Consider the following 72,089-nt stretch of genomic DNA (forward strand, 5'->3'; position numbering starts at 1 on the left):
CATACAAACTTAATTAACTCTAGTCCAAACTACAAAAAGGAGATGCTAGGGATATAACAGATGTATTTAATGGTTGATTTAAATAGCGTTTCTATGATATATGTAAAATGCTACAAGCTAACCTGCCAATGGGGCATAAAACAGTCTGCAGTTTTGCTTCATAAAAACAGACATGATGGATGTGGACAACCTCTTTTTCAAATTATGCCTTTGAATTTTTTAATACCAAAAAACCAGAAATAAATGAATGGAAGTGCAGCAGAGAGCTATTGTCAGACAAATATCAGATGTCTGAGGTGATTATGATTCAGCAGTCATAAAGCAGTATGTCCAAGGAACTATGACAACAAATAACAAAGCCATGTGGAAATAGATCCCTAGAGATCAAACTCATGTCCTCTGCCCCCAAGTATCTCCCTCCACTCAGCGGACAATTATTCCCTCCAACCAGTATGTGACTAAAAACGTGAAAGAATGAATTTTTCTTAAAAGGCTAAATTTCTAGCTATTTAAATTGCTAGAAATAATGACATTTAAAATGATAACAGTGATACTGCATTTTTTTTTAAATTTGTCATTTCTACTTAGATATAATGACCAAAGTTAATACAAGGGTACTAAGAACAATTTCCTTATCAGTCAATGCAATTTGAAAGCTAAAATTAAAAAGAGTTATCACTGTGAGGGAAGAATAAAATACTTCATAAGTCAGTCCTACATAGATTCTGTTGAGTTAAATTGAAAGAAAAATAGAATGGGTTAGAATTTCTATCAGTAATTTTTAACAAGTGTTGGAAATCACACACCTAACATTAATTAATAGAAGTCAATAGTACCTCTGAAATAGACATTTGTAGTAGCAAAGAAATCATAAAAATACTTTACTGATATTAAAGTAATTTTCATTAGTGATATTCACCAGTAACGTTATCAAATGTGGTAAGTTTCAAAATATAGGCATATTTTGAAAATAAATCTGTGAGAAGTGAAATGTAAGAACTAAGCACATATTAAAAATATGATGGTATAAAATCCAAAGTATGTCTTGTTTCTTTTCATTCCTTCTTTCCTTCCTTCCTGTCTCATTTTCTTCTTGTCTCCCATTCTCCCTGTTGCTTCACTCTCTATTTCTATTTAATTCAGAATTCATCCATCAGTTTTATAAGGCTAGCCTCAATAGTCTGGTCCAGTTTAATATAAGGTACGGTACTTATCTGTAAATATCTCACTGTTGTGGGAGAGAAAATTTTACAGAAGGATGTTTATAAAATTCTGTGTGTTTATAAAATTCTGTGTGTTGTATCATGTCAATTTATAGGAAGCTCTTAGATATAGAACCTGGAAGACCGATGATATCTGAAGGTGTCAGGCAATGATTATTTTAGGGAATGATTAAAACAGTGGTTTGAGATGCCTCTATGTAGGCAGAGGTTTGAAGTAAGACTGCATTTTTCAAAAAATTACCAGTTCAGCATATCAAAAATGCTATGTAAATAGGGACTCATGTTCAACAATGATGAGAAAGGAGAGAGGATGCATAATATCAGAAGATAACTGAATAGCTGAGGTGTTTTAGAAAGAGAAATGCATCATCGACTGTATTAAGTAAATGATTCCAGTAGAAACTCAATTTATTCAAAATGATTACGGGTCCCTCTTACATCCTTTCCCATTATTTTCTCTCATAAAATGTGGGTGTTTGTTCAATATCCATCTATCTACTAAATGATGAACTGTAAACTCAAAAATAGAAATAGCGTATCTGTATTATGATATTATAATTGTTGTATTACCAATGAAAATCACAGGATAGATGTTCTATGCTTATGTAATACATGAATAAACAAATTACTTTAGTCTGAGTATATGAGGAATCTTGTAATTAAATATTTTCATAGTTATTAATGTAAGACTTTTTGCATCTAAACATTTGGTTATGTGGATGACAGCGATTAAGTGGAAGGCAGACCCATAAATAAGTCTTCCCAAGAGCCTCTTCTCTGGGTTATTCAGATAACACAAATCTAGAAAATTCTGTAAAAAGACTTTGCAAATATAATCAGGCAACTAATTAGCTGAATTTAGGAGATTATTCAGAGTTAGACGAGGGAGCTAAAGGCAATCTCAAATATTGTAGTGAGAGTTATACTCTGTCAAAATCCCAAGGTCATTGCCTCTCTCTCAAGCATCTTGAGCTCTACATTGGAGCTAAGATTAATAAGCAGATTGTTTATTGAATAAAAAAAAAGGTGGGGGCTCTCCAGCGTGGAGAGGAGTGTGAAGAGCAAGGGGAGATGTTGACTGGTTTCAATGGTAGTGGTGAAGTGTAAAATTTCCTGCTGAGCATGAAGTAGTCAGGGATTAAGTGAGGAAATTGAGCAGAATCTGTAGAAATAATTACACCATGACAAGAAATAAAAATTGCTGAAAGTTCCAGAAAACATAATTGTGACAGAGTATTTACCTATTATACTTGCTGGTTCGCTATCATCTCAGAAAGTTCATGTTGGGTCATTTAAAGAATGTTCTGCAAAGCATAAGTATTTTTCAAATTTGTTTTTGGTTTTGTTTTGCTTTGCTGAGGCAAATGCAAAAGAAGACTGCTTTGAGCTTTTTGTTGATTTAAATTATTTGGATCAATAAATAGCTAGCACAGGACTGAAACTAGTATTCAATTTGAATGCTTCCTGTATTAAAAATTATGGAACAGTATACATTTTATAAAAATATATATAAAACAAATAAAAATAAACTTATGGCAACATTTGAATGTGACTAACCATGCTATTCGCTGAATAAAGTAATATATTGGAAAACAATGCTGACTCCTTTGTTCCCTGGTAGAAGTTTTGGGGTCATGCTGCTTGTATACTGGGTACCGGATAAGTTGACTGACACAGCTCTTTTCAATCCTCTGTGGTTCAAAAGCTCTGTGGTCCTAAACACTTGACTGATTTTATCTTATCTTCTTATTTTTTAAAGAGAAAACTATTCTTATTTTTATTAGGGTATAGTTGATTTACAATGTCATGCTAGTTTCTTGTGCATAGCAAAGTGAAACTGTTATACATATATCCACTCTTTTATACATTCTTTTCCCATATAGGTTATTACAGAGTATGGAGTAGAGTTCCCTGTGCTATACAGTAGGTCCTTATTAGGTATCTATTTTATGTATAGTAGTGTGTATGACAGTAATGTTTTTTGGACTGCAAGAAGATCAAACCAGTCAATTCTAAAGAAAATCAGTCCTGAATATTCATGAGAAGGACTGATGCTGAAGCTGAAGCTCCAATACTTTGGCACCTGATGCAAAGAGTTGACTCATTGGAAAAGACCCTGATGCTGGGAAAGACTGAAGGCCAGAGGAGAAGGGGATGACAGAGGACGAGATGGTTGGATGGCATCATTGACTCAATGGGCACGAGTTTGAGCAAGCTCCAGGAGATGGCGAAGGACAGAGAAGCCTGGCAGGCATGCTGCAGTCCAAGGGGTCTCAGAGAGTTGGACATGACTGAGCAACTGAACAACCAGAGCAACAGGGTGTATATGTCAACCCCAATATCGTAATTTATCTCTATGACCCCCTGGTAAGGTATATGCATTCCAAAGTTCATTGTAGTATTATTTACAATAGCCAGGGCATGGAAGTAACCTAAATGTCCATCAACAGAGGAATGGATAAAGGAGATGTGAGACATATATACAATGGAATATTACTCAGCCATAAAAAATAATGAAATAATGCCATTTGCAGCAATATGGATAGATTTACAGACTGCCACACTGAGTGAAGCAAGTCAGACAAAAACAAATATCATATGATAGTTTATATGTGTGATCTTAAAAAATGTACAAATGAACTTACCTACAAAACATAAATAGTTATAGATGTAGAAAATGCATTTCATTTCTTCTTGTATTATTCTATCATAATTAAATTTAAGCTACTGTATATCAGTGTGTTTGTTAAAGTACAGGCATTGTGTCAGCCACATTTTCTATATATGTTTATATTAATTTTTAAACAAATGCTGTATACTTTTATTTAAAAAAATAATAAGGACTATATGCACATGATTAAACAAGTGTGAAAAACAAATGAGCATTAGAAAGACTATAGAAGGACTGTTCAACCTTCTTCCTGCAGGTGACCCCCAAGTTCCTTATCCACTGCACAGTCAACCATGGTTACCATTTATAGATTACGAATCTAGACCAACCATGATCTAGAATTCGACCATTCTAGAAACCATTCGGTTATGTATACACTTGCACATTCCTTTACTGTACCTGTGAAAATCACTCTGTACCTTGCTAGCTCAACATTTATGTTTTGAATTATTTTTTTCTTATCTTCTTTACTATTTTAGTAACTACACAATATTCCATTCTTAAGGATATGTCATAATTTCTTTAATTTTCTATTGATAATCATTATTTGTTTATCACTACAAATAGTGCTACAGTGGATATCTAAATATATATATATTTAACATTTCACATCTTCCTTTATTGAATAACAATTTTACAAATAGATTTTGAATAATTTTATCTTCAAGCAAAATTTAATGTAAAGTATAGGGATTTCCCACATTCTCTGGGTCTGACTAATGAACAGCCTTCCCCATTATCAGCATTTTCCACCAAGTGGTACATTTGTTACATTGATAAACCTACTTGGATGCATTAGTTTAACCTAAAGTCCATAATTTACATTATAGATCACTTTTAATATATATTCTATGGTTTGGAAAAGTGTATAGTGAAACATATCCACTGTTATAGTATCATATAGAGTATTTGCATTTCCCTAAAACCACTCCACATATTCATTCTATATCAATTTCTAATTCATCCACAGAATGAATATATGTATATATATATATATATATATATATATATATATATATATATAGAGAGAGAGAGAGAGAGAGAGAGAGGACATTTTCACAAATCCTTGTACAGGTTCTTCAAAGCAGAAGTGTAATCTCAATTTCAATTTAGAAGATTCAAGTTTCTACAGAACAAAATGATTTTGGTTGTTTACTCAACTGAGAGAGGGTAGAGAGAAATGGAAATGCAAGATTGGCACCAAGGCTCTGGGCTTCCCTATAAGTGGACACCAGTTAGGTGCCACAGGCCACAAATAATCTGGAAGAAACAAGGGAATATATAAAACTCTTTCTTGAAAAACACCACTGAAGACAAAAAAAAAAAAAAAAGAAACATTTATTTAGAGGCTTTTATTTAACATCAACAATGAAAAAATTAGATGGAAGGACCATGCAATGAAGAGGATAAACAGCAACTTGTTATTTTTTAATGGCTAAGGGTAAGAGGAAGGAGGACTAAATAAAGAAATAAGAAGAGGACCACAAAAAATAGGATTAGAAAATTAAGTTCAAAGGAGTCTTAGAATTGGTTGGCAATAAAAAAAGGAAACAATAGGAAAACACTGATCAGAGTTTAAGATTCACACAGCAGCAATAGTTTTAACTTACACTTTTCATAAAAGTTATAGTTTGAATTCAATAACTTCTATAATTTGTCTGCAACAGTTTTGAGTTTTTAATTTCCATTTAACTTAACAGGTTTCTAAGTTGGCTGTAGAAATCTGTTCCCAAGCAAAACTCAGAGCTACTAAAAGAATTAGACAAATTTTATGTACCGTCAAGACAGTTTCCTCTCTCCTCAAAAAAAAAAAAATAAAAATAAAACTACAATATTGCTAACCTCCTACATGGTAAAGTTGGAAAACAATTTTGAATTCAATCATCATGTATGTCATACGACCTTTAGAGAAATAAAATAAGTATTTAACCAGACTGAGGCACTGATGCTTATAGAGAGCTTCATCTATGCTGATATTTTAGTTGTTTTTTTATGATGTGTTCATAAATAATGGATCTAGAACATCCAAACATACTGTTGAAGAGTATTTTCTAAAATGCTTGGAAAGAGATGCTGTGAATTTTAACATGTGCTGCGAATTGTATTAACAATATCTAACATATGGTTAACCACTTATTTTCTGCTTTATAGAGGGCACTTCCTAGAGATATTTTATTCTTAAGTTATAGTCACATAAAATTAATAGCTTGTGCACAATAAAGAGTGTAGCAAGCCATCTTATTTTATTAGTGTTGATTAAAGTAATAATATTTTAGAAATAAAAAGGAAGATAAATATAGATAGATGACAGATGGACAAAGACATAGATTTATGTAAGTATTGGTCAATATATACAGCATGGGATTCAGATTAAACATAATATATTGCAGTTGATCATGTTTAGCAAATGTATATTCTAGTAAATACTGTGATTCAACAGTGTTTTATTAAAACATTTTTGATTCTCTTGCAATTTCCTTTACAATAGGAATTTTATAAGACTGTGCATATGTTCTAAGTCGCTTCAGTCATACCCAACTCTTTGCAACCTCATGGACTGTAACCTGCCAGGCTCCCCTGTCCATGGGATTCTCCAGGCAAGAATACCGGAGTGGGCTGCCATTTTTCTCCTCCAGGGGATCTATCTGCTGTTTCTACTGTATCGGCAGGTGGATTCTTTACAATTAAGCCATCTGGGAATTCCAGCTTACTGGCTTATATGCACTAATTCAGGATTTTCCAAGTAGAGTTTTCTATGCTCTTTGGTAAATGAAAAAAAGAAAAATATGGATAAATATTCTATGCTAAGAATGAATGTATATACATTTCAATAGGCTTTGAAATCTATAACCAAACTAACCAAATTTTGGGAAACTCTGCTTTAATAATTCAAAGCAAAATAATGTTTTATGTGATCTTTAAATAGAGGTGTTTTTGCTTGTTCTTTTTAAATCTATTCATAATCAAGTCTAGTTCAAAAATAACCAGTTGTATATTTCAAATATGATTTTAATGATTTCATTACAAAATTATGCATAAATATCATGTAAACTATGTAAAATCTAAAAATAAAAACAAAAATTTAGAAAAAATAAATAAAAAGAGAAAGTGGTAGCCTACCAAAATGCAAATACTATTGACATTTTGCTTATATGTACTTCCTGTTTATATGTTTCTGCATGCTTTGTAATAAAAAAAGTGACCATTTTTGGCAATGTAGAATTCTTTTGATTTCACATAACAGAAACAAAAGTACTTTTTCAATGACACAAAATTAATAAAATTATTTTATTTAGAATATTAGTAGAGATACTTAAAGTTGGAAAATTTCAAGCAGCAATTATACACTAATGTTTCATATGTGACGATCTCTAGAATTAAGTAAGCTTGTATATTTTATGTTTTTTTTCTTATATGATTAATTCATGAAGACTGAATCTTACTGCAACTTCAAAACAATTTTTAAAATTTGAGTGACGTGAATCATTTCCTATGATCTTTAACCATTTGTCTATTAACATATCTTATGTGACTTGCTCACATGTTTTTGCCTAATTATCTTTGGAAAAATTGGACAGAGGAAGTGAATAGACACGGAAAAGTGCTCAACAACAATAATCAGGGAAATGTGAATGAAAATTAAAATAAATGATCAACTCATAACTGTTAGGATGACTATTATCTGAAAAAGCCTAAAGACAAAAAAGTATTGGTGAGAATGTGGAGAAAAGAGGCCCTTGTGTCCTGTTAGAGGGAATGTAAATTGGTGTGATCATTGTGAACAACAGTATCACAGCTCCTCAAAAGAATGAAAAACAGAACAATTATATGATCTAGCAACTCCATTCTGTATATATATTTTTAGATTATATTTCCTAATTATATTTTTTAATTTTACAGGAAACAAATATTAATTGAAGAAAAATGCTATCTCATATAGATGTAAAATTAAAAATAAAAAAAAAATCCTCCATTTCTTAGTGAGGCCTTGGATTAACTAGATTAATTCCAATTCTTTGCATGATATGATCATATTATTATGCTCTCTAAAACATGAGTTAGAGATAATTGTTCCATAATAAGTAATTAGGTGAAAATACATTCATGGTTATATTTGGTAAAATTGACTTTTGTAATTATTTAGAGTTCATAGTATCATTAACATTTCATTAAATTTGAGTTGTTTCATTGAAACAAAATGTTATTTGCTGTTTTATCATCAAACTTAATTACATTAATTTTCAAAATTACCTTAGTGATATTTTCTTATTAATTTTAGATACATAATAATTTTTCTCATTTGTGATATTTTTTATTTTCATAAATTCTGATTATTATCACCATTCAATTTGTGCACTTATTTCATAACCAGCTACTTTTAAACTTACTTATTATCTTTATTTTTTCTTTTCACGTTTTTGACAAAGGATTTATTTGCTGATCCCTAAGAAGCAAAATTCAGAAAACATCTCCCTCCCCCACTGCAAGAATAGATTTAAAAAAACATTTTCAGTCGTCCTCTTCCCTCTTCCCGTGGCGGGCCCTTTCACGTACACCTCATCGTAGACCAGACTGACATCCAGAAATTCTCCAAAAGACACCTGGCACTTTCATGTTGCTCATGCCTTCTGCTACACCTCTCTGGCAGGCAAGTGGAGCCTTTTCTGTAGCTTCTCGCCTTTAATAGAAATTTACTGAAAATTTTTCTTGATGGAAAAAAATTTAAAGATTCTCTCCCCAGGCTCATCTTTCATTTATCTACTAGAAAAGTACTGAATTGAAAAGAATTTTTTACCCCAGTTGTAATCAAAACATGAAATACTGAAGAACTTCCAGGTTACTCTAAGTTCTTAGGTTATACACATAGATACACACTGAGGAAGTTGAACCCCAAGTTCTATTCCTTCCCAAAATGGGTAACAGAGGATTTGATTAGAACAGAAAAAAAAGAAAAAAAGAAAGAAAAAAAAACACCAAATCTGATAGTCATTCTATTGGCTTGGCCGAAACGTTCGTTCACGTTATAAAAAGCCAAATGAACATTTTGGCCAACACAGTATGATGGAGCAAAGCAGGCTTTTTCAACCATAAACTGATACCACCTCTTGGTCATAAATCCTGCAGAGATCCAAGATAAGTCTCAAATTTCGAGGAGAGTCAGCAGAGAGTGCACAGAGGAGAAAGCTGCTGAAGGCACAAAGTATCCCAAGGAACATTTAGTGCTGTCTTCATTTAATAAGCCAGTAGTATAGCAACCTAAAGACCTTAGCTGTGATCACACCAGAATGTTTTTAACGGACTGCTGCGGGAAAACCATGATGGACAGCTGGCATGCTCTGGCTCATGGTGCTGAGTGGGCAGCTCCAGAACCAACTCTGTGGTGAGCCTATGGCTGGGGTGTGTAGCGGAAGTATTTCTTGCCAAATGGGAGCTCTTTGATGAAGGCTCCTTTAGGGAAAAGTTTTTTGGCTTCCTCTTCAGGGATGGTTGGAAGGACCATCACGCTGTCCCCATTCTTCCAGTCAACCGGGGTGGCCACCCTCTTTTCTGCTGTCAGCTGGAGAGAGATAATTACTCTAAGAATCTCATCAAAGTTCCTGCCAGCGGTAGCTGGGTAGAGGATGGACAGTTTCAGTTTCTTATCAGGACCAAAAATAAACACCACGCGAGCAGTCACAGGCATGCCCTTTTCGTCTTTCTCTGCTGGGTCCAGCATGCCCAATTGGATGGCAAAGTCTTATCATCAATGACGGGAAAAGGTAACTTTTCCGTGGGCTCTTCACCATTGTAAGCGTTGACATCCTTGCTCCATGCAAGATGGTCGTCCACGCTGTCTATGGAAAAACAAATCATCTTAGCATTTCTCTTGGTAAATTCTGGTGCCAGCTTTGCTGCGCTGCCGAGCTCCGTGGTATACACACTGGGGCAAAGTCCGGAGGGTGGGAGAAGAGAATGCCCCATGAGTCTCCCAGATAGTTGTGGAAACGGATGCGGCCGAGGGTAGTATTTGCCTCGAAGTTGGGAGCCTCGACCCCGAGGAGGAGACCTCCGGGCGTGGCGGCAGCAGTGACGCGGCGAGTAGGAGGAGATGTGCCGGCAGCCACTAGCCTGCTGGTTCTGCTCCTTTTAGCTTTAATATATTCGGTTTCTCTGCTAGAAACCACATCATTACGAAAAATGATAAAGTTAACTTATTTTCCATCATTTTATAATTCACAACTATATTTCTTACTGAATTATGCCAAACTTCTATTAAATTGTTAAATAATAATATTAATTAGGAATTTTCATATTCTCATTCTATCTACTGCTGGCTATCTCTAGGTGTTCAACATCACATATTACCCCATCAACTGATTTTAAATAATATATACTATATTAAAGTATGACTCTAGAAGTTGATTTTTAAATACATAAACTATATCAAAGATGTATCAGTTACTAATTTTCTTAAAAAATCCCTTCCAAATCAGAAAAAAGAAAAAAAAATTTTATTACAAAATTTTGCCAGCTATTACAAATGACCAACTGGTTTCATTTACTTAACCAGTATATACAGATATATCAAACTCTTCAGTGCTTATTTTGAGGATAAAATATCATCTCAACAGATTTACTCCTAATGTCTTACACTTTCTTTTATTATCAGTGCTGTATTATATTTTGCATGTCATTTGGTAATATTTTATTTGTTTACTCATCTGTATTCATTAAGATTTTACTTATAAATATATTTATTCACATTCTTCATGTGCCATGATTATAGATGTTGTAAATGCTTTAATATACAATGTTCAAATGACTTATTTCATTGTTACTTCTAAGTATTTCAGTATACATTACATTTAGCTTTTTATACTATCATTTTCTGTTCATATTTATATAGCATCTGTGTAATTCTTAATTTAAGTCTCCATATTTTCTGTTTTCTATTTTTTCCATTATTTATGAATGTGGTGTGTGTTTATCACTATTATCTAAGAATGATTACACTCTGTGATTCATATGCCAATAAAATATCACATTTTACATTTAAGTAAGTGTTTACATTTATCTGAAGTTTTATATTTGGTATAAAATCACTTAGTACATTTATTTCTTATTGAATTTAGCTTCATTTCATACTTATGCATACATGAAGTCTTTTATGTTTAATTTTTGGAGGATTTACAGTTTATTAAGATATTATAGAAAAGGCAGAACCAGAGATCAAATTGCCAACATGCACTGGGTCACAGAAAGCAAGGGCATTACAGTAGAAATATCTACTTCTGCTTCATTGACTATGCTAAAGTCTTTGTGTGAATAAAACAAACTGAAAAATTCTTAAAGAGATGGGAATACCAGACCACCTTACTTTACTCCTAAGAAATCTGTATGCAGGTCAAGAAGCAACAGTTAGAACTGGACATAAAGCAATGAGCTGGTTCAAAATTGGGAAAGGAGTATGTCAAAGCTGTATATTGTCAACCTGATTATTTAAATAATGTGCAGTGTACATCATATGAAATGCTGCACTGGATGACTCATAAGTTGGGGTCAAGATTGCTGGCAAGAAATATCAATGACCACAGACATGCAGATGAAACCACTTCAATGGCAGAAAGCAAAGAGGAGCTAAAGAGCCTCTTGATGAAGGTGAAAGAGGAGAGTGAAAAAGCTAGCTTAAAACTCAACATTCAGAAAACTGAGATCATGGCATCCAGTCCCAACACTTCATGGCAAAGAGATGGGGAAAAAGAGGAAATACTGTCACATTTCATTTTCTTAGGCTCCAAAATCACTGAGGATGGTGACTGCAGACACAGACTTACAAGATGCTTGCTCTTTAAAAGAAAAGCTATGACAAGCCTAAGTTTTCAGTTACTCAGTCATGTCTGACTCTTTGTGACCCCATGGAGTGCAGCACGCCAGGCTTCCCTGTCCCTCAGAACTTGCTCAAATTCATGTCCATTGAGTTGGTGATGCCATTCAACCACCTTATCTTCTATCATCCCTTTCTACTCCTGCCTTCAATCTTTCCCAGCATCTGGGTCTTTTCCAGTGAGTCAGTTTTTTGCATCAGGTGGCCAAAGTAGTGGAGCTTCAGCATCAGTGCTTTCAATGAATATTCAGGACTGATTTCCTTTAGAATTGTATGGTTTGGTCTCCTTGTAGGCTAAGGGACTCTCAAGAGTCTTATCCAACACCACAGGTCAAAAGCATCAATTCTTGAAAAGCAGAGACATTGCTTTGCCAAAAATGGTCTGTGTAGTCAAAGCTATGATTTTTCTGGTGGTCTTGTATGGATGTGAGAGTTGGACCATAAAGAAGACTGAGCATCAAATAATTGATGCTTTTGAACTGTGGCACTAGAGAAGACTCTTGAGAGTCCTTTGGATAGAAAAGAGATCACACCTGTCAATTCTAAAGGAAATCAACCCTGAATATTCATTGGAAGAACTGATGATGAAGCTGAACCTCCAATACTCTGACCACCTGATGTGAAGAATTGACTCATTGAGAAAGACCCTGATGCTGGGAAGGACTGAAGGAAAGAGAAGGGAGCAACAGAGGATAGATGTTTGGATGGCATCACTGACTCAATGGACATGAGTTTGAACAAGCTCAGGGAGATAGTGAAGAACAGGGAAGCCTGGCATATTGCAGTTCATGGGGTCACAAAGAGTCAGACACAATTTAGCCACTGAACAACAGTGAAGATATTATAGAGTGAACAGTAGACTATATAAGTCTACTCTGAATTTATCTTTTTTCCTTTCAATGCATTAATAAAAATATACATAAGTCCTAATTATAATAATGAACACAATTAAGGGTCTTGACATACATTTCAAATTGACTTCTAAAGTTAGATTACTTTTATCTTACACAGCAAAGCATAAGAGTTTTCCTTTCATCATTTCATCACATTTTATTAACATTTATAACAATTTTTTCAAGTTGAAGAGGTCAAAGAGATAATTCTGTTATCATTAATATCACTTGAATTTGAAATAAAAATTGTTTATTAAAATTTTCTATTCATTACCTTTTTAACTTTAATTTTGCATCACAGTTGTATTTTTGTTAGTTGTATATGTGCATTGTACCTTCTGTAGGAACTAGCCCATGCTCTTTAGGATGAGATTCATAGAAACCTCACAGTAGACAGATCCATGTCCTGGTCCTGCATATATATACAACTGTTTGTGTAGTAGAAACAGTAGGTACTTACTATAAAGCAAGGCTAATGGAAACTGTCCAAGGGACTCTCAAGAGTCTTCTCCAACACCAAAGTTCAAAAGCCTCAATTCTTCAGCACTCAGTTTTCCTTATAGTCCAACTTTCACATCCATACATGACTACCATAAAGACCACAGCTTTTGTTGGCAAAGTAATGTCTGTGCTTTTTAATATGATGTCTAGGTTGGTCATAACTTTACTTCCAAGGATCAAATGTCTTTTAATTTCATGGCTACAGTCACCATCTCCAGTGAATTTGAAGCCCCAAAAAATCAAGTCCCTTGGGCAAAAATAAAATGAAGTCTCTTGAGAGTCCCTTGGGCAGCAGAAGCTCCAACCAGTCCATCCTAAAGGAAATCAGTCCTGAATATCCGTTGAAAGGACAGATGCTGAAACTGAAACTCCAATACTTTGGTCACCTGATGCAAAGAACTAACTCATTTGAAAAGACCCTGATGCTGGGAAAAATTGAAGGTGGGAGGAGAAAGGGATGACAGAGGATGAGATGGTTGGATGGCATCATTGACTCAATGGACTTGAGTTTGTGTAAACTCTGGAAGTTGTTGATGGACAAGGAGCCCTGGCGTGCTGCAGCCCATGGGGTCACAGAGTCAGACATGACTGAGCAACTGAGCTGACTAATGGAAACTGATCCATGAAATTAACATAATGATGATAAAAATGACTTCACAGAGGTTACAAAGCCAAAATAATGTAAAATGTGGTGCTTTATGATTTGCTGGCCATGTTTCATGGTCAAATGGAGAAAGGTATATGTACTGTAACATGTCAGGGCTACTCATGGAAGGAAACCAAGCTGAGAGAGGAGGATGGGAGAGAGGTGAGAAGGCAGGGAGGAAGGGAGAAGAGGGGGGTATGTAACCATGATTCAATATTGATGTTTTGCAGTCTTCTGTTTATGAACCTACATTCACTACTGCCCTTGCAGTTAGAAGAATCGATGAAGAATGAGTTCCTCCTGTCTGGAATGAATTCTATCTGAGTGCAATATATATGTAATAACCAGTGTCCAGAAAGGTACAGAAATTGATAACAGAAGCAAAATATTGTAAGTGTTGTTAGTCACTCAGTCCTATGAGTGCTCTGAGTCCTCTTTGTGACTGCATAGATTATAGCCTATCAGGCTCCTCTGTCCATGGGATTCTCCAGGCAAGAATACTGTAGTGGGTTGCTGTTTCCTTCTCCAGGGGATCTTCCTGATCTGTGAATCATATCTGGGTCTCCTGCATTGCAGGCAGATAATTGTTTTTTTCTTTTCTTTCTTTCTTTTTTTTTTTTTTTTTTTTACCATCTGAGCTACAGGGAAGCCCCAAATAGTGTAAAAGCAAACTCTAAATTGTAAAATCAGAAGAATTTAGTTCTGAAAAATATGGGGGCAGGGGAATGATTTTCTTATATGACTTGGATTATGATAATACTTTTTATGTAACTGAAAATAAGCCAGTTAATTTGTTACCTTTTACATCTTTAAATTTAAATGGTATTGAAGTTTGAGGGGAATGAAAAAATTACAGGCTTAGAATTTGGGAATATATCTTTTTGTTTCTGTTTCTATATTTTTCAAGTTTATTTTCAACAGAAGGATAATCTCTTTACAGTATTGTGTTGATGTCTACCAAACATCAACATGAATCAGCCGTAAGTTTACCCATGCTGCCTCCCACTTGAACAAGCCTCCCACCTTGTGCCCCATGACACCCCTACAGGGTGTCATGGAGCCCAGTTTTGAGTTCCCTGAGCTGTACAGCAAACTCCCATTGGCCATCTATCTTACGTATGGCAAGGTATGTTTCCATGTTACCCTCTGCATACATCCCACCCTCTCATTCACCCCCCCTAGCTGTGCCCATAAGTCTGTTCTCAATGTCTATGTCTCCATTGCTGCTCTACAGAGAGGTTCATTGGTACCATCTTTCCAGATTCCATATATAGGTATTAGAATACAGTGATCGTTTTTCCCTTTCTGATTTCATTCTGTATAATAGACTCTCGGTTCATCCAGCTCATTAGAACTGACTCTAATGTGCTCATTTTTATGGCTGAGTAATATTCCATTGTATCAGGTTCAACATCAGTCATTCCAGTGAATATTCAGGGTCGATTTCCTTTAGGTTTTACTGGTTGGATTTCCTTGCAGCCCAAGAGACGCTCAACAGTCTTCTCCAAAAGTACAGCTCAAAAGCATCAATTCTTCCATGTTCAACTTTCTTTATAGTCTAACTATCACACCCATACATGACTACCGGAAAAATCATAGCTTTGACTAGGTGGACCTTTGTTGGCAAATTAATGTATCTGGTTTTAAATATGATGGCTAGATTTGTCATTGCTTTTCTTTCAAGGAGCGACAATCTTTTAATTTTATGGCTCCAGTCACCATCTGCAGTGAATTTGGAGACCTAGAAAATAAAGTCTGTCACTGTTTCCACTGCTTCCCCATCTATTTGCCATGAAGTGATGGGACCAGATGCCATGATCTTAGTTTTTTGAATGTTGAATTTTTTTTTCATTTATTTTTATTAGTTCAAGGCTAATTACTTTACAATATTGTAGTGGTTTTTGTCATACATTGACATGAATCAGCCATGGATTTACATGTATTCCGCATCCCGATCCCCCCATCCCACCTCCCTCTGGACCTGATCCCTTTGGCTCTTCCCAGTGCACCAGGTCTGAGCACTTGTCTCATGCATCCAACCTGGGCTGGTGATCTGTTTCACCCTAGATAATATACATGTTTCGATGCTGTTCTCTTGAAACATCCCACCCTTGCCTTCTCCCACAGAGTCCAAAAGTCTGTTCTATACATCTGTGTCTCTTTTTCTGTTTTGCATATAAGGTTATCATTACCACCTTTCTAAACTCCATATATATGTGTTAGTATACTGTAATGGTCTTTATTTTTCTTGCTTACTTCACTGTGTATAATGGGCTCCAGTTTCATCCATCTCATTAGAACTGATTCAAATGAATTCTCTTTAATGGCTGAGTAATATTCCATGGTGTATATGTACCACAGCTTCCTCATCCATTCGTCTGCTGATGGGCATCTAGGTTGCTTCCCTGTCCTGGCTATGATAAACAGTGCTGTGATGAACATTGAGGTGCACGTGTCTCTTTCAGATCTGGTTTCCTCGGTGTGTATGCCAGAAATGGGATTGCTGGGTCATATGGCAGTTCTATTTCCAGTTTTTAAAGAAATCTCCACACTCTTTTCCATAGCGGCTGTACTACTTTGCATTCCCACCAACAGTGTAAGAGGGTTCCCTTTTCTCCACACCCTCTCAAGCATTTATTGCTTGTAGACTTTTGGATAACAGCCATCCTGACTTGCATGTCATGGTACCTCATTGTGGTTTTGACTTGCATTTATCTGATAATGAGTGATGTTGAGTATCTTTTCATATGTATTTTAGCCATCTGTATGTCTTCCTTGGATAAATGTCTGTTGAGTTCTTTGGCCCATTTTTTGATTGGGTCATTTATTTTTCTGGAGTTGAGCTGGAGGAGTTGCTTGTATATTTTTGAGATTAATCCTTTGTCTGTTGCTTCATTTGCTATTATTTCCTCCCAATCTGAGGGCTGTCTTTCCACCTTGCTTATAGTTTCCTTTGTTGTGCAAAAGCTTTTAAGTTTCATTAGGTCCCATTTGTTTATTTTTGCTTTTGTTTCTAATATTCTGGGATGTGGGTCATAGAGGATCCTGCTGTGATTTATATTGGAGAGTGTTTTGCCTATGTTCTCCTCTAGGAGTTTTATAGTTTCTGGTCTTACGTTCAGATCTTTAATCCATTTTGAGTTTATTTTTGTGTATGGTGTTACAAAGTGTTCTAGTTTCATTCTTTTACAGGTGGTTGACCAGTTTTCCCAGCACCACTTGTTAAAGAGGTTGTCTTTTATCCATTGTATATCCTTGCCTCCTTTGTCGAATATAAGGTGACCATAGGTTCGTGGATTTTTCTCTGGGCTTTCTATTCTGTTCCATTGATCTATATTTCTGTCTTTGTGCCAGTACCATACTGTCTTGATGACTGTGGCTTTGTGGTATAGCCTGAAGTAAGACAGGTTGATTCCTCCAGTTCCATTCTTCTGTCTTAAGATTACTTTGGCTATTCGAGGTTTTTTGTACTTCCATACAAATTGTGAAATTATTTGTTCTAGTTCTGTAAAAAATACCGTTGGTAGCTTGATAGGGATTGCATTGAATCTATAGATTGCTTTCGGTAGTATAGCCATTCTGACAATATTGATTCTTCCAATCCATAAACTCGGTATATTTCTCCATCTGTTTGTGTCCTCTTTGATTTCTTTCATCAGTGTTTTATAGTTTTCTATGTATAAGTCTTTTGTTTCTTTAGGTAGATACACTCATAAGTATTTTATTGTTTTTGTTGTAATGGTGAATGGTATTGTTTCCTTAATTTCTCTTTCTATTTTCTTATTGTTAGTGTATAGGAATGCAAGAGATTTCTGTGTGTTAATTTTATATCCTGCAGCTTTGCTATATTCGTTGACTAGCTCTAGTAATTTTCTGGTAGAATCTTTAGGGTTTTCTATGTAGAGGATCATGTCATCTGCAAACAGAGAGAGTTTCACTTCTTTTCCTATCTGGATTCCTTTTACTTCTTTTTCTGCCCTGATTGCTGTGGCCAACACTTCCAAAACTATGTTGAATAGTAGTGGTGAGAGTGGGCACCCTTTTCTTGTTCCTGATTTTAGGGGAAATGCTTTCAATTTTTCACCATTGAGGGTAATGCTTGCTGTGGGTTTGTGATATATAGCTTTTATTATGTTGAGATATGTTCCTTCTATTCCTGCTTTCTGGAGAGTTTTAATCATAAATGGATGTTGAATTTTGTCAAAGGCTTTTTCTGCATCTATTGAGATAATCATATGGTTTTTATCTTTTAATTGGTTGATGTGGTGTATTACATTGATTGGTTTGTGGATATCAAAGAATCTTTGCACTCCTGGGATAAAGCCCACTTGGTCATGGTGTATGATTTTTTTAATATGTTGTTTGATTCTGTTTGTTAAAATTTTGTTAAGGATTTTTGCATCTATGTTCATCAGTGATATTGGCCTGTAGTTTTCTTTTTTTGTGGCATCTTTGTCTGGTTTTGGAATTAGGGTGATGGTGGCCTCATAGAATGAGTTTGGAAGTTTACCTTCTTCTGCAATTTTCTGGTAGAGTTTGAGTAAGATAGGTGTTAGCTCTTCTCTAAATTTTTGGTAGAATTCTGCTGTGAAGCCATCTGGTCCTGGGCTTTTGTTTGCTGGAAGATTTCTGATTACAGTTTCGATTTCCTTGCTTGTGATGGGTTTGTTAAGATCTTCTATTTCTTCCTGGTTCAGTTTTGGAAAGTTGTACTTCTCTAAGAACTTGTCCATTTCTTCCAAGTTGTCCATTTTATTGGTATAGAGCTGCTGATAGTAGTCTCTTATGATCCTTTGTATTTCAGTGTTGTCTGTTGTGATCTCTCCATTTTCGTCTCTAATTTTGTTAATTTGGTTCTTCTCCCTTTGTTTCTTAATGAGTCTTGCTAATGATTTGTCAATTTTGTTTATTTTTTCAAAAAACCAGCTTTTCACTTTGTTGATTTTTGCTATGGTCTCTTTAGTTTCTTTTGCATTTATTTCTGCCCTAATTTTTAAGATTTCTTTCCTTCTACTAACCCTGGGGTTCTTCATTTCTTCCTGCTCTAGTTGCTTTAGATGTAGAGTTAGGTTATTTATTTGACTCTTTTCTTGTTTCTTGGGGTAGGCCTGTAATGCTATGAATCTTCCCCTTAGCACTGCTTTTACAGTGTCCCATAGGTTTTGGGTTGTTGTGTTTCCATTTTCATTCATTTCTATGCATATTTTGATTTCTTTTTTGATTTCTTCTATGATTTGTTGGTTATTCAGAAGCGTGTTGTTTAGCTTCCATATGTTTGAATTTTTAATAATTTTTTTTTTCCTGTAATTGAGATTTAATCTTACTGCACTGTGGTCAGAAAAGATGACTGGAATGATTTCAATTTTTTTTAATTTACCAAGACTAGATTTATGGCCCAGGATGTGATCTATTCTGGAGAAGGTTTCGTGTGCACTTGAGAAAAAGGTGAAGTTGATTGTTTTGGGGTGAAACGTCCTATAGATGTCAATAAGGTCTAGCTGGCCCATTGTGTCATTTAAACTTTGTGTTTCCTTGTTCATTTTCTGTTTAGTTGATCTCTCCATAGTTGTGAGTGGGGTATCAAAGTCTCCCACTATTATTGTGTTACTACTAATTTCCTCTTTCATACTCGCTAGCGTTTGCCTTACATATTGTGGTGCTCCTATGTTGGGTGCATATATATTTATAATTGTTATATCTTCTTCTTGGATTGATCATTTGATCATTATGTAGTGTCCTTCTTTGTCTCTTTTCACAGCCTTTATTTGAAAGTCTATTTTATCTGATATGAGTATTGTGACTCCTGCTTTCTTTTGGTCTCCGTTTGTGTGGAATATTTTTTTCCAGCCCTTCACTTTTAGTCTGTATGTGTCCCTTGTTTTGAGGTGGGTCTCTTGTAGACAGCATATATAGGGGTCTTGCTTTTGTATCCATTCAGCCAGCCTTTGTCTTTTCATTGGGCATTCAACCCATTTACATTTAAGGTAATTATTGATAGGTATGGTCCCGTTGCCATTTATTTTGTTGTTTGGGGTTCACGTTTATACCACCTTTCTGTGTTTCCTGTCTAGAGAAGATCCTTTAGCATTTGTTGAAGAGCTGGTTTGGTGGTGCTGAATTCTCTCAGCTTTTGCTTGTCTGTAAAGGTTTTGAGTTCTCCTTCATATCTGAATGAGATTCTTGCTGGGTACAGTAATCTAGGTTGTAGGTTATTCTCTTTCATTACTCTAAGTATGTCCTGCCATTCCCTTCTGGCCTGAAGGGTTTCTATTGATAGATCAGCTGTTATACTTATGGGAATCCCTTTGTGTGTTATTTGTTGTTTCTCCCTTGCTGCTTTTAATATTTGTTCTTTGTGTTTGATCTTTGTTAATTTGATTATTATGTGTCTTGGGGTGTTTCGCTTTGGGTTTATCCTGTTTGGGACTCTCTGGGTTTCTTGGACTTGGGTGGCTATTTCCTTCCCCATTTTAGGGAAGTTTTCAGCTATTATCTCCTCGAGTAACTTCTCATGGCCTTTCTTTTTGTCTTCTTCTTCTAGGACTCCTATGATTTGAATGTTGGGGCATTTCACATTGTCCCAGAAGTCCCTGAGGTTGTCCTCATTTCTTTTGATTCTTTTTTCTGTTTTCCTCTCTGCTTCATTTATTTCCACCATTTTATCTTCTACCTCACTTATCCTATTTTCTGTCTCTGTTATTCTATTCATGATTCCCTCCAGAGTGTTTTTTATCTCATTTATTGCATTATTCATTTTTAATTGACTCTTTTTTATTTCTTCTAGGTCCTTGTTAAGCATTTCTTGCATCTTCTCAATCTTTGTCTCCAGGCTATTTATTTGTAACTCCATTTTGTTTTCAAGATTTTGGATCATTTTTATTATCATTATTCTAAATTCTTTTTCAGGTAGATTCCCTATCTCCTCCTCTTTTGTTTGACTTGGTGGGCATTTTTCATGTTCCTTTACCTGTTGGGTATTTCTCTGCCTTTTCATCTTGTTTAGACTGCTGTCTGGAGTGGGCTTTCTGTATTCTGGTGGTCTGTGGTTCCCTTTTATTGTGGAGGTTTTGCCCAGTGGGTGGGGTTGGACGATTGGTTTGTCAAGGTTTCCTGGTTAGGGAAGCTTGTGTCAGTGTTCTGGTGTGTGGAATTGGATTTCTTCTCTCTGGAGTGCAATGGAGTGTCCAGTAATGAGTTTTGCAATGAGTCTATATGTTAGGTGTGACTTTGGGCAGCCTCTATGTTGACACTCAGGTCTATGTTCCTGCATTGCTATAGAATTTGCGTGATATGTCTTGTTCTGGAGCTTATTGGTTCTTGGGTGGTGGTTGGTTTTGGTGTAGGTATGGAGGCTTTTGGATTGTCTCTTATTCCTTAATGTTCCATGTAGTCAGGAGTTTTCTGGTTTTCTCAGGATTTGGGCTTAAGTCTCCTGCCTCTGGATTTCAGTTTTATTCTTCCAATAGTCTCAAGACTTCTCCAACTATACAACACTGATAATAAAACTTCTAGGTTAATGTTGAAAAGATTCTCCACCATGAGGGACAACCAGAGAGGTTCACCAAGTTACATGAAAAATAGGAGAGGGAGGAAGGAGATAGAGATGAGCAGGAGGAGAAAAGGGGGGACTCAAGAGGAGAGAGACAGATCTATGCAGTTATCTGTTTCCAAAGTGTTCTCCATAGCCCAGACACCCACAAAGATTCACAGAATTGGATTGGGAAGAGAAGGGGAAAGGAGGAAATAGAGGTGTTCTGAGATAGAAAACAGAGAGTCAAAAGTGGGAGAGAGTAATCCCCACACTCCTGAGTAGAAATGGGAACTGAATATTGGATTCTTAAATGTCCAAAATTTATATCACATACTGAAAAACAAAGATTAAAAATCTAGCATAGAGGTTAGACTCTTTGAAATACAATATTTAAAAACAAAAACACACACAAAAAAATTAGAAATATATATGAAGTTTGGTTTAAAAATAGGGTTTCTCTCTTTTTTTTTTGCAAGATTATAGTGAAATGAAAATGAAAATTAAGGAATAATAGAGGAGTATTAGAGGACTTTAAAAGGAAATGGGAGAGAAAAACAAGAAAAAGAAAAAAAAAGAAAAAAATTTTTGTTTTTCCCTAATTAAAAAAATCATAAAAATATATGAAAATGAAAGTTGAGGAGTAATGGGGGAGTAATAGGGAATTTTTAAAGAAAATAAAAGAGAAAAAATTTAAAAAAAAGGAAAGAAAAAAATTCTTTTTTTTTTAATTAAAAAAAAGTATACATATATATCTAGGAATTTCTCTGGAGCTGTTGCAGTCAGTGTAGGTTCAGTTCAATTTCAGATAGCTCCTCTTTCCAACTTACACTTCTCGATATCTATAGGCCCCTTCTGGTGTAGTCGGTGTTGCCTTCAGGGATTTTAATCTTTTGCAGCGGTCCTTTCTGAAGCGGTTCCTTTGTTTATTTGGCTTCTGTTTGCTGTCTCTACGGTGTCTAATTTCCGCCCTGACACAGGTGGGCGGAGGTGATCTCTTATTTAGGTTCCCTAGTTCAGTTCAGTCCTGCTACGGGGAGGGCGGGGCGCTGCAGACAGATACCGCTCTGTGTGGATAGCACTCACCGCGTTCTGGCCACACTGGGTTTGCACCACTCACGGGTGAATGTGCTTTCCCCGTCTACACTGCTCAGGCTCCCGGCTGCTCTATATGGAGCGGGCCCTGCGTTGAGTGCGGTTCCAGTTTTCGGGTACTCCACAAAAGCGCAGATTCTGTTGCATCTGCATTTTGTGCCTTCCCCGGCCTGAGCGGTTCTGGCAGCCAGGGGCTTGGGCGCACTCTCCCCAGGTGTGCCGCGCCTTTTCCTTCCGCGGCCCCAGCACGCGCCAGTGGGCTGCCAGCGGCTTGTGTTTGTTCTCAGGGGCTGACCCCTAGCTGCGACCCTCCTGGAGGCGGAGTCCTTGAATGTTGATTTTAAGCCAACTTTTTCAATCTCCTCTTTCACTCTCATCAAAAGGCTCTTTAGTTCCTCTTCACTCTCTACCATAAGAGTGGTATTATTTGCATATCCGAGGTTATTGATATTTCCCACAGCAATCTTGATCCCAGCTTGTGCTTCATCCAGCCCGGTATTTCGCATGTTGTACACTGCATATAAGTTAAATAAGCAGGGTGACAATATGCAATCTTGATGTACTCCTTTTCTAAATCTAGCTTGAACATCTGGAACCCCAGAAATTCTCCAGGTCAGAACCCTGGAGTGGATAGCCTTTCCCTTCTCCATGGTATCTTCTCAACCCAGGGATCAAACCCAGGTCTCCTGCATTGCAGTTGGATTCTTTATCAGCTTAGCCACAAGGGAAGCCCAAGAATATTGGGGTGGATAGCCTATCTCTTCTCCAACAGGTGTTCCTGACCAAGGAATTGAACTGCGGTCTTCTGCATTGCAGGCAGATTCTTTACCAACTGAGCTATGAGGGAAGCCCTGGTAAAGGTTATAGCTTTTAAATATGCTATCCAATGATTTGGGAGCTCAAATACAACCTGAGCATTTCTGATTTCTAATCAGGGCTCATTTTACCCATTTCCCTACAAACAAATTCCCCATTAGGCTTTTTCAGTCTTTTCTTTTTTAATAAAATAGATTATGTTAAAGCTTCTTTACATATAAATCCCCTTCATTTGATGACATTCCTCATAGTAGCTCTACAATGGAGGTTTCCAAGACCTAATGTGCATTATTACTTTAATTATCTAAATATCCTTAAGCTATTTGATTTTTCTTGATAGGCCTCTTCATACTCCTCTAGAGAAAGGTACCTGATATGTATAATAGAAGCCTCTGCAATGGATCAAGAAATGTACACTATTTAACATGGCCACTGGCTTTCAATTAACACATTCACTATTTAAAAGTCACATAACATTACTGCTTAGTATTCAGAAAAGGATAATAAAAAGGCTTCAACAAGTAAACAGTGCATCCAGTTTTTACCAATTGTTGTACATGAAGGATTTTTGTAACCTAAGCATATCTGTTTATATCTATTCTTGTTAAACACAATCTTCTTGCATTTTATACATCAGTCTATTCTGACAAAAAATTCCTGAATCTTAATTTGTCATCCATAATTTTATTTATTTTTATGCTTCAATCATCCACATAACTGATAAATATAACATCTTTATTTGATCCACATTGCTTGAAAAACTGTTTCAAAAGACAAAGCTGTGAATTTTAGATACATATCTTTGAACCTTGGTTTATACATTTCTAAACTGAGACACTTGAACTAGATAATCTCAGCAGTATCTTCCACCTCTAAACTTCTACATGACAAATAATAGCCATATTGTGATAAATTAATATTCTTTAGAATACATATACACATATGATGTTTAAAATATTTATATCTCTAGCTCTTTAATAATTTTATCATTTTTTTAATTCAACATGTTGAGAGAGTTCACTTAGGCAGATAGATAGTCCAAGACTGCCTTATGGAGGAGCAAACATTCTTTTCTCCACATTTTTTTGCCTTAGCCATGTAGGACATGTTTCCTTTAAGCTTTGTGTTAATTTTGCAACAATCTATTTTATTTGAGAACTGGCCAGTCTTTAAGCAGATTATATCTTATGAAAAATGCTTTGCTTAGGCTTCATGTTAATGACTATTATTGTAACAGATCTCACCTGGGAGTATGTTTTCCCATATCACTGCTTTCTCACTTGGAGACATGGAACTCAGAGCCCTTTCTCCTTGACTAGTCTTATACCTATATTATCTCAAGTTGCATGTTGTGGGGGAATAAGTCTGGCAAGGCTTTCACAGCCTTGAGGCATTCTTTTTATCTATTCTCAACAGTCAGTTGAAAATTATATAATGCCCTGCTTAACACTAGTGAGGTGGGCACTCTCCGACCTGCTTCGAGTGTCTTTTGCTGGAAGCTTTCTCTATCTTTTCACTTTAATAAAATCTCTGCTACACAAACCTCTGAGTGACTGAAACTGCATCTTTGGTCCCAGAGTGAAATTTTCTCCTTTGGAGACTACAAACTTGGCACTGTTCACTGTAAGCTACCAATGTGTACTAGAAATTCTCAAGTATACAATTATAACTCACCAGTATGTTGTAATGACCCATAAAACATTGCCAATTAATTCATTGATACTAACAATTAAGTATCTATGCATTTTTATTTAAAAATATTATAGTATGTTTCACCAAGAATGTTTATTAACTCTTCGTTAAATTGAACTGAACATGCATACATCGAACCAACCACCATGTTCACATACTGTGAGTTGGTAAAAATCGAAGAATGAATAGCCCATAAGCATGTAAGCACTTACACTGATGATTTGAAGCAAAATATAACTTGATTATGCATATGGTATATAAGGATCACAGTCAGTGAGCAAGTAACCTAGTCTGAAAATAACTTAATGCATATGTGGGGGTTTGTGCATGTGCATTTTTGTGAAAAATTCTGGGAATTATACATGGATTGGATGAGAATTATTGAGAGTTTTAATGAATATTAATTTTAGCCAAATGGCTAACAAGAAGTGGTAACATTTTATCTGTTCTGAATGAGAAAAAGTTCGTTCTAACAGGAACTCTGCAATTTCAGACTTAATTAATTTATACCATGAGATGGGGAAGAGATCAGGAGACTAGTGGGTAAGAGGAGGATTCTTTCTTGAAATGATAGTTGACCTGATTGAGGCTAGGATAGTTGCTTTGTAGCAGTTCCAGGATCTGTGTGAAGGTAGAGAGTGAAGTATTTCAGGTAAAGAAAACAAAGTTCAAGGTGCTAGAGTATCGGGCAAGATGTGGTTGTGGAGTAGTGGGTGAAGAGAGTGGGAAGAGTGAGGTCAGAGGCCAACAGGGCTCTATAGTTAGTTTCTAAATATACAATCAGTCAAATATTTTAATTTTTTTAAAAAAGCAAAAACAAACAAACAAACAAAAACTCTGAGAAAATAGGGAAATTGTAGGAGTACAGGAATCAAAAGAAGGAGAGAAGTTAATAGAACACTGTGGTGGTCCAGACAAGAGTCTATAGGGGCTATGATAATAGTGAGATAAGAGAATGAGGCAATTTTGATTTAATTTGAAAACATATTTGTTAGTAGTATATTTTATTTCTAATGGATGGAACTTTTATTTTTTTAAAGAACAAATAAATTTGACTAAGAAAAATTCACTTTTTAAAATGAGAAATTTATAAGTTGATCATAATGTATATGATAATATTTGAACATGAAATTATATATGACCATGTTAACTTAAAAAATTTTGGAAAATTTGAAAAATTTTGATATTTCATAAAAATTCCCCCCAAAATTCTTGAGAGATTGAACAAATAAAAACAGAAACTAAAATTTTCTGCTACAGAATACAAAGTTTGCATGAAATCATGACAATGAGATGAATCTTCCAATGAAATATGAGGATAATACATCAGGTATAAGATTCAATTTTAGATCATCAACAGAGCAATTTCTTTAAACTCTAATTTTTTGTATATTTCAGTGAAAGAGTCTACCATCTCCTGTGATCACTGTTAAAAACAATCACTTTTGCCAGAGATTAAGATTACTATATAGAGAAAGTGTCATATATTTATCCCCAATTTTGAGTACAGTGATAGGTTTTGTCTGAAAATGGTAGGATCACATAGAGTTGGGGAGAGTCTGGTCTCAAAGAGAATCCTTCCTATGCCAATGCACCCCTTTTCCCTAAAATACAATTTAAAAAAATCCATCACAAGGCCATTGCTCCTTCTTAAAAAAACAAAAAGTTGATAAATTACCTTCTTGAAAAATATATGTCTCAAAGTCATACCTAAGAAAAATTCTAATCCCTCTTTAAGTATCCAGTCATTACTCTTCTTAATAAGAACAAATACATCCATTGTAAAGTGGCTGAATGAAAACAGAATCACCAAAATAACAAACAATTCTCATTTGGAAAGAGAAAAAAGAAGTCAAATATATTTGGTTGACATTTTTCTTGACAGAAATAGCAAAATATACCCTAAGAAGTTAAATAAATCCTTTGTTAGTTTATTCCCTAAACTATGCCCACAGAGCATATGAACCATAGCCCTTAATTGTCCTGTAGGGTTGTTACAGAGGGTTGTAATTTAGCTAGGTTATCTGATTATGTTAATTGACAGATTATGAGGTTTTTAGTAACTTTATGAACTCATAAACTAAGCAAGTAGTTTTGTTGTGATATGATATTTGAATGTTGAACTTGTCCTATGAATTTCTAATTCAACAGCAGAGTAACACTCAAACATTTAACCCTGAAAATTATGGCTTTCATTTTTGTAAATACTTGAGGACAATGTAATGATTTTCCCCCAGGATATATCCAAAGTTGTGCTGTAGCTGTGGTTCAGGATCCTTGTAGATATAAGGCCTCTCCCACTTATTTAGTTCTCCCTCTCTCATGCTCAGTTTTCCTATAAACTGCCTTCATTTGTAATAAGTGTAGTCTTGCTTAGGTAATTCAGGTTTTTTCATTTCTGCAAAGTTAATGCTTATTTTACTCCCAGTCAATTTGTGTTGCTGAGTGAAGGGAGAAGGGGCTTCTTTTAACACACTGCATGCTAATTTCTCTGCTTTCATACTGGTAAATTTAGACTGAAATCATAAAAAAAAAATCATAAGAAAATCCCAATGTTCATTTCAGCTCTATTTGCAATAGCTGGGATGTGTAACCAGCCTAGATGACCATCGACAGATGAATGGATAAAGAAGCTGTGTTACATATACACAATAAAATATTCAGTTGAGTTCAGTTGCTCAGTTATTTTGGACTCTATGACCCCATGGACTGCAGGACTCCAGGCTTCCCTGGCCATCACCAACTCCTGGAACTTGGTCAAATTCATGTATATCGAGTCAGTGCTGCCATCCAACCATCTCATCCTCTGTTGTCCCCTTCTCCTGTCTTCAATCTTTCCCAGCATGAGGGTCTTTTCAAATCAGTCAGTTCTTTGCATCAGGTGGCCAAAGTGTTGGAGTTTCAGCCTCCAGAAAAGCATCTACTTCTGCATTATTGATTACACCAAAGCCTCTGACTGTGTAGATCACAACAAACTGTGGAAAATTCTTCAAGAGATGGAATACAAGACCTCCTTACCAGGCCTCTTGAGAAATCTGTATGCAGGTTAAGAAGCAACAGTTAGAAACAGACATGGAACAACAGATTGGTTTCAAATTGGGAAAGGAATACATCAATGCTGTATATTGTCATCCTGCTTATTTAACTTATATGAAGAGTACATCATACAAAATGCTGGGCTCGATGAAGCACAAGCTGGGATCATATTTGCCAGGAGAAATATCTATAGCCTCAGAAATGCAGATGATACCACCCTTATTGGAGAAAGTGAAGAGGAAATAAAGGGCCTCTTGATGAAAGTGAAAGAGGAGATTGAAAAAGTTGGCTGAAACCTCAACATTCTGAAAACTGAGATCATGGCATCCAGTCCTATCACTTCATGGCAAAGATGGGGTAACAGTGGAAACAGAGACAGACTTTATTTTCTTGGGCTCCAAAATCACTGCAGATGATGACTGGAGCCATGAAATTAAAAGAGGCTTGCTCCTTGGAAGAAAAACTATGATCAACCTAGACAGCATATTAAAAGGAAGAGACATCAATTTGCCAACAAAGGTCTGAAGTCAAAGCTATGGTTTTTCCAGTAGTCATGTATGGATGTGAGAGTTGGTCTATAAAGAAAGCAGAACCCCGAAAAATTGCTGCTTTTGAATTGTGGTGTTGGAGAAGACTATTGAGAGTCCTTGGACTGAAAGGATATCCAACCAGTTCATCCTAAATGAAATCAGTCCTGAATAGTCATTGGAAGGATTGATGCTGAAGCTGAAACTCCAGTACTTTAGCCACCTGATGCAAATAAATGACTCATTGGAAAACACCCTGATATTAGGAAAGATTGAAGTCAGGAAGAGAAAGGGATGACAGAGGATGAGATGGTTGGATAGCATCACCAATTCGATGGAAATGAGTTTGTTATAGCTCTGGGAGTTGGTGATGCACACGGAAACCTAGTATGATGCATTCCATGGGGTCACAAAGAGTTGGAAACAACTGATCGACTAAATTGAACTGAACCTCTACCAACTCTGATTCTATCAAGCTGGAGATACTAATATTCACCTTTTCTATTTCATAGTTTAACAGAATTCCATGGTGGGGCAAAAGCCAAAATTGGCAAGTCCATGTTGTTCTGAAAGGAAATATTTTTCAGACAATGAAATGTTTTAGTGGCCAACCATGATTACCACTTAGTTGAAGATTCATATTCTCTACTCAGAAGCAATAAACTAGAGAAGTTTCTCAGAATTTTTTTCTGTGTATCCTCAAACATTTCAATGACAGTTCAGTTCAGTCGCTTAGCGTAACCAACTCTTTGCAACCCCATGGACGGCAGCACACCAAAACTCATGTCCATTGAGTCGGTGATGCCATCCAACCATCTCATTCTGTGCTGTGCCCTTCTCCTGCACTCAATCATTTCAGGCATCAGGATTTTTCAAATAAGTCAGCTCTTCGCATGAGGTGGCCAAAGAATTAGATTTTTAACTTCGGCATCAGTCCTTCCAATGAACATTCAGGATTGATCTACTGGATGGAGTCCTAGGATGGACTGGTTGGATCTCCTTGCAGTCCAAGGGACTCTCAAGAGTCTTCTTCAACACCACAGATCAGAAGCATCAATGGTTTCATGCTCAGCTTTCTTTATAGTACAACTCTCACATCCATACATGATTACTGGAAAAACATAGCCTTGACTAGACAGACATTTGTTGGCAAAGTAATGTCTCTTGTTTTTAATATGCTATCTAGGTTGGTCATGACATTCCTTCCAAGGAGTAAGTGCCTTTTAATTTCATGGCTGCAGTCACCATTTGCAGTGATTTTGGAGAACCCCAAAATAAAATCAGCCACTTTTTCCATTATTTCCCTATCTATTTGACATGACATGATGGGACCAGATGCCATGATCTCAGTTTTCTGAATGTTGAGCTTTAAGCTAATTCTTTCACTCTCCTCTTTCACTTTCATCAAGAGGCTCTTTAGTTCTTCTTCACTTTCTGCTATAAGGGTGGTGCCACCTGCATATCTGAGGTTATTGATACTTCTCCCGCCAATCTTGATTCCAGCATGTGCTTCGTCCAGCCCAGTGTTTCTCATGATGTACTCTGTATATAGTTAAATAAGCAGGGTGACAATATACAGCCTTGACATTCTCTGTTCCCTATTTGGAACCAGTCTGTTGTTGCATATCCAGTTTTAACTGTTGCTTCTTAACCTGCATACAGATTTCTCAGAGGCAGGTCAGGTGGTCTGATATCCCCATATCTTTCAGAATTTTCCACAGTTTATTGTGATCCACACAGTAAAAGGCTTTGGCACAGTCAATAAGACAGAAATAGATTTTTTTTCCCTCTGGAACTCTCTTGCTTTTTCAATGATCCTGCAGATGTTGGCAATTTTATCTCTGGTTCCCCTGCCTTTTACAAATCCAGCTGGAACATCTGGAAGTTCATAGGTGATGTACTGTTGAAGCTTGGATTGGAGAATTTTGAGCATTACTTTATAAGCATGTGGGATGAGAGCAAGTGTGCAGTAGTTTGAGCATTCTTTGGCATTGATTATGTTTCAAGAGAACAGCATCAAAACATGTATATCTAGGGTGAAACAGATCACCAGCCCAGGTTGGATGCATGGGACAAGTGCTCAGGCCTGGTGCACTGGGAAGACCCAGAGGGATGGGGTGGAGAGGGAGGTGGGAGGGGGGACCGGGATGGGGAATACATGTAAATCCATGGCTAATTCATTTCAATGTATGACAAAAACCACTGCAATGTTGTAAATAATTAGCCTCCAACAAATAAAAAAAAAAAAAAAAAAGAGATTGGAATGAAAACTGATCATTTCCAGTCCTGTGGTCACCTCTGAGTTTTTAAAATTTGCTGGCCTATTGAGTGCAACACTTTCACAGCATCATCTTTTAGGATTTGGAATGGCTCAACTGGATTTCCATCACCTCCACTAGCTTTGTTCGTAGTGATTTCTCCTGAGGCCCACTTAACCTCACATTCCAGGATGTCTGGCTCTAGGTGAGTGATCACACCATCATAATCATCTGGGTCATGAAGATCTTTTTTGTACAGTTCTTCTGTGTATTCTTGCCACCTCTTCTAAATATCTTCTGCTTCTATTAGGTCCATATGATTTCTGTCCTTTATTGAGCCCATCTTTGCATAAAATGTTCCCTTGGTATCTCAAATTTTCTTGAAGAGATCTCTAGTGTTTCCCATTCTATTGATTTCCTCTGTTTCTTTGCACTGATCACTGAGGAAGACTTTCTTGTTTCTCCTTGCTATTCTTTGAAACTCTGCATTTAAATGGGTGTATCTTTCTTTTTCTCCTTTGTTTGCTTCTCTTCTTTTCACAGTTATTTGTAAGGCCTCCTCAGACAGCCATTTTGCTTTTTTGCATTTCTTTCTCTTGGGGATGGTCTTGATTCCTGTCTCATATACCATGTCACAAACCTCTGTCCATAGTTCTTCAGGCACTCTGTTTATCACATGTAGTCCCTTAAATCTGTTTCTCACTTCTACTGTATAATTGTAAGAGATTTGATTTAGGTCACCCCTGTGTGGTCTAGTGGTTTTCCCTACTTTCTTCAATTTGTGTATGAATTGGACAATAAGCAGTTCATGATGTGAGCCACAGTGAGCTCCTGGTCTTGTTTTTGCTGACTGTATAGTTTCTCCATCTTTGGCTGCAAAGAATGTATAATCAATCTGATTTCAGTGTTGACCATCTGGTGATGTCCATGTGTACAGTCTTCTTTTGTGGTGTTGGAAGAGTGTGTTTGCTATGACCAGTGCATTCTCTTATCAAAATTCTGTTAGACTTTGCCCAGCTTCATTATGTACTTCAAAGCCAAATTTGCCTGTTAATCCAGGTGTTTCTTGACTTTCTACTTTTGCATTCCATTCCCCTATAATAAAAAGGATTTTTTTTTTTTTTTTTTTTTTTTTGGTGTTAGTTCTAAAAGGTCTTGTAGGTCTTCTTAAAACCATTCAGCTTCAGTTTCTTCAGGATTACTGGTCAGGGTATAGGCTTGGATTACCATGATATTGAATGGTTTGCCTTGAAAATGAACAGAGATCATTCTCTAGCTCATGAGATTATATCCAAGTACTACCTTTCGGACTCTTCTGTTGACTATGATGGCTAATCCATTTTTTCCTAAGGGTTCTTTCCCACAGTAGTAGATATAACAATCATCTGAGTTAAATTTACCCATTCCAGTCCATTTTAGTTCACTGATTACTAAAATGTTGACATTCACTCATGCCATCTCCTGTTTGACCACTTCCAATTTACCTTGATTCATGGCCCTAATATTCCAGGTTCCTATGCAATATTGCTCTCTACAACATCAGACCTTGCTTCTATCACCCATCACATTCACAGCTGGGTGCTGTTTTTGTTTTGGCTCCATCTTTTCATTCTTTCTGAATTTATTTCTCCACTCATCTCCAGTAGCATCTTGGACACCTACTGACTTGGGAAGTTCATCTTTCAGTGTCCTATCTTTTGCCTTTTCATATTGTTCATGGGGTTCTCAAACCAAGAATACTGAAGTGGTTTGCCATTCCCTTCTCTAGTGGACCACATTTTCTCAGAACTCTCCACCATGACCCATCTGTCTTGGGTGGCCCTACACAGCATGGCTTAGTTTCGTTGAGTTGACAGTCTGTTATTATTTATTAACTGCATATGTTTTATGTTTTAAAGTCTGGGACGACTTCCCTGGTGGCTCAGATGGTAAAGCGTCTGCCTACAATTCAGGAGACCCGAGTTCAATCCCTGGGTCGGGAAGATCTTCTGGAGAAGGAAATGGCAACCCACTCCAGCATTCTTGTCTGGAAAATCTCATGGATGGAGGAGCCTGGTGGGCAGTAGTCAGTCTGTGGGGTCGCAAAGAGTCGGACACGACTGAGCGACTTCACTTTCACTTTCACTTAAAGTCTGGGACACTTCTTCTAAGGTATGTCCAACTATATTTTATTTAACCAGAAACACTATAACTAACATGTCTCTATATATTTCCACAGTGTTTTATTTTTGTTGTTCACTTACATTAAGCATGTATGTACTCTTTTCCTTTCTCCCTCCTTCGCTGTCCTGTGGCTACCAAGTTCCAATAATATTGTTTTTGTCACCGGTGCCTGAGCCAGCTCAGATTAGCTTAATGAACCTTTAAGAAGGCAGTCAATTTCTTCTTTCTATTCTTTTCTTTATAGTGATTCAGATTTACTTTTGCATATTTAATGAAATAACTCTAAAATAATCTCTCAGAAAAAGGTTTTTTTGTTGTTGTTGAGACAACATAGTTTTGATATAAGAAGATAAAATAATATTCACAAAGCAACATCCTACAAATAAATTGCTTATGTAACAATTATTTATTTGCTTTTAAGTATTGAATAATTTTTTATGATAATTTTAACTTAGTGGTTTAATTTAGAGATTTGCCTTTTTCTAGATGAGGATATTGACACTTGTGACACATATGTGATTTCTTAAATTATAGTCCCTGTATATTTCCAGCTAAAATATGAAAAAAAAAAAAACCACCATTTTTTCATATTTTAGCAGATGCTACAAAAAAATATGGCTTTTTGATTATTATCATTTTGGACAAACTTAAAAATAAAACAAATTACACTTTCCATATATATATATATATATACACATATACATACATATATATGGAAAACCTACTTTGTTTAATACTACTTCACATTTTGACATACAAAGAAATCATGTCATAAATAAGATAAAATATCTTTAATTATTTGAGTAAAATGTATATGTATTTAAAATTTTAAGACATTTACGTTTTCTTTACAGATCTTCTGTGTTATTTGCATATTTTTGTTAAACATATATGTAATCTTTTTTCAAAAAAATGTAAATATTTCTCCAAATGGAACATTTATTAATGATATAATGCATATGTCAACATTGTTGCTACTCCTGCTGCTGCTGAGTCGCTTCAGTTGTGTCCAACTCTGTGCGACCTTATAGACAGAAGCCCATCAGTCTTCCCCGTCCTTGAGATTCTCGAAGCAAGAGTACTGGAGTGGGTTGCCATTTCCTACTCCAATGTTAACAATAGCAGACATACAAAAGCATGTTGTCAGTTTTAGGTAAAACATGTTAAGCTAATTTAGTTCTTCTACAATAGATAGAAGATTATAAAATTTTTGAGTTGAATGAATCCAAAATGCAAAATAGGTTCCATTCAAGATCAAAGACTGGGGATTCTAAACTATTTTAGTGGTTAAGAGGTGAATGATACAAGTCATGGGGACATAACCATTGAGAAGTGAATGGATGAAAAAATAATGAAAATCATAAAAAGAAATAATGCACTTTTATACTTTAAATGTGTTTGTTTATATGAGGACACTTTAGCCTTTAGTCAAAACACCAGTACACTGTGTTCTCTTCTGACTACAGAACTCATCTAAAACAAAGCCACTCATTCTTATCAACTTATATTTCTTAACATATTTCACATATAGGTTTAAATGTTGTATTTAAGAAAACATCATATTTTTATTCTAAAAATAGAATAAAAGCTTTGAAATTTCTGTTTCTATCTATCATGTATCTAATCATCCTATGACAATGGCTAGTACTGGATAATTTGTTCTATGCTAAAACTCAAACTATTTTAAAGGAATCTATTTAGTAAAGTTTGCCATTATCATCACTCTATGGATGGAAAAAATACAACTGGTTAGTTCCATGGATTTGGAATACAAAGCCAGGATTTCTGGTTTGCAAACCTGTGTAAAGTTCTTTGATGTTCGTGAATGGCCCAAAACCCTTTAAGTCTGTGAAAGATGTTGCAGGTGAACTGATGAGATTTATAGTTTAATGATAGTATATGAATTGTTCCATCAGTTTTTGGCTATTGCAACAGAACAGTGGAGAGTTGTTAGAAGGCAGGACTTGAATGTGTAGCTTCCAATTTGATTATTTTGCTTCAAACCCTCACTCATAAACTTAGTAGCCAATTTATTTATTTTTCTATCTCATATTCTCCTATACAAAATGAGGCAATATGGTATTTATGGCTAAAACAAGTAATCAAATGTAAAAACTTTATATCTATAAAGAAATTTTTAGCTTGAAATTCCATTAGATTCCATAATATGTTCAATGTTTGTTTAGTTCATGCTGAATAAGTAAATAAGAAGAAATAAATAATGGCTCACTGAAAAAGACTCTGATGCTGAAAAAGGCTAAAGACAAAAGGGGAGGTGGGGCAGCAGAGTATGAGATGGACATGAATTTGAGAAAACTCCAGAAGAAAAATCAAGTGGGCCTTAGGAAGTATCACTATGAACAAAGCTAGTGGAGGTGGTAGAACTACAGCTGAGCCAATTCAAATCCTAACACACGATGTTGTTAAAGTGTTGCACTCAATACGCCAGCAAATTTGCTACACTTATCAGTGGGCACAAGGCTGGAAAATGTCAGTTTTCATTCTAATCCCAATAAAAGCAATGACAAAGAAAATTCACATCATCGCACAATTGCACTCGTTTTACATGCTAGCCAGGTTCTGCTCAAAATTATCCAAGCTGGGTTTCAACAGTATGTAAACCAAGAACTTCCAGATGTTCTAGCAGGATTTGAAAAAGCAGAGGAACAAGAGAGCAAATTGCCAAAATCTTTTGTCTCATAGACAAAGTAAGAGAATTCCAGAAAAACATCTACTTCTGTTTCACTTACTACATGAAAGCATTTGACTGTGTGGATCACAGAAAACTGTGGAAAATTCTTCACGGGTTGGGGATACCAGACTACCTTGTCTGCCTCCTGAGAAATCTGTAAGAAGATTAAGAAGCAAAATTTAGAACTGGAAATGGAACAATGGACTGATTCCAAAGTGGGAAAGAAGAACGTCAAGGCTGTATATTGTCACCCTGCTTGTTTAACTTATATGAGGATCACATCAAGAGAAATGGTGGGCTGAATGAAGCACAAGCTGGAATCAAGATTGCTGGGAAAAATATCAATAACCTCAGATACACAGGTGACACCACCCTTATGGTAGAAAGAGAAGAAGAGTTAAATAGCCTCTTGATGAAAATTTAAAAAGAGAGTGGAAAATCTGGCTTGAAACACAGCATTCTAAAAAGGAAGATCATGGCATCTAGTACCATTAGTTCAGTTCATCCTCTCAGTCATGTCCAACTCTTCACAACCCAATAGACTGCAGTAAGCCAGGCCACCCTGTCCACCACTAATTCCCAGAGTTTACCCAAGCTCACCTCCATGGAGTCAGTGATGCCATCCAACTATCTCATCCTCTGTCATCCCCTTCTCTTCCTGCCCTCCATCTTTCCCAGCATCAGGGTCTTTTCAAAAGAGTCAGCTCTTTGAATTAGGTGGCAAAAGGATTAGAGTTTCAGTTTCAACCTCAGTCTTTCCAATAAGCACTCAGGACTGATCTCCTTTAGGATGGACTGGCTGGATCTCCTTGCAGTTCAAGGGACTCTCAAGAATCTTCTCCAATACCACATCAAAAGAATCAATTCTTCAGCACTCAGCTTTCTTTATAGTCCAACTCTCACATCCATATATGACTACTGGAAAAACTATAGCCTTGACGAGATGAGACCAGTCCCAACAATTCATGGCAAGTAGATGGGGCAACAATGGAAACAGTGACAGACTATATTTTCTTAGGAACCAAAATTACTGGAGATGGTGACTACAGGAACAAAATTAAAAGACACTTGCTCCGTGGAAGAAAATATAGACCAACCTAGATCAGTTCAGTTCAGTTCAGTTCAGTCACTTAGTCATGTCTGACTTTTTGGGACCCCATGAATCACAGCACGCCAGGCTTTCCTGTCCACCACTAACTCCCAGAGTTTACTCAAACTCACCTCCATGGAGTCAGTGATGCCATCCAACCATCTCATCCTCTGTTGTTCCCTTCTTCTCCTGCCCTCAACCTTTCTAGGCATCAGGATCTTTTCAAATGAGTTAACTCTCTGCATCAGGTGGCTGAAATATTGGAGTTTCAGCTTCAATATCAGTCCTTCCAATGAACACCCAGGATTGATCTCATTTAGGATGGACTGGCTGGATTTCCTTGCAGTCCAAGGGATTCTCAAGAGTTTTCTCCAACACTGCAGTTAAAAGCATCAATTCTTCAACACTCATCTGTCTTTATAGTCCAACTGTCACATCCATACATTAATACTGGAAAAATGATAGCTTTGACTAGAAGGACCTATGTTGGAAAAGTAATGTCTCTGCTTTTTAATATACTATCTAGGTTGGTCATAACTTTCTTTCCAAGGAGTAAGGGTCTTTTAATTTCAGAGCTGCAATCACCATCTGCAGTGATTTTTGAGCCCAGAAAAAATAAAGTCAGCCACTGTTTCCACTGTTTCCCTATCTATTTACCATGAAGTGATAGGACCAGATGCCATGATCTTAGTTGTCTGAATGTTGACTTTTAAGCCAACTTTTTCACTCTCCTCTCACTTTCATCAAGAGGCTCTTTAGTTCTTCTTCACTTTCTGCCATAAGGGTGGTGTCATTTGCATATCTGAGGTTATTGATATTTTTTCTGGCAATCTTGATTCCAGCTTGTGTGTCCTCCATCCCAGCATTTTCATGATGTACTCTGCATATAAGTTAAATAAGCAGAGTGACAATATACAGCCTTGACATACTACTTTTCCAATTTGGAACCAGTCTGTTGTTCCATGTCCAGTTCTAACTGTTGCTTCCCTTCCTGCATACATGTTTCTCAAGAGGCAGGTCAAGTGGTCTGGTATTCCCATCTCTTGAAGAATTTTCCAGTTTACTGTGATCCACACAATCAAAGTCTGGGGCATAGCCAATAAATCAGAAATAGATGTTTTCCTGGAATGCTCTTGCTTTTTTGATGATCCAATGGATGTTGGCAATTTTATTACTGGGTCCTCTGCCTTTTCTAATACCTGTTTGAACATCTAGAAGTTCATGGTTCACATATTGCTGAAGCCTGGCTTGGAGAATTTTGAGCATTACTTTAGTAGCATGTGAGATGAGTGCAATTGTGCAGTAGTTTGAGCATTCTTTGGCATTACCTTTCTTTGGGATTGGAATGAAAACTGATCTTTTCCAATCCTGTGGCCACTGCTTAGTTTTCCAAACTTGCTGACATATTGAGTACAGCACTTTCACAGCATCATCTTCCAGGATTTGAAATAGCTCAAATGGAATGCCATCACCTCCACTAGTTTTGTTCATAGTGATGTTTCCTAAGACCCACCTGACTTCACATTCCAGGATGTCAGTCTCTATGTGAGTGTCCATAATCACACCTTCATGATTAACTGGGTCATGACAATCTTTTTTTGTACAGTTCTGTGTATTCTTGCCACCTCTTCTTAATATCTTCTGCTTCTGTTAGGTCCATATCATTTCTGTCTTTTATTGAGCCAATCTTTGCATGCAATGTTCCTTTGGCATCTCTAATTTTCTTGAAGAGGTCTCTAGTCTTTCCCATACTATTGTTTACCACTATTTATTTTCATTGATCACTGAGGGAAGCTTTCTTATTTCTCCTTGCTATGCTTTGGAACTCTGCATTCAAATGGGCATATTGTTCCTTTTCTCCTTTGTTTTTCGCTATTTGTAAGGCCTCCTCAGGCAGCCATTTTTCTTTGTTGCATTTGTTTTTCCTGGGGATGGTCTTGATCCCTGTCTCCTATACAATGTCATGAGCCACCATTCATAGTTCATCAGGCATTCTGTCTATCAGATCTAGTCCCTTCAATCTATTTCTCACTTCCACTGTATAATCATAAGGGATTCGATTTAGGTCATAGCTGAATGGTCTAGTGGTTTTCCCCACTTTTTAAATTTAAGTCTGGATTTGGCAATAAGGAGTTCATGATCTGAGCCACAGTCAGCTCCTGGTCTTGTTTTTTGCTGACTGTATAGAGCTTCTCCATCTTTGGCTGCAAATAATAAAATCAATCTGATTTCATTGTTGGCCATCTGGTGATGTCCATGTGCAGAGTCTTCTCTTGCATCATTGGAAGAGGCTGTTTACTATGACCAGTGTGTTCTCTTGGCAGAATTCTGTTAGCATTTGCCCTGCTTCATTCCGTACTCCAAGGCCAAATTTGCCTGTTACTCCAAGTGTTTCTTGACTTCCTACTTTTGCATTCCAGTCCCCTATAATGAAAAGGACATCTTATCTTATAAATCTTCATAGAACCATTCAACCTTAGCTTCTTCAGCATTTCTCTTCAGGGCATAGGCTTGGATTACCGTGATATTGATTGGTTTGCCTTGGAAACGAACAGAGATCATTCTGTCCTTTTTGAGATTGCATCCAAGTACTGCATTTCAAACTCTTTCTTAACGGTGATGGTTACTCCATTTCTTCTAAGGGATTCCTGCCCACAGTAGTTGATATAATGGTCATCTGAGTTAAATTAACCCGTTCCAGTCCATCTTAATTTGCTGATTCCTAAAACATCGATGTTCACTCTTGCCATCTCCTGTTTGACTTCTTCCAATTTGCCTTGATTCATGGACATTCATAATATTCATAATATTCCAGGTTCCTATGCAATATTGCTTTTTACAGCATTGAATCTTGCTTCTATCACCAGTCCTGTCCACAACTGGGTGTTAGTTTTGAATTGGCTCCAACCCTGCATTCTTTCTGGAGTTATTTCTCCACTGATCTCCAGTAGCATATTGGGTACCTACTGCCCTGGGGAGTTCATCTTTCAGTGTCCTATCTTTTTGTGTTTTCATACTGTTTATGGGGTTCTTGAGGTAAGATTACTGAAGTGGTTTGCCATTCCCTTCTCCAGTGGGCCACATGCTGTCAGACAAATCTAGAAAGCATATTAAAAAGCAGAGACACTACATTGCTGACAAGTTCCATATAATCAAATCTATGATTTTTCCACTACCCATGTATGGATGTCAGAGTTGGATCCCAAAGAAGGCTGAGCACTGAATAGTTGGTGGTTATGAACTGTGGTGTTAGATAAGACTCTCGAAAGTCCCTTGGACTGCAAGCAAATCAAACCAGTCAATCCTAGTGGAAATCTAACCTGAATATTCATTGGAAGGACTGATACTGAAGCTGAAGCTCTTGTACTTCTGCCATCTGATGTGAAGAACTGACTTATTAGAAAAATGACCCTGAAGCTGGGAAAGATTGAAGGCAGGAGGGAAAGGAGATGACAGAGGATGAGATAGTTGTATGGCCTCACCGACCCAATGAACACAAGTTTGAGAAGGTTCTGGGAGATAGTGAAGGATAAGGAAGCCTGGCATGCTGTAGTCCATGAGGTCACAAAGGATTGGACACAACTGAATAACTGAACAACAGCCAAGAGGTAGTGAAAGACAGGGGAGCCTGGCATGCTGAAGTCCATGAGGTCACAAAGACGACTTTAGAGACAAAAACAACAAAATAAATAGGTTTTAAAGTTAAAAATTTGGTCCTGGACAAATATCAATATAAATAAATCTGAGAAAAACATATTTTAAAGGAATACAATTTCTGAAATATCTGTAAGCATTACAATTTGACATTACCCCACTGCAAGCAACTAGTCTGTTGGACTTGTCTAAGTGTTAATGGTGCTAAAAAATAACTAGTCAATTCAAAGTTTGTGTATTATTTCAATTGAGTACTGCAATTTCATTCCTGGCCTTCATCTGACGTTATTCCTTACAATCAGTATACCTGATAATATAGAACACATTAAAATTTTAAACAGCTATACTCAAATGTGTCAGCTTTGTAAGTTAGTATATGTAGATAATATTACACCTTATGTTTGCTAAGTGTCTTGTTTGATCATAATGTGTCAGTGGAATAAACAATATATAAAATAACAGTTAAAGTATATAAAGGATTTTCCCTGTAGCTAAGATGGTAAAGAATCTGCCTGCAATGCCAGAGACCAGGGTTTGATCACTGGGTTCGGAAGATCGTCTGGAGAAGGGAGTGGTAATCCCTTGCCTGAAGGTAATTCTTGCCTGAAAAATCCCACGGACAGAGGAACGTGATGGGCTACAGACCATGATGTCACAAAGTTTATAAAATCTTGATGTTCAAATTTAGAATAGAATCTATATCTTACTTTTACACACTGATGGATATCAGGTTTAATGGTCCAAACTCAGAAAGTTATTCTTGTTCAATTCAGTTCAGTTCTGTCACTCAGTTTTGTCTGACTCTTTGCGACCCCATTACCTGTAGCATGCCAGGCTTCCCTATCCATCACCAACTCCCAGAACTTGCTCAGAGGATTGATTTCCATTTGGATTGTTCAATTCAGTTCAGTTCAGTTCAGTCGCTCAGTCGTGTCTGACTCTTTGGGACCCCATTGACTGCAGCACAGTCAGGCCTCCCTATCCATCACCAATTCCAAGAGTTTACTTAAACTCCTGGCCATTGAGTTGGTGATGCCATCCAACCATCTCATCCTCTGTCGTCCCCTTCTCCTCCCACCTTCAATCTTTCTCAGCATCAGGGTCTTTTCAAATGAGTCAGTTCTTCACATCAGGTGGCCAAAGTGTTGGAGTTTCAGCTTCAGCATCAGTCCATTCAATGAATATTCAGGACTGATTTCCTCTAGGATGGACTGGCTGGATCTCCTTGCAGTCCAAGGGACTCTCAGGAGTCTTCTCCAACATCCAACTGATGTTCAAAAGCATCAGTTCTTTGGTGATCAACTTCCCTTATAGTCCAACTCTCACATCCATACATGACTACTGGAAAAACCATAGCTTTGACTAGAAGGATCTTTGTTGGCAAAGTTCAACTGCATAATTACTAATCATACTTTTGTTATATAGTTGCAAAATACACTATTAAGAAAGATGAATGAACATTAAAATGTAACTTGTCCCTCTGGGTCTTCCCAGTGCACCAGGCCCGAGCACTTGTCTCATGCATCCAACCTGGACTGGTGATCTGTTTCACTATAGATAATATACATGTGACCCACTGCAATATTGTAAAGTGATTAGCCTCCAACTAATGAAAAGAAATGAAAAATAAATAAATAAATAAAATGTAACTTGTCGAGTTTCCTCTTGAGTCTCCTATAAATATTTACCACTATTTAAAATATAATATTTAATTGACTTGAGAAATTTAAGGTGTGACTATTATAGTGACAAATCAAATAAGCTATGTATTAGCAAATAAAATATTTAATAATGAGACCAAGGTACTAAAACACAAAGGAGATCACAAAGAAGTTAGACAAAAGTCCATCCTATGCAAGTGGAAATATGTTAGTCTCCAAAATGCAAAGTAAAATGTATAGTCAAGGAAGTTTCTGTTTTTATTCTGAACCCACTGTAAGTTCAAGTTCTGGATGTTTATACTGAATACAACTTTCTTTAAAATATACATTTTACTTTCTAATATTAAAATCTTATGATACTTTGCAAATAATGCATTCATAGAAATTGATTAGCAGTTATTAGTTAAATTGAATTCAAAGATTTTTTATTAGTTACAATATCTGTTCATTCATCAAATTTAATGTTTGAAAATCATAAATCAATAACTTCTCATAACCTCTGTGCTTTCATGTAAATAGAAGCATGCATTAGCATACCTGTTCCTGTATATCAGAGGTTTCTTATGAACCAGACTTACTAGTCTGCTTAACTTGTCAGAAAGACACTGACATGAAACCCTTCATTTTCTGTTTCTAGGCACAGTTTCTTCCAACTTTTGTAATTTAGAGATTTCTGAAAATACACTTGAAAATACTGTAGAATAAAGTCTAAATTGTTATTTTTATTTTCAAAATTATATTCCTCAGATATGATGTAATTACTGTGTGATTGGACTGTACTAATTATTCAACCATTACCATTAGTATAAAATATTTTTATGTAGTTACGTGATATATAAAACATTATTGACATACAAATCAATAATGCGGTTAGATTATTGTTGCTCTTGCTATTATTCTTATTATTGACTAAGGAAATAAATGGTTATGGCATTTTCTCTATAAAAATAGATACCCTTTGTTTATCAGAGATTATTTCCAGAAATGAGAAAATAATGAGGTGGCATGTGTATTCTAAGCTGACTTTTACATATGTCTACAAAATAAATATATTAACTGAAACCAAAGCAGCATTAACCAGTTTTTAAATTCTTGATTTGGAGAAGTAAGAACCTGTATTTAGAAAGATGGCAATGATAACGCTATATGCAAGACAGAAAAAGAGACACAGATGTATAGTAGACTTTTGGACTCTATGAGAGAAGGTGAGGGTGGGATAATCTGAGAGAATAGCATCAAAACATGTATATTATCAAGTGTGAAACAGATCGCCAGTCCAGGTTGGATGAATGAGACAAGTGCTCGGGGCTGGCGCACTGGGATGACCCAGAGTGATGGGATTGGGAGGGAGGTGGGAGGGGGGTTCAGGATGGGGAACACATGTAAATCCATGGCTGATTCATGTCAATATATGGCAAAAATCACTACAATATTGTAAAGTAATTAGCCTCCAATTAATAAAAATAAATGAATAAAAAAAGAACTTGTATTTACTTTTCTTCTAGGATTTGGATTTTTCTTTTTAGACTAAAATTTGTAAATCTCCCCATTGTCATTGTCAAGTAAAATGTTTATGCTTTCTTTACTATATGCAAAATATATAGCCAATGGGAATTTGCTGTATCACTCAGTGAACTCAAACCAGGGCTCAGTAACCAACTAGCAGAGTGGATAGGATGGAAGATGGGAGGGAGGTTAAGAGGTTGGCTGCATATGTCTGTCTATAGCAGGTAGCTCAGCTGGTAAAGAATCTACCTGCAACTCAGGAGATCTTGGTTCTATTCTTGGATTGGGACAATCAGCTGGAGAAGGGAAAATCTACCCACTCCAGTATGCTTGGGTTTCCCTGTTGTCTTGGTTGGTAAGGAATCTGCCTGCAATGCATACGACCTTGGTTTGATCCTTGGGTTGGGAAGATCCCCTGGAGCAGGACAAGGCAACCCACTCCAGTATTCTTGTCTGGAGAATCCCCACGGACAGAGGATCCTGGCAGGCTACATGTGGTCTATGGGGTCACAAAGAGTCAGTCGGACATGACTGAGCAATTAAGCACAGCACAACACAGTTCTGTAAAGCAACTATCCTTCAAAACAAAAATAAATGCATTTGAGAAAATGTTTATGTTTTCTTACTGGATTTGTACAATTTGAAGACTAGCAAGATTAAAGGAATCATTAACCTTAAACCTTTAGCAAATAGCACCTTGGTGTGATATTAATATAATTAGATATACACTTTTTAGAGCAAATTAAATAAGAGCACTGCATACTAATTTAGAAGTCCTCTTTTGGGAATATGTACTAAATAGAAGTCTATTAAGAATAATGGATGGGTCTATTCCTGATTGAGACAGAAATTTTACATAATACCTACTTCACCACTGTTTGAAATTCACAAAATGTTTCTACATCTAGTACTTTCTTTGCTCCTTAAAACAAACCAATATTTTATTATACTCTTGCGATATAGACTCTTAGGGAGACTGCAAGTTTGCTAGCTTTTTGCAATGAGGAAACAACAACAAACTTCTTCTGGTTTCCTATATCCTACCATGAAATTTTTCTTTCATAACTTGTAGGATTCATAATACAAAAATATTTCCTCCAAAAAAATAAATGATGAAAAAGCAAAAAGGATCTTAAATGTTGGATGGAAAATTATTATCAGCGACTGTTATAGGCATATTAAACAATGACTGATACAATTATAAACACTTTATAAAGTTTTTATAGCAATAATTAATATAATTCTTATGAAAAAGAATGAAGATATAACCTTATGATTATGCAATATTCAAAATTTTGCATGTGGTAATCAATCATCATGGGAGGTTTCCCTGCTCCTCAGCTGTAAAGAATCTACCTGCCAATAAAGGAGACTGGGGATCGATACCTGGGTTGGAAGAATCACCTGCAGAAGAAAATGGTGACCCACTCCAGTATTCTTGCCTGGGAATTCCCATGGACAGAGGATCCTGGCACACTATAGTCCATGGGGTTGCAAAGGGTCAGACAATACTTAGTGACTAAACAACAGCAACAATTAATCAATCATCATACTAACATTAGGACATAATAGACATAATAAAAAAAGTTCAAAAGCTCCAATATTTTCTTCATGGGTATAATTTCTACAACATAATTATAATTGATAAGTTTAAGCTTTACTAAATGCTGTTCACATTATGTTTTCATTAAGTTAATGTCCAAGGATCCAGAATAGTTGATTAATGATCAAGACAAAAACTAGCCAGGGAACGTGAATTAACACCAAGGGGTAAGACAAAAATGCAATTCACCATTTCCCCATCACTTATTAAATGTTATTGTTTCAGAAGGTATTTTAAAGTACTCTATATGGCAGTTCTATTTCCAGCTTTTTAAGAAATCTCCACACTGTTTTCCATAGTGGCTGTACTAATTTGCATTCCCACCAACAGTGTAAGAGGGTTCCCTTTTCTCCACACCCTCTCCAGCATTTATTGCTTGTAGACTTTTGGATAGCTGCCATCCTGACTGGCGTGTAATGAGAAGACGAATGGATGAGGAAGCTGTGGTACATATACACCATGGAATATTACTCAGCCATTAAAAAGAATTCATTTGAATCAGTTCTAATGAGATGGATGAAACTTGAGCCCATTATACAGAGTGAAGTAAGCCAGAAAGATAAAGACCATTACAGTATGCTAACACATATATATGGAATTTAGAAAGATGGTAACTATAACCCTACATGCAAAGCAGAAAAACAGACTCAGATGTATATAACAGACTTGTGGACTCTGTGGGAGAAGGCGAGGGTGGGATGTTTCAAGAGAAGACTATCGAAACATGTGTATTATCTAGGGTGAAACAGATCACCAGTCCAGGTTGGATGCAGGAGACAAGTGCTCAGGCCTGGTGCACTGGGAATACCCAGAGGGATCGGGTGGAGAGGGAGGTGGGAGGGGGGACCTGGATGGGGAATACATGTAAATCCATGGCTAATTCATTTCAATGTATGACAAAAATCACTGCAATGTTGTAAGGTGATTAACCTCCAACTAATGAAAATAAATGGAAAAAGAAATAAAGTGCTCTATAAAACTAAAACAAATATAATTCAGCCAAATATAGGTAATACTTTCTGAGTGTTTCTTTTTTTAAATAAAATGTGAAAGTAACACATTTTCTGAATATATATACTATTATAACTCATTGGATATTATGTGTATGCATAGTACTCTATTCTCTCTTCTTTGTGTGTGAAAGTGGACCACCCACATTCCAGTGATTCTATGTTGAACTTTTTTTTTCCCCCAATGCCATGTTCCCCATAATTACCTTCATCTTGGTACTAGAGATACTCACAGAGATAGTAGGAAAATGAAATATGTTCTCACACTAGAAAAACGGTAGTGCTAGAGAAGACTCTTGAGATTCCTTGGACTGCAAGGAGATCAAACCAATCAATCCTGGAGGAAATCAACCCTGAATACTCTTTGGAAGGGATAATGCTGAGGCTGAAGCTCCAGTACTTTGGGCACCTGGTGCAAAGAGCCAACTTATTAGAAAAGACCCTGATGATGGGAAAGATTGAAAGCAGGAGGAGAAGGGAACGATAGAGAATGAGATGGTTGGATGGCATCACTGGCTCAATGCACATGAGTTTGAACAAACTTTGGGAGGTAGTGAAGAACAGGGAAGCCTGGCATGCTGCAGTATATGGGATCACAAAGAGCCTGTATAAAATACCTACATTTAATCCTGTACGTTTGAGACAGCATTTTTTACTTTTTGGTAAGGAGCCAATAGAATATATTTTAGACTTCATTGGCTATGTGGTCTCTGTCATAACTACTCTGCTTTGTTGTTGTAAGGCAAAGCAGGCATAGATTGCAATAAATGAATGGGAAAGGACAGCTTTGGCCCACAAGTCAAATCTGTGTTTGCCAACCTCTGTTTTAAATTATACATGGAATTTTGGATAGCAGCCATCCTGACTGGCATGTAATGGTACCTCATTGTGGTTTTGATTTACATTTCTCTGATAATGAGTGATGTTGAACATCTTTTCATGTGTTTGTTAGCCATCTGTATGTCTTCTTTGGAGAAATGTCTGTTTAGTTCTTTGGCCCATTTTTTGATTGGGTCATTTATTTTTCTGGAATTGAGCTGCAGGAGTTGCTTATATATTTTTGAGATTAATCCTTTGTCTGTTGTTTCATTTGCTATTATTTTCTCCCAATCTGAGGGCTGTCTTTTCACCTTTTATAGTTTCCTTTGTTGTGCAAAAGATTTTAAGTTTCATTAGGTCCCATTTGTTTATTTTTGCTTTTATTTCCAATATTCTGGGAGGTGGGTCATAGAGGATCTTGCTGTGATTTATGTCAGAGAATGTTTTGCCTATGTTCACCTCTGGAATTTTATAGTTTCTGATCTTACATTTAGATCTTTAATCCATTTTGAGTTTATTTTTGTGTATGGTGTTAGAAAGTGTTCTAGCAATAAATGCTGGAGAGGGTGTGGAGAAAAGGGAACCCTCTTACACTGTTGGTGGGAATGCAAACTAGTACAGCCACTATGGAGAACAGTGTGGAGATTTCTTTTTTTTTATTATTTTTTAATTTTTTTTCCCATTTATTTTTATTAGTTGGAGGCTAATTACTTTACAACATTGCAGTGGTTTTTGTCATACATTGAAATGAATTAGCCATGGATTTACATGTATTCCCCATCCCGGTTTCCCCTCCCACCTCCCTCTCCACCCCATCCCATTTAAAAACTAGAATTAGAACTGCCATATGACCCAGCAATCCCACTCTGGGCATACACACCAAGGAAACCAGATCTGAAAGAGACACGTGCACCCCAATGTTCATTGCAGCACTATTTATAATAGCCAGGACATGGAAGCAACCTAGCCCATCAGCAGACGAATGGATAAGGAAGCTATGGTACATATACAGCATGGAATATTACTCAGCCATTAAAAAGAATTCATTTGAATCAGTTCTAATGAGATGGATGAAACTAGAGCCCATTATAAAGAGTGAAGTAAGCCAGAAAGATAAAGACCAATACAGTATACTAACACATATATATGGAATTTAGAAAGATGGTAACGATAACCCTATATGCAAAACAGAAAAAGAGACACAGATGTACAGAACAGAATTTTGGACTCTGTGGGAGAAGGCAAGGGTGGGATGTTTCAAGAGAACAGCATCGAAACATGTATGTTATCTAGGGTGAAACAGATCACCAGCCCAGGTTGGATGCATGAGACAAGTGCTCAGGCCTGGTGCACTGGGAAGACCCAGAAGAATCCGGTGGGGACGGAGGTGGGAGGGGGGACCTGGATGGGGAATACATGTAAATCCATGGCTGATTCATGTCAATGTATGACAAAAACCACTACAATATTATAAAGTAAATAGCCTCCAACTAATAAAAATAAATGGAAAAAATAAATTATACATGGAGTTGAGACATACATAAAAGCTTTAAACTAACATCCCTAACAACTATTTTCTTTGCATAACAATATTCTCTCATTCAATATTAGGCAAGTATTATTAATCAGAGCTGTTTAAAGCACTTTTTGTCTGAATTGTGCATCAAACAGCATTGCATTTATTTTTTAAGAACTTTGTTTAAATGTAAGTGGTTTATTGTTCTATACTAAAAATCTTATTTCTTTTTTCTTTTCTACAAAAGTGAGAAATTATGCAATTAAAATATTTATATTTGGAGTTAACAATTGCATGCTCACAAAACAAGCACCATCAATAATATTCACTTTGATTCATTTTTATGATAATGCACAGTAATTGGATTCAGCAGTAAATCTAAACACAGCCCTGAGGCACTGATTTTCCAAACAGTTCTGTCAAAATTATGTAAGAAGAAATGAAGCAGTGGATTGTTGAGGCATATCATGAAATGATCTTAAATATGCTTATAGAGCAAAATAAACTAGGATGTGGTTAGTTTGTTTCTTTCAAAATTCTTGGCTGTAATACCCAGAATTTAGCAAAAATAGTTGTCATTTCTTTATCGATCAGAATCTTGATGTACCAGTTCTAATTTTAAGCAAAACAGTGATCAACCCAGAAAATTACAACGTGCCTTCCATCTCATCTAACATGTTTTATTTTTACTTCATATCCACAAGATACACTATATCAGGCACAGTGAAAAATGATATTTAAATTTGAATTTAACAAAATGTGAAGATTGTGTGTATTTCTTCAATTGGCTCACTCATTCACTGTCTTTGAAATAGCAATTTGTCTAATTAATATTTCAATTACTTTTAATAGGTATTTTAAAACTGCCTGATGAATTCAACTAAATAACTAATATCAGTCTGTGAAGGAAAGTGAAAATCGCTCGGTCGTATCTGACTCTTTGTGCTGCCCCTGGATTATACAGTTCATGGAATTCTCCAGGCCAGAAAACTGGAGTGAGTAGCTGTTCCCTTCTCCAGGGGATCATCCCAAACCAGGGATCGAACCCAGGTCTCCAGATTGCAGGTAGATTCTTTACAAGCTGAGCCATAAGAGAAGCCCAATATCAGTCATGTAGTACTTAAATTTTAGTGAAAATAAGAATATTGTTTCTAAGGTGCCCTGTAATGTCTGAATCTAATCTCGTGGACTTTCTTATTCATTAAACAATAAAAATAAAATAGATAAATGTCAAAACTTTATTTGAACAAACTAAGACATCAATTGCATTAAGAATATAAATTAAGAATTATATTTCCAATGCATTTAGCCTCAAGGAGATTCATTAAAAATTTTGCTTATAACATTGAAAATGTGAAAACAATTATATTATCAGGAATCATTGATCAGATAATGTGAAACCTTTGTGTTCTATTATTTAATAATATGAAAAAAGCAAGTTAAAGGCATGAAAATGTTAAGGATGTTCAGTTCAGTCGCTCAGTCATGTCTGACTCTTTGCGACCGCATGAATTGCAGCACGCCAGGCCTCCCTGTCCATCACCAACTCCCGGAGTTTACTCAAACTCATGTCCATCGAGTCGGTGATGCCATCCAGCCATCTCATCCTCTGTCATCCCCTTCTCCTCCTGCCTCCAATCCCTCCCAGAATCAGGGTCTTTTCCAGTGAGTCAACTCTTCGAGTGAGGTGGCCAAAGTATTGGAGTTTCAGCTTCAGCAATAGTACCTCCAATGAACACCCAGAACTTATCTCCTTTAGGATGAACTGGTTGGATCTCCTTGCAGTCCAAGGGACTCTCAAGAGTCTTCCCCAACACCACAGTTCAAAAGCATAAATTTACAGCACTCAGCTTTCTTCACAGTCCAGTTCTCACATCCAAACATAACCACTGGAAAAACCATAGCCTTGACTAGACAGACGTTTGTTGGCAAAGTAATGTCTCTGCTTTTTAATATGATATCTAGGTTGGTCATAACTTTCCTTCCAAGGAGTAAGCAGCTTTTAATTTCATGGCTGCAGTCACCATCTGCAGCGATTTTGAAGCCCAAAAACAGGAGCCCCCAAAAATAAAGTCTGACACTGTTTCCACTGTTTCCCCATCTATTTCCCATAAAGTGATGGGACCGGATGCCATGATCTTAGTTTCCTGAATGTTGAGCTTTAAGCCAACTTTTTCACTCTCCTCTTTCACTTTCCTCAAGAGGCTTTTTAGTTCCTCTTCACTTTCTACCATAAGAGTGGTGTCATCTGCATATCTGAGGTTATTGATATTTCTCCCGGCAATCTTGATTCCAGCTTGTGCTTCTTCCAGCCCAGCGTTTCTCATGATGTACTCTGCATATAAGTTAAATAAGCAGGGTGACACTGTATAACATTGATGTACTCATTTTCCTACTTGGAAGCAGTCTGTTGTTCCAGGTCCAGTTCTAACTGTTGCTTCTTGACCTGCATATAGGTTTCTCAAGAGGCAGGTCAGATGGTCTGGTATTCCCATTTCTTTCAGAATTTTTAAAGGTGTAGTATGAAGCAAATCTTTATAAAAGAGGATAGTGGGATAAAGGGTAATATTTTGCATGACACATTGTTAGAATAAAAAATTCTGTTATTTAAGTTTATGTATCTAGCATGTCATAAGGGCTAAATTCAATGTTCAGTATTTGTGTTCTTAAAATACAGAGGAAGTAAGCTATTAAAAGTCTCCACTCATCAATGTATCCAATTCTTCTATAACAAACTCTGAAGCTAGGGTATTAATGAAAATGAACTAATATTTGCATGGATTGTATTGACAGTCATGCAATTATTTCTATAGCCTTGTGAAAGTTACTGTCGTCTCTACTGTTAATAAAAGTGACTTAAATCTGAGAGATATTACCACACACGGCAAAAGTCTCCTGAAAGTAAGCTCAGAGCCTAGACTTAAACTTGCAGAAGGTGGCAAGAGAAAAACTAAGAGCCATAAAGATATCAGATGATTTTTCTGCAGAAAATTTGCAGGTGAGAAGGAAGTGGCATTACATATTCAATGTACTGAAAAGAAAAAATCAGCAACTTAGGATAATCTACGAAGCAAGGTTTTCATTCAGTATTGAAGGAGAGATAAAGACTTCTCAGACAACAATGGCCTCCCAAAAAAAAAAAAAAAGAAAGAAGAAAGAAAATAAAAAACAGTTTCTCAATATTCAGCTGATACTAAGAGACTTGCTAAAGGGTCTTCTCTATGTGGAGGACATTTTTAGTGGTAAAGAATCCACCTGCCATGAAGGAGATGCAGGTTCAGTCCCTGGGTCAGAAAGATCCCTGAAGAAGGAAATAGCAATCCATTTTTGCCTAGGAAATTCCTAGGGAATGTAGAACCTGGTGGGCTACAGTCCATGCAGTCACAAAGAGTCAGGCACAACTTTCAACAAAACAACAACTGTGTGGAAAAGGAAAAGCTATAACAAACATGAGAATGTATAGACGTGAAAAATTCCACTTGCAAAGGCTGAAGATTAACCACTTGAATAAGCTAGTACAAATATTGAAATACATAAATAATAAAAATGACCATAACACAATAAATAGTTGACGCATAAAATGGAAGCTGCAAAATATAATAGCAAAACACAAAATAAAGGGGAGAGGAATAAAAAATGTAGATATTTTAGAATGCTTTTAAATTTTAATGAATATCAGCTTAAAACATGTAGTTACAGTTATTAAGCCAACATACATTGATCCCATAGTAACAATAAATAAAATACCTACAATACAAAAAAAAAAAAAACAAAAAAAAACAGAGAGAAAGGAAGACCAGCATATCACTAAAGCAAATAATCAAATCTCGAGGGAATAAACTAAAAGAAAAAATAAATAAAACAGAGAACTACAAAAACAGTTCAAAAACATATACTAAATAGCTATAAGTACATACCTATCAATAATCACTTCAAATATCAATGGACTAAATGCTCCAATAAAAATATATAGGATGGCTAATGAGTGAATGTAAAACAAAGTCTTATAACAACAACAGCAGCAAAAGACAAAGAAGGGCATTATACAATGATAAGGGGATAAACAAAGGAAAAGGCCATAACAATTAACATATATGCACCAAAGTGGAACATCTAAATATATAAATCAAATATACATAGAATAAACATAAAGGGAGAAATTGGCAATAATATACTCACAGTAGATGACTTTAACAACCCACTTTCATCCAAGACAAACCATACAGAAGTTTAAAAGGAAGAGTGATCATAAATGGCATATTAGACCAGTTGAACTTAACAAATAGCTAAAAAACATTCCATCCAAAAACAGCAGAATAAACATTCTTTTGAAGTACACAAGAAATCTTCATGATGATAAATCACATGTTAGGTCAGAAAACAAGCTTCAACAATCATAAAAGGATAGACATTATATCAAGTGTTTTTGTTTCAAACAATGGCATGAAATTAGAAATCAAGTAAATAAAGAAAAAAGGGAAAAGAACCAACGTGGAGAAGAAACAACATACTACTATGAAAGCATTGGGTCAATGAAGAGATCAAGTATAAACTCAGAAAATTCCTTGAGACAAATGAAAGTAAAAACACAACTTTTCATAATCCAGGTGATGTGGCAAAAGAACTTTTAAGAAGGAATTTTATAATGATACAGGTCTACCTCATAAAATAAGAGACATCTCAAATAAACAACCTCACCTACCACCTAAGCAATTAGATAAAGAAGAACAAAGCCCAAAATCAATAGAAGGAAGGAAATAAAGTTCAGAAATGTTATAAACAAGGATTCCCCTTCCCCAAAATGGAAAGAATTACTGAAACAAGACCTGATTTTTTTTTCCCCCATAAGATAAACAAAATTCAGAAGTCATTAGCCAGATGACTTCATAATTATCAAGAAATAAATATAGGGCTCAACTAAATGAAAAAAGAAATAAAAGAGGATAAATGACAGCTGATATTACAGAGATACAAAAATTATGAAAATATTACCAAAAATGCTTAAATACAAAAAAAAAAAAAAAAAAGGCAATCTAGAGAAAAGGAACAAATTTCTAGAAACATAAAATCTCCTAAGACAAAATCAGGAAGAAATATATTGAGCACTAGTAGTGAAATTTAATTAGTAATCAAAAACTCCCAGCAAACAAAAATCATGGACTGGATGGATTGATTCCACTCAAATGTGAGAACTAACACCTATTCTTCTCAAACTATTCCAAAAATAAAGAAGAAACACACCCAGATTTATTCTGTGAGGCCACCAGTATTCTATTGCAGAAACCAGACAAAAAATCTTACAAAAAAACAAAACAAAAATAAACAAAAAGCATGCTAATGTCTCATAAATTTAAATTAAAAATTCTTAGCAAAGTATTAGTAGGCATCATCTCAGGATAGGAAGTGGCTGATAACTGAAAAAAGATTTTGTTTGCATCAGTTTTGTATGTGTATACTCCTGTTATTCAAAAGACATGTTGATATTATTTCCTGGATATTTCCTAAACTTTTGAGCTCATGGTACTACAATAGTAATAATCAGAAGCAAAGACAAGCTGACTATTTCTCTCTACTTTTACTTCCTCATCTATCTGGGGGTCTCATGAAAATCATGGTGTCTATCCCTCCATATCCTTTGCAAAATATAACTGAGTCTTTATTCCTCTTGTTTGGTTCCCACCATCCTTCAGCAACACGTCTGCATCCTATTTGACCTTGCCTTTTAATGCCTCACTTCCTCCATCCTTAAGATCTCTCTGCCAAGTCTTTCTTTCCTGTGACATCCTGATCTCATTGCTTCTTTATCATTATATCAGTCCCCATTTCTACTGTCTTTCCTAGGGATCCTGAGTTCAAACGGTCTTGTTCTTAGAATTTAACGATCTGTGTGTTTGCTGTTGTGAAATTCTTTTTTTTTTTTTTTCATTTATTTTTATTAATTGGAGGCTAATTACTTTACAATATTGTAGTGGGTTTTGTCATACATTGACATGAATCAGCCATCGATTTACATGCATTCAATTTAAGTTTTGCACTGATATTTCCTAAGAGAAATCTGACGACGCCATGATATAAGCCCCAGGGATAGGAAGCCTCCTTCTTGTTCGGGGAGAAAATTTCCTTCCACCATCATTAGACCTATTCTGAGTTGCCCATATTCCCATATCTTAATAGCTCAAACTCACCAAGGCCCTTTTCTTCCTTCTCTGACTCTGGGTCCAGGGTCTACACATGGATGTGGTCAGGGTCAGGGTGAGATTAGTAGCACCACTTCTAGTCTTTTGTGGAGAAGGTCATTCTAAGAACTCGACTGGTTAACAAGAAAACTAGAACCAGATAATTGAGGACATCCCAGTTCCTCTTCTGTCCTTGGAATGAATGTGTTATATAATGACTTACAGGCCTTAAGTAAAATGGCACAAATAATAGCCCTATTTTCTCCTTTTTTAGCATTCTCTCTGTTCACAAGACGTTGAAAATGCTGAACTCAGGCTATTTTGTCTTTTGAAACAAGGTGGTGGCCTTGATGCTCTCTAAATTGACTACACAGTAACATTTCCCTCTTGAAGAATACCTTTTCAGGCATCCATTCCTGTCAAATCCAAGAATAACTACAGTCTCTCTTCATTTTGCTCCATCTCCACCTTTCAGTGAATTGTGGTAGAATTTCTACTCATATAATCCAACAGACTCTTTATTAAGTGGTTTTCAGCCTCATGTTTATCTATACATAAAGCTGTCTTACTTTTTGCAGCATAAATAAACCAAGAATTTTCCAGGTCTTCAAGCTATGGTTCTTTTTTTTTTCATTAAAAATTCCTTTTTTATCTCTCCTTTTTCCAGATCTTACTTTAGGAAGTCAGGATGAACCAAGCCACTCCATCAACATTTTGCTTAGAAATATTTTCAGGCAAATGAACTCATCTCATCACCCACAAGTCCTACCTTCCAAAAAACACTAGATTTAAGGTCAGTGGATTTTTTACACTTTATAAAAAAGGATTTTCTTTTCCTTAATTTCCAGTAATATGTTACTCATTTCCAGTCTGGACTTCCCCAGAATCACTGTTAGCATCCATATTTTTTAGTATGCACTCAAAACTATTACCCAGTTCTGAAACAATTGTACAATTTAGATGTTTGAGAAATCAGCACCCAGTTTTTAATATCACATCATGAGGTGACATAATGAAACACTGTAGAATGGGTGACTTAAGCAATAGAAATTTATTTTCTCAAAGTTTGGAGTGTGGGGATCCTAGATCAGGGTGCCAGAATGATTGAACTCTTGTGAGAGTTTTCTTTCTGAGCTTCATAAAGCCAGCTTTTCACTGTTCCTGATATCACATGCATACACACACACACACACACACACACACACACATGCACAGAGAGAGACAGAGAGGAGAGAGAAAGGGAGAGGGAGACTGAATGCTAGTTCATCATATCATTAGTTAGTTAGCTTATGTCTCTTCTTATAAGAACAATACTACAACCAGAAGAACCCCACCATTATGACTTCATCTGAAACAAATTATCTTCCCAGAGACCTCTCTGCAAATACCATCACTCTTGGGGTTATGGATTCAACATAGGAATTTGGGGAGTGAGACATAATTCAATTTATAGTAAACACTGTGCTAGATTTTATTTTTCTTTTATTGAAGTATAGTGATTTTATAATATTAGTCTTTGATATACAAAAGAGTGATTCAAATTTTTTTTAGATTTTAATGCAATTATTGTTATTACAAAATAAGCTAGATTTTCCATTGCTGTACAATATATTCTTGTTGCTTATTTACTTTCTACACAGTAATTTGTATCTTTTAACCCCATATTCTTATCTTGCCCCCCTTCCATCTCCTATGGATAATTGCTGATTTATTCTTTATATATATGATTCTACTTCTTATTTGCTATATACATTTATTTGTTTTATTTTTTAGATTTCCAGTATAAAGGTAGCATAGAGTATAAACCTTTCTCTGTCTGACTTATTTCACTAGGCATAATAACCACTAGACCCACTAGACCCATTGTTGCAAATGACATTATTCCTTTCTTCTTATGATTAACACTTCATGGTGTACATATACCACATATTTTTATCCATTCATATGCTGATGTACACTTAGGTGGTTTCCATATCTTGGTTATTGTAAAGAACACTTTATGACAATTGGAGTGTATACTTAGTTTAGAATGAGTGTTATCATTTTTTAAATATATATGCAGCCCCCGGCCATCTTGGCGGCTGCTCTTGGTTGGGGGCGTCCCGCATCTAAAGCAGGAAGATGGTGGCCGCAAAGAAGACGAAAAAGTCACTGGAGTCGATCAACTCTAGGCTCCAGCTGGTTATGAAAAGTGGAAAGTACGTGCTGGGGTACAAACAGACTCTGAAAATGATCAGACAAGGCAAAGCGAAACTGGTCATCCTCGCCAACAACTGCCCAGCCTTGAGGAAATCTGAAATAGAGTATTACGCCATGTTGGCCAAAACTGGTGTCCATCACTACAGTGGCAATAATATTGAATTGGGCACAGCATGTGGAAAATACTACAGAGTATGCACACTGGCTATCATTGATCCAGGTGATTCTGATATTATTAGAAGCATGCCAGAACAGACTGGGTAGCTTGTTTTAAAAACAAAAAACAAAAAAAAAAAAAAAAAATAAAAAAAAAAAAAAAATATATATGCAGCAGTGGAGTTGCTGAATTATATAGCACTTCTGTTCTTTGTGAGAAAGCTTCATACTGTCTTTCATACTGGCTGCACCAATTTACATTCTCACCAACAGATAACTAGTATTTCCTTTTCTCCACATCTTAACCAACATTTGCTATTTACATACTGTTTATTTAAAGCTCTTCTCACAGGTGTAAAGTGATACTTCATTGTAGTTTTGATTTGCATTTCTCTTAATAAGTTAAGATGCTGAGTATCTTTTCATGTACTTATTGAACATCTACATTCTTCTTTGGGAAAATGTCTGTTCAGATAGCCTGCTCTTTCTATCCAACAGAAAAATATTCATTATTTTCAAGTGCACATGGAGCTTTCTCTAGGAGAGATCACATGCTAGGCCACACACACACACACAAAGAAACTTTCAGCACATTTAAGTGGATATAAATTATATCAAGCAAGTTTTCTTGACCACAACAGTATGAAATGAGAAATCAATTACAGGAATAAAAATGTGATGGATTTTCTTATGTCTATAAATGCAAAACAAGATTGCAAATGAATGTATATTCTTCATGGCACAATACCTCCATAGAACTGTTTATATTCCCACCACCCCACCATCTAAACCAAACAAAAGCTGGAAAATCAAAATAAGACTATAGCACAAGTAACTGACAAAATATTCCATATTTTCATCTATGTTTAATTACAGGGTTCATGAACAGTGAGCCTATATGCACACCTGCTGACTTCTCTTGCATGAACAATTCATTATGCTTCCTAGTGAAACAAAAAGGCATTTGTTAGATTGTTCTACATATAATATCCTTATAAAGTTATTCTCACTTATCCATATTTAGAATAACAAATGTATTTGGTCCTCCTGTTACTTAATTTGGTTGATTTTAATTATTCATTTAATTTAACAATAGATAACATACTGTAAGTTAATATTTGGATTTGGGGAAATTCTTTTCATTAGAGGCACAAATAAGTGAATGAAGCTCTGATTCCCCAAGTTTCCACAGGCATTCTTCATATGGAGGAAGACTGCTATATATAGTTATATAAATATAGATCACAGAACCAAAGCAGCATCTTTCTAAATATTTCACTTTTCTCTTTAAATTCTTACTTGAGTGAATCATTGTTGTGCTTAGTCACTGTTAAGTCATTCAGTCATGTCTGACTTTCTGTGACCCCATGGACTGCAGCCCACCAGGCTCCTCAGTCCATGGGGATTCTCCAGGCAAGAATACTGGAATGGGTTTCCATGCCTTCCTCCAGGGGATCTTCCCAATCCAGGGATTAAACTGGGGTCTACTGCACTGCAGGTAGATCCTTTATCAGCCAAGCTACCAGGGAAGCCCAGTGAATCATTAATTCAATTTTTTTAACATTTACAATTGCTACAATGGTTTCCTTCTGAAACCAAGCTACATAGAAAAGTTTTTAATGAGTACACTTAAAATTTTAATTCTGGTTCCATGACATTTGCCTCATAGTTTTGCTACTGTTAACAAATCTGAGCTTATTCTATTCACTGTCCAACAGGTCAATAAATCAAGAAATGGGGTGTTAGGATGGATCATGTTACATGAGTTAGAATTCAGTTTCCTTTTATACTAAAAGGGAATGGAATGTGTCTGGTTGTGTAGATGTTTTGGTGCCAGTCAGATCTCCCCACATAGGAGATGTGATAATTATTTTCGCATCTGTCCAGGTAAGTCTGGTAACAATGTTCATTCTATGTTCTGTGACTTTTTATCTCTTATGAATGAAGTGTATTATACCTTTAAAAGTCAGAGTATTGAGAATGAGTTGTCCTGTGTATCTCAAGTTTTCTTTACAAAGGCACAGACACAGAAAGCCTAAGCACAGGCAACAAAGGAAAAAAAAAAAAAAAGGTTAGGGCTAAAAGATCATATCCAATATGGAGGAAGATTATTTCTTCTGTTACTATTCCCCACTGTAGATGACCTTTCAACAATTCTGTGGGTGATGAACCTCTGACTGAGAGGAAATATTCCTGAGTCTTAGGCAGGGTATGAAATGCTTGTTTAGGCCCTTTATTATCACTTAGACACTCATTGAACATATATGAAAACTCCAGCACTTGAGATGAAGGTACCCAGAATGCTCAGCCCTATGCTATTGATTGATTAAAGTATTTCCTTCCAAAAAAGTGGCTGTTATCAATGTAGTAAAACAAAAGAGAAGAACAAAAATCGTCATCATTTGTCTTTTAAGAGTCTTGACTCAGAGGAGAAACTTAAAATCTTCTAATGGCTCACAAGATCAAGTCTGTTTTTCTTTGTTTCCTTCAGTTTCTGTAGGAGTGAATTTTACTCAGGTTTGATACATTAATGATCTTGACCTAATTTAGCAGAGGATTGAGTGTTCCAGAAGAACCTTGTACAGTCCTGTCCGCTTAGCAGCAAGCTGATGTTCAGAACCTTGATCTCTCCAGGCTTGAGGAGGACTCAGCCCCCAGGTTGGAAGGGGAGCATGTCAACCTGGGTTGGATAGGTGGGCCTATTGGAAGCAAATTCATGAACAGAAGTTAGTATAGTGCTAAAGTCTTAACATAGCTGGCAACTGCTAAATCTTAAGGTATCTAAAGATTCTCCTGCCTGGAAGGCACCAGGAAACTATCTTTTAGCTTCATTGATTTTTTTTTCTTCCTTTTTAAAAAATTTTGTTCCATTTATTTTTGCTCTTATCTTATTATTTCCTTTCTTCCACCAACTTTTGGGTTTGGTTTTATTTTATTTTTTAGATTACTTTAGGTGGCAAGTTAGGTCCTTCAAAATTTTTCTTATTTCTTATGATAGGTTTGAATCATTATAAACTTCTTTCTTAGAACTGGTATTCCACAGATTTTGGAAAGTTGTATTACTACTTTCAATTGTCTTGAGGTATTTTTTACTTCCTCTGATTTGTTCCTTGATCCATTTCTTTTTTAATTAATATTTTAAGATTTAGCAATATTGTGAAATATAGCAATACTGTAAGATTAAAGTTGTTTGATTCTTATGTCTTTGAGCTTGTTTCCAGTTTTCTTCTTGTAACTGATTTCTTTTTAAAAATTAATTAATTTATTTTAATTGGAGGCTAAATACTTTACAAAATCGTGCTGTTTTTTTTTTTGCCATACATCAACATGAATCAACCACAGCTATGCATGTCCCTCCATCCTGAACTCCCCTCTCACCTTCTTCCCTGTCCTATCCACCTGGAGAACTGACTTTGAGTACACTGCTTTATGCATCAAACTTGCACTGGTCATCTATTTTACATGTGGTAATATACATGTTTCAATGGTATTCTCTGAAAGCATCCCAACCTCACCTTCTCCCACATAATCCAAAATTCTGTTCTTTACATCTGTTTCTCTTTTTCTATTTTGCATATAGGGCCATTGTTGCCACCGTCTAGATTCCATATTTACATGCAATAAAGTACTGTATTGGCTTCCCTGATGGCTCAGAGGTTAAAGTGCTTGCCTGCAGTGTGGGAGACCTGGGTTTGATCTCTGGGTTGGGAAGATCCCCTGGAGAAGGAAATTGCAAACTACTCCAGTATTCTTGCCTAGAAAATCCATGGATGGTGAAGCCTGGTAAGCTACAGTCCATGGGGTTGCAGAGTCGGACATGACTGAGTGACTTCACGTTCTTTCCTTCTTTCACTTTATTGGTGTTTATCTTTCTAACTTATTTAACTCTGTATAATAGGCTCCAGTTTCATCCACCTAACTGAATCAAATGTGTTCTTTTTTATAGCTGAGTAATATCCCATTGTGTATATGTACCACAACTTCCTTACACATTTGTTTGGTGATGGACATTTACGTTGCTTTCATGTCTAAGCTACTGTAAATAGTGCTGCAATAAACTTTATGGTACATTGGTCTCTTTCAGTTTTGGTTTCTTTGGTGTGTATGATCAAAAGTGGGATTGCTGGGTCATAAGGCGGCTCTATTACCAGTTTTGTTGTTGTTGTTTGTTTGTTTTTAGGAATCTCCACATTGTTCTCCATAGTGGCTGTACTAGTCTGCATTCCCACAAACAGTGTAAAAGTGTCCCCTTTTCTTCACACCCTCTCCAGCATTTGTTGTTTCCAGAGCTTCCCTGAAAGCTCAGTTGGCAAAGAGTTTTTATTTTTTTTTTTTTTTTTTTTTTTTATGGCAGCAGTGAGAACTGGACATGGAACAACAGAATGGTTCCAAATAGGAAAAGGAGTATGTCAAGGCTGTATAATGTCACCCTGTTTATTTAACTTATATGCAGAGTATATCATGAGAAACTCTGGGCTTGAAGAAGCACAAGCTGGAATCAAGATTGCTGGGAGAAATATCAATAACCTCAGATATGCAGATGACACCACCCTCATGGCAGAAAGTGAAGAGGAACTAAAGAACCTCTTGATGAAAGTGAAAGAGGAGCGTGAAAAAGTTGGCATAAAGCTCAACATTCAGAAACTAAGATCATGGCATCTGGTCCCATCACTTCATGGGAAATAGATGGGGAAACAGTGGAAACAGTGGCAGACTTTGTTTTGTGGGGACTCCAAAATCACTGAAGATGGTGATGGCAACCATGAAATTAAAAGACACTTACTCCTTGGAAGGAAAGTTATGACCAACCTAGATAGTATATTAAAAAGCAGAGACATTACTTTGCCAACAAACCCCTGTCTAGTCAAGGCTGTGGTTTTTCCAGTGGTCATATATGTATGTGAGAGCTGGACTGTGAAGAAAGCTGAGTGCCCAAGAATTGATGCTTTTGAACTGTGGTGTTATAGAAGACTCTTGAGAGTCCCTTGGACTGCATGGAGATCCAACCAGTCCATCCTAAAGGAGATCAGTCCTGGGTGTTCATTGGAAGGACTGATGCTGAAGCTGAAACTCCAATACTTTGACCACCTCTTGCAAATAGTTGACTTATTGGAAAAGACCCTGATTCTGGGAGGGATTGGGGGCAGGAGGAGAAGGGGATGGAAGAGGATGAGATGGCTGGATGGCATCACTGACTCGATGGACATGAGTTTGGGTAAACTCTGGAAGTTTGTGATGGACAGGGAGGCCTGGCGTGCTTCAATTCATGGGGTTGCAAAGAGTCGGACATGACTGAGTGACTGAACTCAACTGAATGTCCATTTTGTATTTTGTTATATTTGTTTAAAAGTCCATTTTGTCTGAAATGAGTCTTCTTCTCTGGCTTGTATAATGTGAATATTGGTATAACTTTGATGTTGATTTAAAAGTCCCTTAATCCTCATTATGAAAAAAATTCCTTTCTATTTTTGCTGTGCTAATTGGATGATTTCCACTATTCTGAATTCCATCTTCGTTATGTATGTTTCTGTATTATCTAGTCTACTATGTATTACCTCTAGTGTCTTTTTCAGCTAAGTTATTGTATTCTTCAGCTCTAATTGAATGGTTGGATGGCATCACCGATACAAAGGGCATGGGTTTGGGTGGACTCTGGGAGTTGGTGATGGACAGGGAGGGCTGGCATGCTGAGGTTCATAGGGTCACAAATAGTCGGACACGACTGAGTGACTGAACTGAACTGAACTGAATATATCATATTTGTTTTTCTCTTTCTGGTATGTCACCCTGTATAACTAGTTCTAGGTTCATCCAACTCACTAGACTTGACTCAAATTTGTTCTTTTTGTGGCTGAGTAAAGGTCTATCGTATATATGTACCACATCATTATCTATTCATCTGTAGATGGTTACCTAGGTTGATTCCATGTCCCGACTGTTACAAATAGTACTGCAATGAACATTGGGTAGCATGTGACTTTTAGAATAGTAGCTTTCTCAAGATAATATGCCCAGTGGTGAATTATGTGGTATATACAATTCTCCATACAGTTATTCATAATGACTGTGTCAATTTACATTCCCCCCAACAGTATAGGAGGCTTCTCTTATCTCCATATCTGCTACAACATTTATTGTTCATAGATCTTTTGATGATGGCCATTCTGCATGGTTTGAGGTGATACCTAATTGCAGTTTTAACAATTAGTGAGGTTGGGCATCTTTGGATGTGTCTATTGGCCATCTGTATGCTTTCTTTAGAAAAATCTCATTTAAGTCTTCTGTCCGTTTATTGATTGGGCTCTTTGTTTTTCTAACATTGAGTTGAAGGATGTACTTATATATTTTGGAAATGAATCTTTTGTCAATTGTTTCATCTGTAATTTTTTTCTCCCATTCTGAGTATTATCATTTAATCTTCTTTTGTGTTTCCTTTGCTATGCAAACAGAGTTAAGTTTAATTGGGTCCCATTTGCTTATTTTTGAGTTAGACAAGGCTGTGGTCCATGTGATCAGATTGGCTAGTTTTCTGTGATTATGGTTTCAGTGTGTCTGCCCTTTGATGCCCTATCGCAACACCTACCATCTGGGTTTCTCTTACTTTGGACGTGGGATGTCTCTTCACGGCTGCTCCAGCAAAGCCCAGCCGCTGCTCTTTACCTTGGATGACAATCAGGTCATGGTGGAGAGGTCAGAAAGAATGTGGTCCACTGGAGAAGGGAATGGCAAACCACTTCAATATCCTTGCCTTGAGAACCCCATGAACAGTATGAGAAGGCAAAATGATAGGATACTGAAACAGGAACTCCTCAGGTCGGTAGGTGCCCAATATGCTACTGGAGATCAGTGGAGAAATCACTCCATAAAAATGAAGGGATGGAGCCAAAGCAAAACAATATCCAGTTGTGGATGGGACTCGTGATAGAAGCAAGGTCTGATGCTGTAAAGAGCAATATTGCATAGGAACCTGGAATGTTAGGTCCATGAATGAAGGCAAATTGGAAGTGGTCAAACAGGAGATGGCAACAGTGAATGTTGACATACTAGGAATCAGCGAACTAAAATGGACTGGAATGGGTGAATTTAACTCAGAAGACCATTATATCTACTACTGTGGGCAGGAATCCCTTAGAAGAAATGGAGTAGCCATCATGGTCAACAAAAGAGTCTGAAATGCAGTACTTGGAAGCAATCTCAAAAATGACAGAATGATCTCTGTTCATTTCCAAGGCAAACCATTCAATATCACAGTAATCCAAGCCTATGCCCCAACCAGTAACGCTGAAGAAGACAAAGTTGAATGGTTCTATGAAGACCTACAAGACCTTCTAGAACTAACAGCCCAAAAAGATGTCCTTTTCATTATAGGGAACTGGAATGCAAAAGTAGGAAGTCAAGAAACACCTGGGGTAACAGGCAAATTTGGCCTTGGAGTACAAAATGAAGCAGGTCAAAGGTTAATAGAGCTTTGCCAAGAGAACGCACTAGCCATAGCAAACACTCTCTTCCAACAACACAAGAGAAGTCTCTACACATGGACATCACCAGACGGTCAACACCGTAATCAGATTGATTATATTCTTTGCAGCCAAAGATGGAGAAGCTCTATACAGTCAGCACAAACAAGACTGGGAGCTGACTGTGGCTCACATCATGAATTCCTTATTGCCCAATTAAGACATAAACTAGAGAAAGTAGGGAAAACCACTAGACCATTCAGGTATGGCCTAAATCAAATCATTTATGACTATACAGTGGAAGTGAGAAATAGATTAAAGGGACTAGGTCTGATAGACAGAGAGCCTGATGAACTATGGATGGAGGATTGTGACATTGTACAGGAGACAGGGATCAAGGACATCCCCATGGAAAAGAAATGCAAAAAGACAGGATGGATGTCTGAGGAGGCCTTACAAATAGCTGTGAAATGAAGAGAAGCAAAAAGGAAAGGAGAAAATGAAAGGTATTCCCATTTGAATGCAGAGTTCCAAAGAATAGCCAGGCAAGATAAGAAAGCCTTCCTCAGTGATCAATGCAAAGAAATAGAGGAAAACAACAGAATGGGAAAGACTAGAGATCTCTTCAAGAAAATTAGAGGTACCAAGGGAATTTTTCATGCAAAGATGGGATTGATAAAGGACAGAAATGGTATGGACCTAATAGAAGCAGAAGATATTAAGAAGAGGTGCCAAGAATACACAGAAGAACTGTACAAGAAAGATAATCATGACCCAGATAATATGATGGTGTGATCACTCACCTAGAGCCAGACATCCTGGAATGTGATGTCAGGTGGGCCTTAGAAAGCATCACTATGGACAAAGCTAGTGGATGTGATGGAATTCCCTTTGAACTATTTCAAATCCTGAAAGATGATGCTGTGAAAGTGCTGCATGCAATATGCCAGCAAATTTGGAAAACTCAGCAGTGGCCACAGGACTGGAAAAGGTCAGTTTTTATTCCAATTCCAAAGAAAGACAATCCCAAAGAATGCTCAAACTACCACACAATTGCACTCATCTCACATGCTAGTAAAGTAATGCTCAAAATTCTCTAAGCCAGGCTTCAGCTGAAATAGATGGGAACATAGTGGAAACAGTGTCAAACTTTAATTTTTTGGGCTCCAAAATCATTGCAGGTGGTGATTGCAGCCTTGAAATTAAAAGACATTTACCCCTTGGAAGGAAAGTTATGAACAACCTAGATAGTATATTAAAAAGCAGAGACTTTACTTTGCCAATAAAGGTCCATCTGGTCAAGTCTATGGTTTTTGCAGTGGTCATGTATGGATGTGAGAGTTGGATTGTGAAGAAAGCTGAGTGCCAAAAAATTGATGCTTTTGAACTATAGTGTTGGAGAAGACTCTTGAGAGTCCCTCGGACTGCAAGGAGATCCAACCAGTCCATCCTAAAGGAGATCACTCCTGGGTGTTCATTGGAAGGACTGATGCTGAAGCTGAAACTCCAATACTTTGGCCACCTCATGCGACAAGTTGACTCATTGGAAAAGACTCTGATGCTGGGATGGATTGGGTGTAGGAGGAGAAGGGGATGACAGAGGATGAGATGGTTGGATGGCATCACCGACTCAATGGACATGGGTTTGAGAAAACTCCAGGAGTTGGTGATGGACAGGGAGGCCTGGAGTGCTGCGATTCATGGGGTCACAAAGAGTTGGACACGACTGAGCGACTGAACTGAACTGAACTGTTTATATTTGGTTTTATTTCCTTTACTATAGGCAAAGTAGATCTTTCCATGATTTATGATAAAGTATATATTGTTTATGTTTTCCCCTAGGAGCTTTATATTTTCTGGCTTTATATTTAATTATCTAATCCATTTTTAGTTAATTTTTGTGCATGGTGTTAGGAAGTGGTCTAGTTTTCGTTGTTTTACATGCTGCTGTCCAGTTTTCCCAGTACCATTTATTGAAAATGCTGTCTTTTTCCATTGTATTTTCTTGCCTCCTTTAACAGAAATAAGATGCCTATATGTATGTGGGTTTATCTTTGGAATTTTACCTTGTTACACTGGTCTATATTTCTGTTTTTGCACCAGTAAAGCACTGTCTTGATGACTGTAGCTATGTAGTTAATTATGAAGACAGGAGGGTTGATTTCTCCAGCTCTCTTCCTTTTCCCCAAGATTATTTTGACTCTGCAGGGTCTTTTGTACTTCCATACAACTGTGAATTCTTCTGTTCTAGTTCTGTGAAGCATCATTGGTAGCTTGACAGGGATTATATTGAATCTGTAGATTACTTTGTGTAATATAGTCATTTTCACAATATTGATTCTTCCAATCTAAGTACATGGTATATCTCTCCATCTGTCTGTATCATCTTTGATTTCTTTCATTAATGTCATGGCTTTCTGTATATAGGTCTTTGTTCTATTTAGGTAGGTTTATTCCTAGGTATTTTTTTCTTTTTGATGCAATGGTGAATAAGATTGCCTCCTTATTTCCTCCTTCTTATTTTTCATCATAAGGGTATAGGAATTTAAGGAATTTATAAGCATTAATATTATATCACGAGAATTTTCTATATTCATTTGCTCCAGTAATTTTCTAGTGACAGCTTTAGGGTTTTCTATGTATAGTGTCATGTCATCTGCAAAAGTGAGATCTTTATGTCTCCTTTTGCAAACCCAAATTCCTTTTATTTCTTTTTCATCTCTGATTGCCATGGTTAAGACTTCCAAATCTATGTTGAATAATAATGGTAAGGGTAACCACCCTTGTCTTGTTCTTGATCTTAGAGAAATTGTTTCCATTCTTTTCAATATTCAGAATAATGTTTGCTGTGTGTTTGTTGTATATGGGCTTTAATATGTTGAGATAAGTTCCTACTATGCCTATTTTCTGGATACTTTTTTTTTTTATCATAAATGGGTGTTGGATTTTGTCAAAAAGTTTCTATGAAACTATTGAGATGATAGTGTTTTTTTGTTTTTTTTAATCTTTCCATTTGTTAATATGGTGCATCACCCTGACTTGTGTATATTATAGAATTATTTCATTCTTTATATAAAGGCCATCTGATCATGATGTTTGATCCTTTATTATTTGCTGGGTTCTGTTGGCTAGAATTTGTTGAGAATTTTGGCTTTGATTTTCATCATTCATATTGACCTGTAATTTTCTCTTTTATAGTATCTCTGTCCAGTTTTGATAACAGGATGATGGTAGCCTTATAGAATGAATGTGGGGGTTTTCCTTCCTCTACACTTTTCTGGCAGAGCTTGAGCATGAGCGGTGCTAGTTCTTTCTAAACTTTTTGTGGAATTATCCTTTGATGCCATCTGGTCTTGGACTTTTGTTTGTTGGAAGATTTTTCATTATATTTTCAATTACTGTGCTTGTGCCTTATCTTTTAATGTTTTCTATTTCTTCCTGATTTAGTCTTGGAGGAGTATATGTTTTGAAGCCTTTATCCATTTCTTCCAGGTTTTCCTTTTTACTGGAATATAATTGCTTGTAGTAATATGTTATGATCTTTTGTGTTTCTGCCTTGTCTGCTGTAAATATCTTGTCTGTTTCAAATTTCCAACTTTACTGATTTGAGCCTTCTCCCTTTTTTCTTGGTAAATCTGGCTAATAGTGTGTCAATTTTGATTATCTCCTCAAAGCAACAGATTTTAACTTTCTTGATCTTTGCTAGATGTATTCTTCATTAATTTTTCATGTATTTCTGCTCTGATCTTTACAATTTCTTTCCTTCTACTGACTTTGGGTTGTTGTTGTTGTATTTTTTTTCCTAGTTGCTTACAGTGTAAGTTTAGCTTGTTTATTTGTTTTTTTTTTTTCTTGTTTCTTCAGGTAGGCTTGTACTGCTATAAACATCAAGCTCCCCTGTCCATGGCATTCTCCAGGCAAGAATACTGGAGTAGGTTACAATTTCCTTCTCCAGTGATTTTCTCTTTTAATTTTTTTTAAAATTTATCTAATGTAAATATTATATATATACATATATACATACTTTATATATATAAATATATATACTCACATACATACATGTGTATATATATACACACACATATATACATACATAATATATATATAGTTTATATGTATATTAGATATAAACATATATATTTAAAATATATTTTTATATTTATAAATATACATTTATTTATATTTATTTTAATTTTATATTATTTTATATTTATTTATATATTTATTCATGTTTAAATATATATTTATATAAATATATTGTATATTATATATTATTATATATAGTATATATTATTTATTATATATTATACATACTATATTTTTATAATATGTATAATTTATATATATTTCTATATTATTTAATTTATTTTATTATATATTACTTATTTATTTATTATATTTATATTTATAAAATATATTTATATATAAAAATATACTATATATACACATACATACATAATATATATACATATATATATTAACTTTATCTAATATAAGTATTATATATATACATATATACATACATATGTATATAATTTTTTTTTACATTTCCATTTGCATGGAATATCTTTTCCAGCCCCTTACTGTCAATCTTTATATACCCCTAGGTCTGATGTGGGTATCCTGTAAACAATATTGTTTTTATGTTTTTTGAATCCATTCAACCAATCTGTGTATTTTTGTTGAAGCACTTAATCCATTTCCATTTAAGGTAATTATTGATATTTACAATCCTATTACTTTATGTGGGTGGGGTGTTGTTTTTGTAAGTCTCTTCTTGCTCTTGTTTTTCCTAGTAGAGAAATTCCTTTCTCATTTGCTGTAAAACTGGTTTGGTGATGCTGAATTCTCTTAACTTTTGTTTATCTGTAAATATTTTGATTTCCCTTTTGAATGTGAATGAGATCCTTGCTGGTTAAAGTAATCTTGGTTATAGGTTTATTCCTTTCATCACTTTAAGTATATCCTGTCACTTTCTCCTGGTCTGCAGAATTTCTATGGAAAGATCAGCAGTTAACCTTATAGGAATCCCCTTATATGTCATCTGCTTCTTTTCCCCTGCTGATTTTAATATATTTTTCTTTGTGAATACTGTCTGTTAGTTTAATTAGTATGTGTCTTGGTGTTATTTCTCTTTGGATTTTTTCTGTATGGAACTATCTGGTCTTCCAGCATTTGGGTGGCTATTTCCTTTCCCATGTGAGTGAAATTTTTAACTAATATCTCCTAAAATATTTTCTCATGCTTTTCTTTTTTTTCTTCTTTTCTGGGACAGCTATAATTTGAATGTTTGTGAACTTGATGTTGTCCAAGAGGTCTCTGAGACTGTTGCCATTTCTTCTTCTGTTCAACTTTTCTTCTGTTGACATTTATTTTGCTCTGCTTTAGTCATTTTCACTATTCTATCTTCCAGGTCACTTATTCATTCTTCTGCCTCAGTTATTCTGCTAATGATTCCCTCTAGAATATTTTTTAATTTCAGTGTTTTTGTTATCATTATTTGCTAATTGTCTATTCTTGATTTCTTCTAGGTCCTTGCTAAATATTTGTTTTGTTTTCTGGATCTGTGACTCCATTTTATTTATCTGCACCTCCATTTTATTTTCAAGTTTTGCATCATCCTTATTGTCATTACTCTGAAGTTTCTTTTCTTTTTTAGGTAGATTGCCTATTTCCTCTTTTTTTTTTTTTTTTTTTTGGTCTTGTGATCCTACCATGTCCTTTCATTGGCTTTATCTTTCGCTATCTTTTCCTGTAATTTAATTTACTGTGTTTGACCTCTCCTTTGTGCAGCCTGAATGGTTGCAGTTCCTCTTATTTATGGAGTCTGCTCTCCTTGGGTCAGGTTTCACACGTGCCTTGTGAAGTTTCTGGTTGTTGGCACATACGCCTGTGTTCTGTTGAATGGAGCTGGATCTTTTCTTTCTGATATGCAGTGCCACATCTAGTAGTGTGTTGTGGTGTGTGTACAGGCTTGGTATGGCTTTAGGCAGCCTGTCTGCTAATGGGCAGATTTATGTTTGTGTTTTGCTGAGGTTTTCACATGAAGCATCTGGCATTTGAGCTTGCTAGCCTTAATATTGAGAAGGAAGCCTTTAGGAGGACTCTTGCCAATTAATGTTTCACAGGGCCAAGAGTTCTCTGGTGGTCTGAAGTCCTGGATGCATGTCTACCACCTCAGAAGTGGTTCAGGTCTAACATCTTAATGGAGCACAAAGACTCCACAAGCCACTCATCGCAGAAGACAAAACCCCAAGAAAAATGGTGAAAACAATAGTCAACAGCCAAGAATACCTTAAGAAATTCACACACATCAAAGAAAAAGAAGAGTCGAAGAGTAAAGGAGAGGGGGAGAAAAAAGAATAAAAACAAGAATAAAAAACAAACAAACAAAACAACAAGAGAACAACAATGCCAATAAACACATAACTGAAAAAAATATTAACAAGTAGACTAGCAGAAATGAAAAATCAGAAACATGGGAAAAATGCAGTATAACTAAATAGTATTGTAAAAATAGGGGAAATTAAATAAATTAATTTTAAATGGCATGTTTTTAAAAAGGTAAAAGTAAGTTAGGAAATAAATATTAAAGGAATAATAAAATAATAAAGAACAACATTAAAACATTACAAAGAAAGAAAAACAAAACAAAACAAAAATCCTAAAAAACAGCATGATATATAATATATATAGAGAGAGTAGTAGTAAGAATGTCCTTCTGAATCCTCCATTGTTCCTGCCAGTGAGCATCAACCCATCTCCTTAAATAGGAAGTACTCCAACATTTCTAAGAAGGTCTCTGGACCTGCTATGGATTCTGTGTGGTCAGCTCAGATTCCTATCTGGCCATGTGCAGCTTGTACTTGCTCCCAAACTCCACAGTTCAGTTCAGTTCAGTTGCTCAGTTGTGTCCGACTCTTTGTGACCCCATGAATCGCAGCAGGCCAGGAATCCCTGTCCATCACCAACTCCCGGAGTTTACTCAAACCCAAACTCCACAATTGCACCAAAATCCACAGTCTCAGTTATTTAGTCCACTGTACCTGAAGCTGCTGGAGTGAATTTCTTTATTTTTCTTTAGTCGTACAGCCCTGGTGCTTCACTTTGGTTTGGATCTGCCTCTACTTGTAGGCCACCCTCAGGTGTCTCTTCCCCACCCAGACCAGAGGGAGCCAAAGTAGCAGCTTAGTAAGGCTCACTTGCTCGGTCAGGCTGGGGAGAGAAAGGAGTATGAAATCCACTGCAGGGGTGTCTGGGTTGTGCCCACTTTGTTAGAGTCCTGCATGAAGTCGCTATAGTCTGAGGTGCGTTATGTGTTCTCCTAGGGGAACTGGCCCCAGGTCACGTGTCCCTTGGTAGAGTCAAGCTGCATAGGCTCCTAGGAGAGTGTCGGCAGCAGCCCATACCCATTCATAGCTTGGTGGCAGCTGCTACCTCTGGGTTTTGGACCACAGCTTCAGTACTTCGTCTTCTACTTCAGCTCACCCTGGCTTTGGCAGTAAACACTAGGCTTGTGTTCCCCATCCCCAGGATCGTAAACTGCAGGTCATGTCTAGTTCTGTATTTGGCACTTGTGCCTGCTTTGGAAACAGCTGAGATTATCTAGCCCTGGGGTTGCACAATTCACAGACTCT

The 72,089-nt window shown here is 36.3% G+C and overlaps 2 pseudogenes; one reads left to right on the top strand and one right to left on the bottom strand.

The window, feature by feature from the left end:
• Positions 1 to 9,235: 9,235 nt before the first annotated feature.
• LOC110133266 (peroxiredoxin-6 pseudogene) lies at positions 9,236 to 22,798 on the bottom strand (annotated as a pseudogene).
• A 33,906-nt stretch (positions 22,799 to 56,704) lies between these two features.
• On the top strand, positions 56,705 to 57,103 carry LOC139039638 (large ribosomal subunit protein eL30 pseudogene; annotated as a pseudogene).
• Positions 57,104 to 72,089: the final 14,986 nt, after the last annotated feature.

Source organism: Odocoileus virginianus, chromosome 19 (assembly GCF_023699985.2).
Source record: "Odocoileus virginianus isolate 20LAN1187 ecotype Illinois chromosome 19, Ovbor_1.2, whole genome shotgun sequence".
Classification (NCBI taxonomy): Eukaryota; Metazoa; Chordata; class Mammalia; order Artiodactyla; family Cervidae; genus Odocoileus; species Odocoileus virginianus.